General features: G+C 32.9%; 3 protein-coding genes across 3 annotated transcripts; all 3 read right to left on the bottom strand.

The window, feature by feature from the left end:
- Positions 1-24,280: 24,280 nt before the first annotated feature.
- Positions 24,281-26,023, bottom strand: LOC114756919 (pentatricopeptide repeat-containing protein At4g25270, chloroplastic-like). Its single transcript, XM_028945886.1, has one exon. It carries the CDS (start codon positions 26,021-26,023, stop codon positions 24,470-24,472), a length of 1,554 nt encoding a protein of 517 aa, XP_028801719.1. The 3' UTR covers positions 24,281-24,469.
- Positions 26,024-42,697: 16,674 nt separating this feature from the next.
- Positions 42,698-48,075, bottom strand: LOC114756907 (UMP-CMP kinase-like). Its single transcript, XM_028945873.1, has 9 exons — positions 47,854-48,075; positions 47,410-47,463; positions 46,663-46,717; positions 45,396-45,513; positions 45,161-45,317; positions 44,550-44,630; positions 44,358-44,465; positions 43,990-44,055; positions 42,698-43,135 (listed from the first exon to the last, which is right to left on the bottom strand). Exons 1-9 carry the CDS (start codon positions 47,917-47,919, stop codon positions 43,115-43,117), a joined length of 726 nt encoding a protein of 241 aa, XP_028801706.1. The 5' UTR covers positions 47,920-48,075; the 3' UTR covers positions 42,698-43,114.
- A 5,106-nt stretch (positions 48,076-53,181) lies between these two features.
- LOC114756918 (probable serine/threonine protein kinase IRE) lies at positions 53,182-69,819 on the bottom strand. Its single transcript, XM_028945885.1, has 17 exons — positions 69,423-69,819; positions 69,217-69,284; positions 68,912-69,091; positions 67,244-68,593; positions 66,348-66,505; positions 65,746-65,995; positions 64,736-64,828; positions 64,493-64,633; positions 64,266-64,358; positions 61,963-62,164; positions 61,761-61,846; positions 60,168-60,256; positions 56,540-56,591; positions 55,437-55,493; positions 54,890-55,048; positions 54,344-54,424; positions 53,182-53,700 (listed from the first exon to the last, which is right to left on the bottom strand). Exons 1-17 carry the CDS (start codon positions 69,817-69,819, stop codon positions 53,611-53,613), a joined length of 3,546 nt encoding a protein of 1,181 aa, XP_028801718.1. The 3' UTR covers positions 53,182-53,610.
- Positions 69,820-72,089: the final 2,270 nt, after the last annotated feature.

The raw sequence follows: 72,089 nt of genomic DNA, 5'->3' as shown, positions 1-72,089 counted from the left end.
AATAATAGGGTAAATTTTGTACGTATTATAGAGATAATAATATGATAGGATGTCAGTGTCTATTGGTTGGTCCTTTGGCCCTTTTCGTGTATTATAGGGTGATGACACCTTGCAAATGGACTAGAGGGGGAACTCTTGGTCTGATTTTATGCTCTATAGAGTTTGGCTAGTCTATATTATTTGATCAATGAGCTTGTTATGTTAAGCTACCAGTCATATGGGTGAGTACTAGACCATAGGTTTAGTCAGAGGAAATAAGGAGGATTCGAGATTAAGTCACTCTATATTGATATGCTTACAACCATGTGACAAGTATGAACGCTATGCTTTTTGTAACTATCCCACTTGACACCTCACGAGCATTTAATTATATTCCTAATGATTAAGATTGTTGGTTACTGAGGCATTTGTCTCATCCCAGGATTTCTAACATTTTCAGGGAAGGTGTGGGAGGCTTAGCTATCAAGTTAATCTCATATAGCCTCCTTTTTGTTATGTGATGGATATTTGTATATTGTCACATAAGGCTCATTTTGCATACTCTGATTTATTTAAGACTACTTATTCTAGGTATATACTTTTGACAAATTGTTGTTGGATTGCATGCTAGTAGAAGGCCGGAGGCCTTTTAATGTTTGTTTGTGTTATGAGTTGTGGATCCATAATAACTTTTAAAAATATTTTAGTACTGTTGCTTTTGGTTATGAAAGAAGATTATTCAGGGAAATTCTTTTTATGGGCTTGTAGTTGAATGTGACATTCCAAACTTTATAATGCCCAAGGTTCAGTTATTGTGAAACTTTGTTAATATTAGTCTCCATGCGACTGTTGAAGTACTCATGATAGCTGTTAAATGTTTAGTTTGATTCTTTTCTATCATGGATAAACATGGAAAGATGAGTTTATCTCTTTTAATCACGATAGCTTTTTCAATGATTAGTTTAATTCTTTTCTATCATGGTTAACTCTTCTTGTGAATCAAATTTCATTTATAAGTTTCTATTCTATCATAGTTAATATTAATAGATTGTGATTTTAGATGTTAGTAATTGGTTTAGAAGAATTTTTATTACATTTTGGTCAAATTCAAAGAAGGCCTTTGGATGCACCAATGAGAAGGGTTGATCAAATAGTATGGAATCTTCTAAAAAAAGATAAGGGGAGGTAAAAAAAAAGCATTTAATAAAGTTATTGAACAAGATCTTTTGATCAACAATCTATTAAAAAATTTTCTGAAGTTTTCTACGTTATTGGCCACATGCACTGTATTAGGCAATCCCATATGCATCTTTATCCAATCTTAGCTGTTTAGATTCATCACTGATATTGGGTTTGGTTGCCTTAGCTTTTTGGTTTCTGCAACTTTCATTTTCCCCCTCTTCATTAGTTTTTCTCCAGTCATCCCTTCTTTGATTTTGTGAAGATGAGTTGGATGTTATTTTAGACCAATTCTTGCCATGTAGGATGACCTAGGATGAGTTAGAGATGACAAGGATAACAACATAAAAAAAATTACAAAGATAAGAAATTGAGTTATAGGCGAGTCAAAAGTTCAGAGATTGAATCACATCTGTAAAGTTCCCTTCTAGAGCCGAAGATTTGCTTACTCCAAAGTTTTTTGAGACTCTACTATGGTAGAAAAGGAAAACTGTTACATAAGACTATCATAGTATAAGGGTTTCAACTCATTTTTGAAAATATTTCTTAATAAAAGAATTTCAAGTAATTAGAACATATGAAACCATGTTAGAAAGTAATCAACCCCACTAACATGATTATAAGAAAACAAGCTCTTATAGAACACGATTATCAAGTATCAAACATAACAGGCTAGTCCTCCGAGCATCAAGCCCGAGAATAAAAACGACACCAAACCCACAATACCAAACCGGTTATTGAATAATAAGCATCAAGTATCATAAATAATAGATATGGATCCATAAAATTCGCATGCGTTACCATAAAGTGTCTAGCCTACTTTTGGCACTTAAATACAATTCAATAAAACTATTTCAAGTTAAATAAGCAAATCTCTAATCAATAGAGAGTATCTAAAATTTAGGGGCCCTGTGTGGCAATATAAAATTCCTTCGACACGTACAAAAAGGAGTGAAGGTAGTATAAGAAGCTATGAAAGCTTAAGCTTCTGGATTCTTTCCTAATGGTGCACCCCTAGAACTTTTACCTGAAAATAGCTTAATCCATGTGGTGAGACAAAAGCTTAAGTAATCAATGGTCTAGCTCATCATACGTACCAATATGTGCTCATGAGATGTCAATTGAGATAGTTATAAATAGTAAGCAATCGGGCATATATCTCAATATCATTGTTCTAAAGGTTCAAAACACAATTCTTAAATCACATAACAATGTATCAGTATTATCATGTAAACGCAATCCCAATAACACTTCCCTCACTATGGGGGAAACAAAAGCCAAAATAGCTAATTTCTTATTTTAGGAGATAAAACCTAAACCGATTCCCCCCATGGGGGATATAGACCAAGGAGGACGTTTCCTCTGTTAGTGGCAGTCTCACCCAGGAGGGGGTGAATTGGGTGAGATAAAAATTTTGCAAAATTAAAACAATGAACTAACAAAAACAGAGAGTGTAAGTTAGAGAGATTTCACTGTAGAAAAGTGGACACAGGATTTATACTAGTTCGGTCTCAACCACTTGACCTACGTCCAGTCCTCAGAACACCTCTGAGTATTCCACTATGTTCCAAGATTGATCGGGCTCTTGGTGCCTCAGTATAGTAATTGATACTCTCAATCACTCCCCCTTACTACCCGTAAGGTTATAATCCCACTCAAGAGTCCACACTCTTGAGTATCACACAAGACGTGATTAATGATGAAAATGTAAACTCTCTTTCAGAGTGAATAAATAATAATCACTGAAGCTCGGTGTATGGAAGAACAGAGTATTGAATGTAACAGTAAATAATCAATAGAGGGTAGCTCGCGTATTCAATCTGTTCATTTAATGCTTCTTCGCGCCTTTTATAGTTGAGGTAGTTTAATAACCATTAGACAGAAGAGCTTTTAGCCGTTGAGAGTCCGGTTGCATGTTTTCCCAGTTGCAACGGTTTTCGCCATTAATGCTTCTGACAAGGTAGGTTACACGCTACTTGGACAACCGTTGGAAAGCCGTTGGATTTTTCTTCGTAACCTGCAATAATACATTGATTCAATAAGTTTTTCTTTGCAGAGTAAGATCAAAAGTAGAACCAAACAAACGATAAAATGAACATTTATAGTTTGTGGTTAGAATCAATCAGTTGTTAAATGTGCTGAGTAATAACTGATCATGCTTGATCGACGTGATGATCGATTACTGCTTGATCAATCAGGTTATCGATTATTCAGAGTAAGAGCTTTTGAGACAAATAACTAAGTTTATCAATCAAGTGATGGATCAATGATTTATCGATCAAGTGATCAATAAAAGAAAATAGTGCCATCATACTGGTATGCATAGAAAAAGAAGATCAAGGTCACTTTTGATTTTGAATCTCTTTAAATAGAGAATTAAGACAATTATGAAGGCTGAGAAAAGCTCGAATGAAATAGATGATAAATTTGGAGAAACATCGTGACTAGTTAAAGTTTAAACTAAAATCGCCTCATGATTGAACAAGTGATCGAACACTTGTTGATCGATGAAGTTATCGATAAACAAAGTGTTATAGAAATAGATTTTGAAGCACTAATTTTCGAACACATTATCGATAAATAGATTATGGATAACCTTATCGATAAATAATAAGCAAAAATATATTCAGTGAAAACACAGGCTATGTACGTTGATCGAATAGGTGATCAATTAATGAATGATCGATCAAGTGATCGATAAAGAGGTTTATTCTTGTAAAATCAAAGAATTTATTTATCGATCACGTTATGTGAAAACAAGGTAAACATGAAATGCGGTGATCGATCATATTATCGATAATGAGATTATTGATCCCGTGATCGAAGAACCATGATTTAAAAACAATGTGCTGATTCTCGATCATGTGATCGATAATTTGCTAATCAATCAAGTGATCGATAAGCTACTGAAATAATTACCTATACCCAGAGTTATGAAGCAATGTTTGATCATATTATCGATAAAGTGATCGATAAATGGTGACTAAAGCAAAACATATCAATCATGTTATCAATAAATGCCTATCAGATTTGTGTCCCTTTATCTGACTGATGTTTGATCATCTTGATTATCGATCAAGTGATCGATAATTTACTCCAGATTCTTATACGTAACTAAGTTAACAATGATCGATCAATTGATCGATCAACACATTATCTAATAAGTTATCGATCAAAGTTTTTGCTAAGTTACTTGATTGTACAGAGATATTATCTATCAGCTTATCGATAAGTCCTTGATCAATCAGATGATCGATCAACATATTGAAACACAAATTACTTACTTTGTTATCATCAAAACCTTAATCTTAACACCCTCACTATGAGGAAACCACTGGAAGCTAACTATCATGCATTAATAGAGGCATTTATCACTTGACAGTAATAAACATAGTTCACTCACCAATTCCTATCTATACATCATGTTTGAGAAATCCAGCAAGTAGTCAATTTCCAAATCAAAGTTTAAAGTGGTAACATAGTATCTCAAATCCAAAGGATTGCATTTTCAAAACTCAATCTCACAAGACATAGTCATTTTCAATATGTCAACAAAATTTTAAGTATATATCAAAAAAACCTTTATAGTTTCAAAACAATAAAACTACTCATAAACAACATACTAGCATATATAATGAGTGACAAGTGGTTATCTCTCACCTAAGCAACGATCAATTACCACAATAAGTTGCCCCATGCACAATACAATAATCACAAACAATCTACACAATCACATACAGCCACCACCTATTAGTTAGCAACTAATCAATTGGTTAACAAGACAATTGGGGACTCAAAATTCTAATTCAACCCAATTCATCTCATCTTCAAATTGACCAACCCAAAGCTCACAAGACTAACTCAAAAGGTCAAACAACTCAAAAGAATCCTCCATTAACACCTAATTCCACCAAGTTACCAAAAGCCCCAAATTCACAATACAAGTTTCATCATTAAAATAACCAAATTTGAGATTTAGTTCAAATCAACTATCTAAACCATTTAAGCATCCATTCCAACTCATATTAACATAACCTAGTCATCAAAGCTTATTGCCAAAGTCCACATTATCATCTACTATCAAAAACCTCTAAGAATCATAAACCCTAGCTCCAAAAACTTCAAAACTTTAGGTCCAAGAAAACTGAACTGATTAAACACTTAGATTGATCCCTATAAGTCATTTAAGTTCAAAATAATTGGTTAAAATCTCAGCTCATTCAAAATTATCGAGAAACCCTAAGATTTAACTATCCCAAAATCTAAAAATCTAAGAAGGAAAGGTATAAATGAGGTTACGAATGCTTACTTTAAGGTTTGGAAGCTAAAGAACACTCTCTAAGGTCAACAACTTCAAGCCCTAGTATTGCAAAACTTGTTCTCCCCCTCTTCTCCTTCTATTTTTCACGCAACTATCATTGTTATTTATCAGCATTTTTGCACTTTTGCCCCGGCAACGCCCTTTCTTCATCACAGTAAAAAACACAGAAAGGTTCCAACAGTTGACTCTATCAATGTCGCTACGACAAAAAAAATCAAACAAACACTTCTTCATTAGCGATGTTCACCATGGCAAACACTCTTCTTCGCCATGGCGAACAACCCAAAAAGAGTTTGTTCATCTCATTTTCCTCTTCTAAGCTAACCCATCATTGTCGACAACTTAGTAAACCTCAAACATCAATTAACAAAAATCAAGCTTAAACAACACTAAATCTTGGTTTTGAATTTCAAGATGTTATAGCAGAGTTATAGTTGAAGAACTGAAATATAAGTGAGTTAAAAGTTAAAGGACTAAAAGATTAATTTTTTTCTTATTTTAAATTATGTATCTATTAAAAAAATTAATTAAAATATATAAAAGACTTAAATTCAATATTGATCATCCAACGTCAATCTAGATGATCCAAATCGTGATGAGCACAGAATGTGCTCCCATGCCATGTGGTTTTGAAGTTTGCTTTTCTGGATGTTCCATTTTGTTTAGTAATATTACCTTCAATTATTAATATAAAAACTAGTTTGACATTTAATTGGGTCCTAAGTATAAGACTCTAATTCACTTTATCTCTCATATTTATTTATTTTTTTTAAGATAGTCCTTGTAGTAGTTACATATATTAAATGTTTCATCAAATGATAGTTCTAGCTAATACATATGATTAGTAAGGATATTTTAAGAAAGAAAACACTTATATGTTACAAATAATTAACTTAATTATTTTTTTAATTTATTTAAATTAATCAATTAGTTTTTATATTAAGAACTAAAAGTAGTAACTGATGGTACGTGGATAACTCGTGTGTGTGAACAACGAATAATTATGATTTTGTATCAGCAAGGACAATTTACTATATTTTAGTTTATGGTCTTTGCAAATAATTATAATTTTTATGATCTCTCTAATAAATATTATTTTCTTAAGGTCCTTGATCAAACTTTTCTCTTATTTTATCTTTGTAGTCTTCCAAATTTTAAAACATATTACCTTCCACTCTCCATGTAAGAGCTACTTAATTAATTTGAGTAGATTAAAAAAAATTAATTAAGTTAATTATTTGTAACAAATATGAGTTGATTTTCTAAAAATTTCTTTTTTAATTATGACTATTATTGGATGGTAAGCTCTTGACATGTGTAATACTTTAGAGAATAAATTATAAATATGAGAAATAAAATAAATTGAGATCTTATATTTAATATCAAATTCTATCTTCAACTAATTTTAATATTAAGAATCGGAGGTAGTACATAAATATGCAAAATACAATAATTGAAAAAGTCAAGTTTATCTAGAAGTGTTAAAGTTTAGTGGGGCTCAAGGAATGGGCGTCGTTTTGCTACCAATGCATGATTCAAAATCGTAATCTTTTCTTTTTTCCCGTACATGATATATCCTTATAAAAACGTTTCAGATTTCTTTCTTTCCTTCTTCTTTCTAATTTCCTTTTGTCATAGTTATCATAATCAGAAAGCAAATTCCACCCTGGTCGCTTGTCTGGTACAGATAGATTCATTCATTTTTTTAATGTTAATAATTTATACTACTTACAATATTTTAAAAAAAAATTAAAAAAAAAAATAATCTTTTAGTCCTTATGATTTTCACTCTATTATAATTCAATCATTAAACTTTGTTTTAGTGTCATTTAATCCTTATAATGTTAATTTAGTTGAAACGTTAAATTTATCATTTGAATTTTAACTCACTGTAATTCAGTTTCTATTATTTTAATATTTAAAACTTTAGCTATTAAATTTTATGAAATATATAATTTTTTGATCAGTTATGAAATACATAATTTTTATTTTTTTAGAATATATGACTTATTGGCTTGTGTGCTTTCAATGAACAGACACCATATGTTAGATTTATTTTTTCTGTAAACAAAATAATGGAAACCTTTCAATTCAGCTGATTAGATAATTTACTGAAGACCAATATATAATTAGCTGAGATGGTAAGTGATCTTATCTTTATAAAGAGAAACGTAAACTCGAATCCTGAAAAACATACTTATTAGGATGATTTTAACTTTAACATTTCTGGTTCAACAGAAAATACTCTCAAATCTAAAATAATTTGAGAATACTATTAGTTAAAGAGAAAAAAAGATAACTAACAGGAGAAGTTTTGCACGCAACATTCCAACAATTATTTAGATAGATTGACATGATGGGGACACCACGCATGGGAATGATCAGTTATGACCAAATTTGGACTATCTATGTTAAAATTTGAATAGTCTAAATTTGACGTTATTTATTTTTATATTTTCATAAAATATATAAATTTTTAAATAACAATATTTTTAACTGATACTTTTTAAAAAAAAAAAAATTATCATACGGGGTACATAAATTTAAAACTCATGGTTAGTGTGAAAAGATAAGTCTCAAAAAGGACAAGATATGGTATTAAAAAATTTTTATACAGTTAACTATCACATCTATTTTTAATTTTTCAACCTGCCCGATAGCTTCATCAGACAAAAGCCCTGAAAAACGGATTGCCCATTATCTTCTCTACGCTTTACCTTTGGTTCCTCCCTGTTTCCTGGTCTTGTTTTTATTCTTAATGTCCTGGATGGGCGATTAAAAAAAAAATTTATTGGAAAAATAACTTTTGTAAAAGGGAAGTTGCGTAAAAACTAAATTAGATAAATTGAATTGTGTTTGGATTGGAATTTAAAAAAATTAGTTTGTAAAAGTGAGATTGGTAAAAAGTTATTTGGATTATAATTGAATAAAAGTAAGTTTGATTGTAAAATGACCAAAATGGGTATGAGTTTTAATAAATAATGATACATGATTAAAAAATAATTTCACATAATACAATGAAATTAAAATAATTTAATATGAAGAAGTCAAATTTAATGAGTGAATTAAATTTTAAAAATTTAGAGAAATCATAAAAAAATATTTTAAATATAAAATGTAGCATGAAAAAATGAAAGTATAGTTCTAGGAGCACATTTAAAAATAAAAATATATTTCTAACTTATTTATTACTTTCAACTAACTTTAATTGATTTTTTTATTATCTACAAAGTAGTTATTTGAGGTTTATAATAAGAACCAAAGGAGGTAATAATTTTTTTAACTTTTTCTCTTTCCATGTTTCAAAAGTTATAAGTCATAAAGCTATAAGTCATAGGGTACGTTTGGATTAATGGTGGAGAAGTAACTTTTTTTTTCAATCTGACTTTTACAGAAGTCAGATTGGATAAAAGCAGCTTCTTTGAGCTTATTGTATAAGTCCGTTTCAGTGACAGAAGTCAGATTGCAAAAATGTGATTCCAAATACATCCCAAATCAAAAAAGCTCCTTTGGCGGTAGAGAAGTCAGTTTGAAGGTCCAGATGTGATTCCAAACACACCCATAAGCTGTTAATTTTAGTTTATAACTTATTGTAACTTTTCATACAAAAGCCAGATTACCCAATCACTCAACCAAACAGCATCAAAATTTGCAATCGGGCTTTTCAGACTTATAAGTCGCTTATTGGTCCTGAAACGCTGAGCCAAACAGGCTCTTAATCTTTTGGATTTCATCAACTGGATTTATCAACCCTTAAACTAACTATGAAAGTGTATTCTTGTTGAGAAGGGTTAATATTGGTTTTATTGTTATCTTTTGTAAAACATCTTTCTAGTTTTTAATTGGGTAAAAGTTAATTTCTTTCCTTATTTGGTTAATGTTTAAAAGTTTTTCATCAGACTCAAAACCCGTCCGATTTTATGAAAATTATTTAAGTTTTTAGTCTAATTTCGAGTTTAGATTCAATGACAGTTTAATTCTGATCGAACTTGACTCAACCATTAAAATATTTTTTTTCCCAAATTTAGTCGGTAACAGGTTTGGTTGATAGGCAAAAATCACTACATTTATGTCATGGCTGGAAAAAAAAATTGTCTATGTTAGTTGGTTAAAATAAATCCAGCTATCTGGGAATAATAATTTAAACAAAAAATTGGTCCAGCCCTCCTATTAACCACCCCCCAAAAAAAACACTATTGTACTTCTCTTTTTCTTCTTCTAATCGGCACCCCAAGATGCCTTTTCACTTGTTTCATCCTAATTTAGAGGGTGTTTGGATAGAAACTAAACCACAGTTTCAAAAGTGCTTTTACGTTATACGAAGTAAATATGTAAGGAGTTTACCTCATTTTACGAAAAAAGTGCTTCTGAAACCATAGTTTGGAGGTTGCCAAACACTCCCTTAAACTGGATTTTCTATAAAGTACTGAGGAGTTAATTCTTCACTAACTAAACTAAGTTTTAACAAAAGAATAACATTGTTTTAGAACTTAAGTCAAATGATGCAGCATGGCAATGTGACTCATGAGGGGAAAAACGAATACTAAAAACCTTCTCAACAAAACTGAATTGAAAACTCACAAATTAAGCTGCACTAAAGTCAAATTCGTAATAAATACAGTGAATATAATGATGAATTGAAGTGATTGGCTTGCGTTGGGACACATATATAATGCACATTATTGATGATTCCATATCTATATAATTGAATTTGAATTCAGAGTGATGTTTCCTGAGAATGGGGCAGTGCCAGTGTGGACACCATTTCCTATCTCTTTAATAATATAATGCATAGGACCCTTCCCTTTATTACCCATTTGAAAACCCTGCTCTTCTATATATGCTCCACACTTCTTCTTTTTTTTAAAATAAACACAGGTATCCTCTATAGGAGACAATCACAATCTTATCTGTGGCATAGTCAGAAACTAAATGTAAGCACATCTTCCAATGCAGAAACTAAATATGAGCACATCTTTCAAAGGGGTTTTGTTCCATACTCTAGCTGTATATATATGATTGCATTTTATATACTTCCTTTAGCCTTTTATATAAGATGTTTCAAACATTTGCATACTGATAATAAACAGTTGTTAAATTATTTTATTTGTTTAAAAATATCCCAATTATTAATTATACCCTTATTAACTCAAGGGACATAAATATCATTTAACTTTGTAATTTATGCAACGTTATAAAATGGAACATCTTTTCACTTTTTCCCTTAATGCTTTATATGATTTAGATCACCTTTTATTTTTTTTCGGAAGACACTTTATATAAGGGACCAGAGTGTAATGGATTTGGCTACTCCTTCCGTTGCTCTTTTTTTGGTATAAGGCAAATGGAGCAAAAAAGAGAGACGGAACAAATTTTAATTTTATATTTAAAAAATAAAACAAGTAGTTAGGGTTAAAAATTTTTAATTAATTTTTATTACTCTTTTATTTTTAATTTTAGAATTGTATAACTCCAATTCTTCTTCTGGCAAAAAAAAAAACTCCAATTCTTTAACTTTTCAAATAGAACTTACTAAAATTTTTCTCTCCCGTTTTCTACTCAATTTCTCTCATACCAAACACGGTGTAAATATAGTAGTATTTAATTGCCAAACTACTCAGATCTTTATTAAAGGATGAGAAAAACTTATTAGATAAGAATATTTTTAAAATACTATTTTAAAAAAATTATAACATTCTGAAATCTGAATTATGCATTATAAAATGAAATAAAGATAAAACTATATATTATATTTAAACATTGAGGATGCATTTGGATCCTCAATATTTAAATATAATATAGCCTTGGTATGTATGATTGTAGATATTTTGATCGTATATGTAAATTTGTAAATGATATAACAATATTTTTAGATATTCTGATGGCGAGAAAAATACTAAGTCTACCTTGCTTTAAGATTAACCTTTAATTAACATCTTTAATATTTTTTTTAGTCTATTTACTACCTCGTGAGTCACAAACTAAAATTTGAAAATTACACATAATATAAATGTGCAACACCCATAGAGTTGCTTCAAACCATTACATTTAACCATTTTAAATTAAATTTAGATGTTTCCGATCTCTCTCTCTCTCTCTATATATATATATAACAAATTTTTAAAATTTCAAATTTTTATTATAAAATAAATATTAATTATACTCCAACCTAGGTTTATATATGAAATAAACCTAACAGGTGACCTAAATTTTTAATTATTTTTAATGGTTGGCCTAAAATGTAAACCCCAACTTAGGTTTACAAATAATTTTTTTAAAAAAAATTTAGAAAGGCAGCTATAATTAACAACCTGAGCTTACAATTTACAGCCTATTTGTTATGAGAAAGCTTTCATGCTATTACCAATACGGGTTATATATAATGAAAGAGATTAACCCCTCACAATATGACAAATTAATATTTGAATTCCTGTTGAAAGAAATGTCCACTTTCAAAAAGAAGTTTTCATGTTATTGGACACAAATATTTTATTTTAGACATGAAACGGATGGCTTTAACTAGACAAGATCGAAAAAGGGATAAACCATGGACTTAAAAATCAATTCATCGTCATCTAAACACAAGAGAAAAGAGATTACCTTTACCTTAATTTAATCATCTTTTGGCCTAACTTTACATTAATTTAATCATCCACTGACCTCTAAATTGCAATTTTAGTGCTTAATTAAACTTTATTTTGCTAATAAAGCGCACAAGAGAATCATCATGACATTAATTAAAGCTGTATGAAATGTACTTTTCAACAGCACGTAAGATTTGCATAGATCAAAATAATTATCAAGACTCGTGAACTTTTCAATTGATTAACAGATAAATGATTACAGAAAATTATGAAGATCATTCCATGGGAATCTCGATTAATTGTAGTCTTATACTATATAATAATTGATGAGTTTTCTCTCAGTACGACAAGCAAGATCATGCGTCTGCATCAAATGTCTGGCATTATTATTAAACAAGAAATTATTAATTAATTAGTTAACCAACAAATATATGTCAAACCAAATTGTGTCTGACCACCACCTCCTTGGCCCTTGCACCTGGAGGAGATGGATAATATAATGAAAGAAGTTTTTGTGCCTTTAGGACTTTGCTGAAAAATGAAAATATTTTGGTGTTTTTGGTAATAAATCATTTTCATTGAAAAATTTAATTACATACATACATACATACATCTCTCAAACAATTCCTATGAGGCCATGCATTGTTTGCGGGAATATGGGCCAATGGAATGCCGTGAGTACCGCAGTAAAATACTAAAATTTATGACAAAAATAAAGAAAAATCCACCACAAATTGTGATAGATTTGTGATATATACTTCATCCGATCTTGAATGTTAAAACTAGTTATGGGTTTATTTTGATTTTAAATGAAAAATTTTAATTTATCTTGCTTTTCAGATTTGTTATCTTTTTAAAACTATTATTACTGATTGAAGTTCGGATAAAATAAAATGGAATCTAACTTCTTGATGTTATTTTCTAATTGTATCTAGTATTCTCATCTTATTTATAGTACATATAGTATCTTGATGTTATATTTTTGGTGATTCCAGCACTTTAATGTTATATTCATAATGCATTTAACACCCTAAAACATAAAATTAGAGTGCTAGATATTATGTCTATTGCTATGAACATGTTTCCTTGACTTGTATTGTATGTTATTAATTACCATGTCGTTGCAAATCACTGACTGAGAATTAAATAATTAATGACTAAAGAGACAATGTGGTAGTTCACATTATATATGAATTGATATATCAAAATTAAGTACTATTTTTTCTTCTAAAAACACTGATTGAGAATTGAATAATTGACGACTAATAAAGAGACAAGGTGGCAGCTCAGCTCACATAATATATGAATTGATATATCAAAATTATGTATTCTTTTTCTTTTTCGTTGATTGAGAATTGCATAATTAATGACTAAAAAGATAAGTTGGTTGTTGACGTAATATATATATGCATAGGTAAAAACCTGATAGTCCACTCCAGTTCAATCCAATCCAAAGTGGTTGGGTCTGATATGATCCAATCAAATCCAAATAAGTTATAGAATGAAATTGGACCAGATTGGGTGGTCAGGTTGGATTAGGTTCCAGACCAAGTAATCAAACTATTTGGACTAGTTTGGTTCAGTCTGGGTGAATTTTTTTTTAATAATTTGTAATATAGATGTTATCTTTTATTGCTTTTAATTTGTTAGAGATTTTTATGTACTTATGATTAAGTTTTAATGTTTGAGAATTAGTTTGACATGATTATAGCTATTTTTTATTGTCTTAATTATATTTATCATATTGAAATCTAGGCAATAAGGTGGGCCAAGTTAAGCCCAGTCCAACCTTAGGTTCTTACTAGACTAGACTAAACCAAAGGTTGCCAAACCCAACCCATTGAAGAAAATAGAATAGACTTCAGCTTATGCTTCAATCTGGTCTGTTTATCTGTTTTGTAGTCCTAATATATGAATTGATACATCAAAATTAAGTACTCTTCTTGTTTTTTTCCCCCTACCATAGTTCAAATAGGTTTGAACTTATAATCTCATGTTTAAGAAAATCTAAAAAAAATGTTCGATATCAATTAGGCTACAAGATTCCAACAAATTAAGTAATCTCTTTGGTCCTATATCTCAGACTGAGTCATCTTCTAGAAAAAATTATTGGTCTTTCTTATAAGTTATTTTGCATGAAAAATGGAGCATTAATTGCTTTCTTTCAAATTTATCTTTTCACTATTTTTTTGGCGTAAATTACCACTCTAATCCTAAATGTAAGTTACTCATAAGAAAAAATTTTGTTTTAAATATGAGTTACTTGTAGTATATTTAATGCTTGTTTTTAATTTTATCCTTATTTAATTCTCATTGAAAAAAGAAAAAGAAGGAAGATATATGGTAATGATTTGTAACTATAGAGAAATGAAAAACTTTATAAAGGTTAAAATTGAAAAATTTTGTCAATTTAATGCATTACTTAGTATACAAAAATGTGTTACAAATGACTTATATTAATAACCATACTGGTAAGGGATTGCATGAGAGCACTAAATGTGTTTAAAGATGATTCATTATTTGAGAAGTTGATAGGAATTTCAAGGCTAATGTTGGAATTTTACATGATATTCTTAGTTAAGTGGGAGGAGTTTCACCTAACAAGAGCCTAAAAAAGAGTTAGTGGTATCCTATGTAGGATGTAGCATTAAACTTTCAAGTGACACACTTCCTGTCAAGCTATCTATTTTTTTTACAAAAGTTTATTTAAACATAATTTACATTGCAATAATTAATTTTTATTCAAAATCTGTTTACAAAAGTCAATTGAGATATGATAACACACTAAATGACTGAATAATACTCAGTAACTTTATTCATATTGGGCTAATAGGCCAATGACATGGTACACAGAAACAAAAGGTCTCGACTTACATTTATACACGTCAGAGTTCATAATTGAATCCATACTAAGGGATGTAAAGGACACTTTTACCCTTTAACACCCCCCTCAAGTTCGGGAGCATAAATGTTCATGATCCCAAACTTGTTCAAAATCCTATCATGATCCTGTTTTCCTAGGTCCTTTGTCAGTATATCTGCTTGTTGTTCCTCATTTCGAACATGTTTAAGAGATATGATTCCTTGTTGCTGCTTTTCTCTAACAAAATGACGGTCAATCTCTATATGTTTGGTTCTCTCATGGAAGACCGGGTTGTTAGCTATGCATATGGTAGATTGACTATCGTAGAAGACTTGTACTGGTTTCAAATCACTAACTCCAAGATCTTTTAACATCCTTGTAATCCGTACAACTTCTGAGACAGCAATTCCTAATGCTCTATATTCTGCCTCTACTGAAGATTTAGAGACTGTATTCTGCTTCTTGGATTTCCAGCATATTGGGGATCCTTCAAATTTAACCATGTAGCCCGTCACTGATCTTCTTGTATCCAGGCAGGTTCCCCAATCTGAATCAACATAACACTCCAGATGTGGCTTTCCTATTGCCGCAAGTTTACACCAAGGCCTAGACAGCTCTTAAGATATCTGACCACCCTTATTGCTGCAGCAAAATGGAACTTTCTTGGAGAATTCATGAATTGTCCTAATGCCTGCATAGCAAAGCTAATGTCAGGTCTAGTTACAGTAAGGTAAGATAACCTACTGATTAGCTACCTGTATCTTTTTAGATCTGTTAGCAAAGGATCATCTCTCTCATGCTTGGGTTTCCTACTCAGTCTCACATTTTGCTTCATGGGTATGTTGAGAGGTTTTACTGCAGTTAAACCTATGTCAGTTAAAATGTCCAGTGTATATTTTCTTTGATTTAGGATTATCCCTTATTTGGATTGTGCTACTTCCAGTCCCAAAAAATATTTGAGCTGGCCAAGATCCTTAATCTTAAATCTGTTGTGTAGAAAATTCTTGATCTCATTAATCTTTTCTACTTGGTTTCCTATAATCACAAGATCATCCACATACACTAAAATCAAAGTAACTTCAGAATCAGATTTCCTTATAAAAAGAGAATAATCATATATGCTCTGTTTAAATCTAGCTTCTAACAAAGTTTCGGTAAGCTTAGCATTCCATTGCCTAGATGCCTACTTGAGGCCATATAGAGACTTGGCTAATTTGCAGACTTTATTATCTCCAAATTCTCCAAATCCTTGAGGAATCCTCATGTAAACCTCTTCCTTCAAGTCATCTTGAAGGAAGGCATTATGCACATCTATTTGAAATAAATTCCAACCATTCATAACAACAATATTAAGAATAATTTGCACTGTAACCATTTTAACTACTGGAAAAAAAGTTTCAAAATAGTCTATGCCTTCCTGTTGGCTATACCCTATAGTAACTAATCTTGCCTTAAACCTGTCAACAATACCATCAGCTTTGCACTTAATTTTGTAGACCCATTTACATCCAATGGATCTCTTACCCTTCGGTAGGTCTACAGTTTTCCAAGTACCATTTTCTTCTAATGCTTTTATTGCTGTTTTCATAGCCTTGACCCAATGGGGGTCTTGGGCTACCTCTTCATAACAATATGTCTCAACAGCACAATCAAGACTAGATAATACATGTTTTATAATTTTCTGATATGTGGGAATAGGATAAATAAGATTGCATTGGATATTTTACCTCTCTTTTACCTGCTGTGGGTGCTTCATGAGCATCAACTGTACACACGTATCCCATCAATGATTTAAAAGAGACATCAAAAGTACCTATATAATCCTTCATCCATGTAGGAGGTCTTCTGTCACAAATTGGTCTTTCAATATTCTGAGGGCTTTCTGTGCCTACCTCATCTCCAGTTGTTTCTGTCTCTAGGTGATTATTATCACTGCTGCCGTGTCTAAGTGCTACTGGAGGCATTGGCTCTAATCTGTAAACCTCATAGTCTTGCTGGAAGGGATCAGTCATTTTAGGATGACTATCTACCCCTTGATTGAGACTTGAAACATCTTTAAAGGGGAAATGAGTTTCTTCAAAAATAACATGTCTGGTGATGAGAATGTTATGAGTTTGAAGATTATATAAGATGTATCCTTTCTAATTATTAGACACATGGATATGATCTACTCTGGAATTTATCTTGAGGTTGAAGATTTGTAGCAAAAGCTAAACACCCAAAGACTTTTAAAGAAGATAAATAAGGTTGATGACCACAGATCATTTCATATGGGGTTTTATGGTTTAAGACAATAGAAGGTGTTTTGTTTATTAAGAATGCAGTAGTTTTGATAGCCTCGCCCCAAAATTTTAATGGAAGATTGGATTGGAAAATTAAGCTTCTTGCGACTTCTAAAAGGTGTCAATGTTTACATTCTACAACTCATTTTGTTGTGGGTTATAAGGGCAGGAAGTTTCATGTAGAATCCCTTTGCTAGACAAATAAGTTTTTAAGGTAGTATTAACAAACTCAAGACCATTATTAGTACGTGATTTCTTTACAGTAAGGGAAAACTGAGTATGTACATAAGTAAAGAAATTCTTCAAATGGTGAGAAACCTCAGCTTTATTAATCATAAGGAAAATCCAAGTACATCATGAAAAATCATCAACAAGAGTCAAAAAGTAATCATGTCCTTTATAACTAGGGACCCTATATGGTCCCTATACATCTGCATGTAGCAATTCAAAACCACAATTGGTCCTGGAGCTACTAGAAGGAAAAGGCAACTGAGTCTGCTTAGCATGGGAACATACAACACATTTCTCAGTATTGAAAACAGAAATTCTATTTGAATCAAATCCTGATATCGTAATTTGTCCGTAGGGGCATGTCCTAATCTACTATGCCATATAGATTGTAACTGTTGAGCAGAAGCATTCATGATGAAATCTAGCTTGTTAATTTGCTGAATGATATACAGCCCACTATGGAGGTTACCAATCTTCTTTATCATTCCACGTATGATGTCCTACAAAGTGTAATGGTCAGAGTAGAAAGAAGTGACAAATTGCTTACTGGAAGTTAGTTTGGATACAGAAACTAGATTATAGCAACAACTAACAACATAATAAACATCTTTTAAAATGACATTATCAAGTATTTGAACTGTACCCACGTGAGTAATTAACATTCTATCTCCGTTTAGAACCTTGATCCAGAATATTTTTCTACAGTGTCAAACATGCTCAAATTATTCACCACATGACATGTAGCACTAAAGTCAAGAATCCAATGAGAGTCACAAAATGACTTAGGGATAGCATTAACAGTACCTGAGATGGTCTCTTCCACATATTCAGTAGTGCTCGCAGCTATATCCTCCTGCTCCTTCTTGAGAAGCTTCAGGATTTGGTCATATTGCTCCTGAGTAATGGGTGTCTGAGCTAAGAAAGGCGTAGAGGAAGAAGAAGCATTGGTGAGATGGTTGGGCAAAGAAGCTTGGGATTGCATTGCTCTAAAGTTTGGAGGAAATCCTACTAAGTGGTACCAATTCTCTCTTTTGTGACCCTTCCGATGACAATATGAACACTCGTCCTATGATCGCGCTCTTCCTCTTCCCCTTCCTTGTCTCCCTCCTCTTGCAGTCATAGTGGCTCCATCAAGGGGGGGATGAGGAGTATGGAAAGACATATGTTGTTGGGTTTCATCTTGACAAATCATCAGATATGCTTGATTAACAATGGGAAGAGGAGATTGCAATAAGATTTGAGTTCTGGCTTGAAGAAAATTATCATTCAAGCCAATAAGGAACTGAAGAAGGCGTTGTTGCTGTATCCTTTTATTATCTTCTTGCATGGTACGGCATTCACATGTTGGAAGAGGCATGAGTGCATTAAATTCATCCCAAAGGTCTCTTAGCTTAGTAAAATATCCCGATACACTCATTGTACCTTGAACAAGAGAAGTGATTGCCTTATGCAGAGCAAAAATTCGTAGACCATCTGCCTTGTGAAATCTCTCTTTTAGGTCTCACCAAATATCTCTTGCGCTATTAGAGAAGACGATTCTGGTGGCTATCTATTTATCCACCAAGTTGACTAACCAAGATAGGATGATAGCATTACAACAATCCCATAGTTCTTGAAGCTTGGGAACTTGATCTTCATGAGTATATGTACCATCAATAAACCCAAGTTTATTCTTGGCAAAGAGGACGAGATGCATGGATCGACTCCAAACTTCATAATTCTCCTATCCTCGAAGCACTTGAGAAACCAAATTGATAGATTGGGTATTAGATGGATGTAAGAACAGAGGGTGTGTGAAATCTATTGGGGACTTTAAATCTGCAGAGGCTTCATTGACCTTTCCCATGGCAGAACTGATAAAGGAGGAAAACGATGGAGAGAACGGACTTGGAAGATTTAATCGCCGTTCTATCTAAAGAGACTGATTACTGGCCCTAAACTGAAGACTCGCAAGACAAAAATGTGAGGATCTTTGCGATTTGGGATTCTTTCAACAAGAATGAACCGAGGAGGCAATGTTGACTCAACGATCTCGTCAAGTTCACCTGCAATATTTGCAATAAAGACTGGATTATCAAGAATCGGGCTCTTGATTTAGCAGCCCAATGAACCTACGCTTTGGATACCATGATAACACCGAATGACTGAATAATACTCAGTAACTTTATTCATATTGGGCCAATAGGCCAATGACATGTACACAAAAACAAAAGGTCCTGTCGTATATTTTACATGTTAGAGTTCATAACTAAATCCATACAAAGGGATGCAAAGGACACTTTTACCCTTTAACAAGATCAAATTCGCCATTTTTTTTTTCAAATGTTAATCCAAACAAATCCTAAGATCTATCAATAATTATGTCATTGCAAAACACGAATTGAGAACCGAATAATTAATGACTAAAGAGACAAGAGGGTAGTTATCATAACAAATGAATTGATATATCAAGCACTTCCTATATATCCTATATACAAGTCATCTTCCAAAACAAATTAGTAGTCTTTTTTAATAATTTACTTGAGAAAAAATGGAGCGCTAATTATTTTTGGTTACTTTTACCTTTTTACTAGTTTTATTTGTAAACTAATAACAGGTTGCATATGAGAGAGATAAATGCGTTTAAAAGTGATGCATTTACTAATAATATAAAAGTTTGTCTGTTTTTCAAATAATATCAATGTGTCAACTACTTTTCTTAACCCCGATAAAATAATTAAAATTTAGAAGTGCCTTCTTGTAGATAAAAGTAATGGGAATATTCCAGCAATAGTTGTTGTGATCATTAAATGGAAAGTGATTTCTTTTAGATGCATTCAGTCATGATTACGACATGTAAGAGCGGGTGTGTATGTGTATATATAAAGAATTCATTGAATTTTAACCATACATCTCGATTTTCTATTTCTTATTTAATAAAATGAAATAGTATTGTGGCAATCAATATAATAAATATAGTTAGGATAAATAACTTAAATAATTGGACAAAATATCCTAAGTTGGACCGTCAAAAATGTACAATTAATAAGTCAAATAAATACTCCTAAGATTTTTTTGGTAATATTTTAGTTCCTCAAAATATGACTTTATTTTAATAATACTTATAATCAAATAGATCCACCTCACCCATGCGGGTAGGATTGAGCAGGCATTCATTGGATCGGTTCAAAAATGCAAATTCTAATTTGGGATTTTTAAATTGCTTGATCATAATGAAATTCCAAGAAAGTAGTCTGGGAAAAATTTTGCAGCAAAAATTTAAATATTCTTATTTTAAAATATGAAAAAAAAAGTTTGATAAGTGATAATTTTAATTTATCAAATGACATACATGACATTGACACGAATTTCGCTGACGAGAATTAAGTTATTTTACAAAAAAAAAAAACAACTTAATTTCAAGATAGTGTCTCAAGATTTCATAAGAATTAATTGAAGGATCAGACCATTTTGAGATTTCCATGTACCAGTGGTCCTAATATATCCTTAAGGAATTATCAATGAAAATTTCATGAGAAATTAATGATAAAAATTCTGTCGCTAATACATTGCTAAAGTAATTAACAACCAAGAAAAATTCGTTGCAATTTTTTTCGTTGCTAATTCATTGTTAAGCTTGCTAGCAACAAAAAACTCTACCGTTAATTTTGTCTGTAAGAACATCATTAATGATCGAACCAAACTGAAATATTTCAGTAGGATTTGGTTTGGCTTATTCAGTTTGAGCCTAATTTTGTAAGTATTTATATATCTTTGAAAAAGAACTGGTTAAATTAAAATTTCTCATATATAGAACTATAAAACAAATATGGATGCTAGAATATCCATAAAAGACAGAATAATACCTACATTAGCAAATTGAAATACATTAGAATTGTAGGTAACTTTAATGCATAGAATTAAAGCAAACATGCCATAATAAAGAACGTAATAATTAACTAAAATGGCTTTAGACATGAATAAATTAATGAGACGTATTATTATTGCAGCTTAACAATTATTAAAAAAATATAATAAGCTTGCGGGGAATTTATGTACAAGACTAAGATGCTAAAACTCGAAGATGCTGATGCTCACCAATCAATCAAGGTTTTTGATAAGTATTAATTAATAATTATTCATTAATTAATTAAAAATCAAGTAGATGAACCAAACTCAAAAAAAAAAATTTGTTTTTTTTACCTTGACTTAAAAAAAATTGTTAAAACATAATAAAAAATTATATATGGTTTTATGTTGCGACAGGCCTAGTATTCTTGCTGGTCAGAAAAAAAGCTGGCACTTTCTTGTCCAAGAGGTTTGTATAAATATGTTCAAACATATAGATCTATCAATTTGATTCCTTTTTGATGGAACCTAAAAACACCCTCTTTTGTAGTTATAAAAATGTTATATATGTTCACTATTTATGTTTGAAATTAGGCTCGATTGGGTCAATAATTTTTTGTTTGAATAAATAGTGTTTTAAACATTTTATTAAAAAGTTCACTATTTCATTAACAATTGATGGCCTCCAAATTATTAACTCAATCAGTTGTTTGTTAAATACAGAGCTATTATAAAAACGCAAACATAGATATTATAATATTATATCCTCAATACGACATTTTTGGTATTTACATATCCAAAATAGAAATATCATCGACATAGCACTGGAAGACAAATTGGAAAATTGAGTGACTAGGGACTAGCTAATTAAAGTTAATATATTTAATTAGAGCGAGCATTAAAATGAAACATGCTGTTTATAATTTATACATAGCATGGCTCTTTATATTTTTAATACTTCCTCCAATCTTAAATGTAAAACTTAAATAATTAATTTATAAATATTTAAAAAATTAATTTAGTTATTTGTAAAAGAATGTGTTGGTTTCCCTAAAATGTTTCCTTTAATCATTAGTTTAAATTTGAGAGACATAATAGATTAAAGTGTTACATTTAGAATCAAAGCAAATTCCTCAACTAGCTCTTATATTTAAACTAATATCGCTGAATATGGACTCTCATATCTATTGGTAAGTAAACTTTCTAGATGACATGGTAGCCTAAATTATGTTTGTTTTAATGTAATACCTTGGAATGGAAGAAGGAATCGGTGATTAATTCTAACAAAAAGTTGTTTGGTGTGGTGGAATTGTTTTTCTTCTACCAATTTCGAAGGAAATCCACAAGTGAATGTCATTCTATCTCCTCCTCTGGAATGGATACCGAGGGACTAGGAGCCAGAATTCCAAATTTACCCCCAACATGCTAATGAAGAATAAGCAAATGACTAGACAAATTCTCAGTAATGAAGAGAATGTCCAATAACAGAACCACAAACCTAATTCAGATGTGGGGATTGTAGATAACACAAAAAGCAAAAGGAAGAAATAATTCCAAAATGTTATCTGTAGCAACAGCCTTCACCTCATAATTGATTCCCAAATCATCAAAATAAAATATAAGAGCTAATGGCCCTATGTGAGTTTGATTTCACCTTAGTACTTTCTCCTTTAAATAAAAAATGTTATGTAAAAAAGTATAAAAACAATTACATCATTCATCTTGTGGAAAAAAGTATAAAAACAATTACATCATTCATAAGTCATAAACAGTATGACTCATTCCAAATTTTGTGCAAATATACACGATCCACTCTAGGTGTATGAAACAGAATTCGAGGGAACCAAGTTTATGGTCCACCTAGTAGAGGTGACTAACAGGGAAGAGCATGTATATGTGGTGCGGTAGAATTTTAATGGAGATAGTAAGCTATGAAATGGGTGTAACGTGTGTAGGGCTCGATCAAATAAGTGGTAAGAATCATATTTGAGTCCTTTTCCTCCTTATTTATTTCCATTCCTCTACTACTATCCTGCCAGCATCATTTAAATAAGTATTCCATTTCCTTTCCTGCACATCAAGTATTATTTCTTGATACTGATGAAACCAGTTAAAAAAAACAGCTAGATCTACGGATCAGAACTGATATTCTTATCACAGAGCAATAGAGATTACAGTCTCACTGCTTACAGTAGCAAGAGACTAGTGGAAAGAAAAATTTGAGGCCAATATTAAAGATTACCTCCCATAGGCTCCGTTTGAGTTTCAACCTCAGCATTTAGAAATCTAAGATGCTGCCTTGCTTCTTGCTCTCGTTTGAATGTCAGGGGCGTCTTTAGTATTTCTGCCCCAAATTCATTTTCTCTATTGGTTTCTTTCTCTGGTAGCGATACTATTATCTCTATTTCCATTTTACTCTGTGAGAAGAATATCATTTGATCCCATGAATAATATCAGTTCTCCTTCTGGGTTTCATCATTTTGATATCAGGACAATAATGAGTCTGGCTGCAACAATGGGAATCTAGAGTAAAACATTTGAAAGAGTGTCTTCCAGATGGAAGAGGGAGATGGAAGAGATTTCTGGTGAAGAATGTGAGAGACTGATAGCCAAATGTACCAGTAGGGTGCAAGAGATTTCTAGTGACCTACCAAACGTAACACCAAGATTAAACAAGAAGAATCAAACTCAGACTAGACAAGAATCTGTTCAATGGCAATTCTTTTAGAGAGGACAAGAAATTCCATTCAAGTTCAAGCAAAACAGCACTTGGAGTAATTTGACTCATATTCCCAAAGGGCATAACAGACGAACCAAATAAGAATGAAAACTTTTTTTCCTTTTGTTATTATAACAAATGCCAGAACACAAAACATGGCAGTTACACATGGAGATATATCTGGTTTTGCAAAATCAAGAATCAGCGAACACTGTCATTTCTATCTGCTAAATGCATTCTGGAGATGGTCAACAACAAATTGTCAGAAGTCCTTCAGAGAAAACAAGACTTGTATGAAACTCTCTAGGGATTTACTATGAGGTTTCAAATGAAAGCACATTAACACGCGAACAATTTGATTCATATAAAAGCTTATTCACAATCGTATTGAAGAAATTGAGAATTGTATTGTACCTAAATTTACTCCAAAACAAAATATCAAGTGTGAATAGCAGACTTGTGATCTCTGGTAATGTAAACAGTTTAATGATCCAATCCTCTGTCAATCATCATCATTTTTATTCTCTGCATGTCCTCTGATCTACCTGCATTTTCATAGATCTTCATAAGAAGCTCAAAATTATGTTCATTATCTGGCTCCAAATCAAAAAGCTTTTTAGCAGCAATCTCTCCAATAGTGACATTTCCATGAATAGAACAGGCATATAACAAAGCTCCCCACACGGTTGGACCGGCACCCAACTCTATTTTGTCAACTATGAATCCATAAGCCTCTTCAATTAGCCCCGCTCTTCCATAAAGGTTAACCATACAGCTATAATGTTCCATTGTTGGTTTTATTCTATATTTTTCACTCATCAATGAAAACAGCCTCTCTCCTTCCTTCACTAAACTTAAATGGGCACAAGCAGATAATAGTGAAACAAATGTTATCTTATCAGGTCTTGCACCAGCTTCCTCCATTTGCACGAAATATGTAAGAGCTTCTTTGTGTTTGCAATGAGCAGATATTACAGAATTCCATGAAACAACGTCCCTTTCTGGCATTTGATCAAATATCCAACGTGCTTGATTCAGCTTGCCATGATTTGAGTACATTATGATAAATGAATTAGCAACCGACAAGTTCCATTCAATTCCTTGCCGAATAACCCATCCATGAACTTGAACCCCGACATCCAGTGATAGCACACCCGTAAGAATTGTTGATATAGCCACTGAATCAGGCCCATATCCTTCTAAAAGTGTTTGCTTGAATATGTTGATTGCCTCAACCTCCAAGCCATGATGTATATAAGCTGTAAGCATTGAGTTCCATGATACAGGATCTCTATGAGGCATCTTGTCAAAAATCTTTCTGGCCTTCACAATATCACCACACTTGGCATACATATCAACTAATGCATTTAGCACAAACCTATCATTCCAAAATCCAAAACGAACCACATGCCTATGCACTTCCTCACCGACTTGAATAGACCCAATTCCCCCACAAGCTTTTAAAACTCGGGGAAATGTAAACAAGTCAGGTTGAACACGCTCCTCCACCATCTGAAAGTAGAGTGCCATGGCATCATCATAGAGACCCACTTCAGCATACCCTGAGATAAGTGAATTCCACGGAAATGCAGATTCATTTCTCTTCGACATTTGATCAAACACGTCGTGTGCTTCATCCATATACCCACATGAGGCATACAGCCTCAGCAGCTTCGATGAGATACCAACGTTTCTACGCAAAAGAAAATTGGGAATGAGGCGATGAACTCGTATTCCATGATCAATGGCTTGCAAATGGTAGCAAGTTTCGAGCAAAGAAGCGTAGATTTCAGCATCGATTTTTATGCCTTTGTCAACAGATGATTCAAGGTCCCTCACAATTTCTTCTAGCGCTTGAGATTTCGTTTGGGTGTAAGGTTCGTGATTGACGAGCAGTGGGGTCGGTCTGGGTTTTGGGAAAGAGAGGGTGCTTTTGTTTTCTTGTATTCGCCATTGTTTCCGCTGTTTCTTGGCCTTCGAAGCGCAGAGGACTGTACGAGTTGGAGGGAAAGGGTGGTTTGGCAATGTGGCTATCATTTTATTGAAGAATATCCACTTAGCTACGTAAATAGGCTAGTAGTTACATCTTGGCATTCGCATGTTGTATCAGTTTATTTATGACAGTAATTTTTTTGGGCCAAAATTTATGACAGTAATTTGAAGAATGCGATTCTTCTCCCCCCCCCCCCTCCTATATATATATGGCATTTCTTTTTATTGTGAAACAAATATTCATTTTTTCACACTGGAAAAAATATAGAAAAATCTTTAAATTTAAGACACAACAAAAATGTAAGAGAGAATAAAGGCCCTCCAGGGCCTTAAGCTCATCTTCAGGACCAAGGAGCTACATTTAATTCATTACAAAATTATCATAAAGAATTGGATAGAACATTTAACTACTTGCAAATTTTTTACTGGTAAACTACAAATAATTATTATGGAAAATTTGAAACAAGGACCTAATAAAACTAATATTTACTTGGAAGGATCTTAAACATTATAATTTTTTATAGCAACACCAAAATATAGATTTAAAAATACCAAATTAGCCCTAATTAAATCCGCACATTTTCTCTTATGATACCTCCATTTAATATTTTTTTTTTATAATCTTCTTAATTTATACTAAAAATCGTTATAATTTTTTCTCATCAATATTTACCAAAAAAATTATTCAAATCAAAATCATTTATTATTAATCCAAAATATTTTGTATATCTAAACGAACAACGAAACCAAATTATTCGTTCGCATGGATAATGCTAGCAATAGTTAATTTTCATTTTTGCCTTTCTGCGGCTTTCAGTTGGATTTTCCTCTTTTTTTTTTTAAATATTTATTTCTTTACTTTTTGTTTTATAAATTTTTAATCTATATTTTTATATGGTCAAAAAATATACATTTTTATAAATATATTTAAATATAAATAAACATATTTTAATTGATTTCAATTAATATAACAGAAAATGACCACAAAATACTATATGAAAATCAAAAAGACAAAATAGGCATCCAAATGAACAAAATGACCAAATGAGCATCAAGCATCAATTTGGAATTTTCACTTTTGGCATAAAGACTAAAATGCCTTGATTGTTTTTGAAAATTGAGGAGTGTATTTGTGTGATGAAGAAAGTGAGGAACTGACTTCCTCCACTTGGCAAAACAAATCCAAGTTCCTCCAGTCACTAAAAAGGATTCTCCAAAATCACATTGCCGCTGTCACAGGAATAGATTACCGTCACTGAAGTTGTTTACTGTTGTTGAAGTATATTCCCCTGTCTGAAGTAACCCGTACTCCTTGAGATTGTTGTTGTCGAGGAGGTCGCTGAAGTAACGCTGATTGTGATAAAAAAGTAGGAAGCTTGAATATTGTTCTTCATAAAACATTTTCGATGGGTCTCCGAAGCTTAAAATGTAATTGTCTAGCATTCCTCTTTCTAGTTCCGTCTTTGTTCTTCGCATATAAGTTACCATACGTCAAAAAAAGTTGTTTCCATCTTATGTTTGGTTATATACACATTTGGAAATGATTTTGTTTGATAATGTTTAATCCATATTGGGTGGCTTTGAATTGGAACGAAGGATGGCTTTTGTTGTGCTGATTGTTTTATTTTGATTTGAAGGAAAAGAACAAACTAGAAAGGATAGTTTTGTTGGTGTTATTTGACTTAGCTAAAAAGAGTATAGCTTTCTATGTGGACAAGGTGAGATTTTAAGGAAGTTGAATTTAGTTAAATTTTGTCTGCATGTGTGGCAATCATAGAGTTACTTTCATTTTCATTGAATAATTTAGGCTGAAAAGTTTGTCCTTGCGTGGCTTAAATTTGCAAAGGTTATCCTATTCTAGCAATTTGGAAATTAGAAATAAATTCTATTAACTGAGTAGTAAATTTGATGAGGTAAGTAGTAAATAGTACTGGTTGGTTTCGTATTGAAATAATAACTATTGGTCGTTCTATATTTGTGTTGGTAATGACAACTTTTCTATAAAATAAAAAAAGTTGACATGTTATTATAGTTGTACAAATTCGTCAATGAAACTGACTAGATTTGTTATAGGAATAACAACATTGTTGTGATGCAAATTCAATTAATTGGGCAATGGTATTTAGGTAATATGTTAATGAAATTTGCTACATTTGTTAATGGAACTAACTACATTTGTTAATGGAACTGATGACATTGTTGTGAAAGAAATATATTATAATGAATGACTATGAAGTGGTGTCATTACAGTAGCGAAAATGGTATTAGAAGTAGAAGGAGATGGAAAGGCAAGTGGAGAAGTAAAGAATAGGTATATGTTTTTTCTCCATGAATTTAAGTCAAGGAAAGAAGTTAGGAATATGAGACAACAAGTTAGGGAGGCAGCAAAGGCATGGGGGGAGCTGCCACGAGAGGAGATGAAGAAATATAATGATAAAGTTAAGCAATCAAAGAAACAAGGGACAAAAAAGAAGCGGATGAAAAACGTTGCTTTTAGTACCCGTTGCTCAACTCGGCAATACAAGTTATTAGTGGAATTTATAAATAATGATGAAAAATTGAAAGCCAAGGTATAAAGTTTAGGATTCTCAAGTTTGATTGACATGGAATGTGAGAGACTCCCTTGTGACCTCATAGTATGTATGCTTCGATTGTAACAGCTCCCGTAACAAGTACACAAACACTTAATTCCAAAATAATAATTAGTTCTTTAAAGATCAATATATAGAAAACAGTTAGCTAAAAACATTTATGTAATAACTATGGTAGGAAGAATAAATCATATAATTAAGAACCATCATAGTTATATAAAAGACTTCGCTAATCACTTCGAAAATTCAACCATAGTAGGAAGGACAAAGCTAATCAAATAGAAATATGTCATAGTCATTAACAATTTATATCCATAACAGTGCAGTAGCCACTATTCCAGAATAGCAAAGATAATTAATGTAACAAGAAATAATCAACACTTGATTTTTCACATGTGTATCAAATCCATCATGAATCTCTATGATCCCAAAAATACAACTAAAACCAATCATGAATGGGCCAGAGCATTTGAAGTCCACCAAAATAACTATTATTGCTGCCCATATCAATCGTAACCAAAATAACATTCACATATATCCAAAAAGGGCTCTGCCCAATAGCACAAGTCCAGAATGCAGCAAAATTAAACATACATTAAGTTTAACAAAAAAGTCCTAAAGTTTGGCAATATACATCAATCAAAGCATATATAATAAAACAGAGGCTATACAAAGTAGAAAGAGAAACTCAAGCCTCAGACAACTTTCCCTTAGGACCAACACCTGAACTCTCGCCTGAAAAATATTAAATAACCATGGGGTGAGTCAAATTGATCCGGTAACTACAATTCCAATTCAATAAGTATACATAGAGTGATTACAAGATAGTTAAGCGGGCAATGTACAATTTCAAAATAACATATAAGGTAAACATCTTTACAGAAAATAATATATAATAATTCAAAAAGTAACTTGCATGTATAGAACTTCATCAACCATCCTTATAACCTCCTTGTAACTTCTGACAGAACCCATGGGCTATTCACACATAACAGGATTTGTCTCTTTAACAAGACTGCACTAAGCTCTCCAATATGAGGTATAACTCGGCCAAAAGTTACAGAGCCCATATTGGATCGTGGATTCCCTTTCCTTGGAATACGGAAAGGTGTTATGTCCCTTGGGCTGACCTTTGATCCAGCCAAAGGAATGGTGATACTGAGGGCCCTAAGAATGTTAAAGCCAGTCACTGGGTACCAAGTGACGACTATACCACGTGGTATAAATAATCAAACTTTTCACAATTACATTTCAGCACAACCTAATACAGCCCTATAAGCATTTCAACCATCCAATTCCACACAATCCAATAGTCATAAAGTATTCTCAGATTCAATAATCAAATTTTATTCAATATCAACAAGGTATTCGCAAGATAAAATAATTCATGCCCTCTTAACTAATAAATTTATCAAAACATCAATTTTCATATATATATATATATATATCACTTTTTATACATAAATCATCATAACATATAATGATAACACTTATAATATCAACACACGCTTATAATTACATCAACAACCATACAAGGTAAATTAGAAAGTGGTTATCTCAAGTTCTTGACACAAAAATCACAAATGGGAGGATTTAAGACCCAAGAGCCCAAACCAAACTCACTCTATGATAATAAATTTATAAACATATATTAATAAAAAAAACTAATTAATATAACATTAAAATAGTTTATTAATTAAATCCCCATAATTGGCTCACTTAAAGAAAATATCTTTAGGGAAAAAAATAATTCATCTATTCCTCCAAACATCCTTCCAAATAACAAATCCTAAAACTTCTTAACTCTATTCCACTTATCAAAATTATTAATGAGGTAATTCGTTCCAAATAACTCGAAAATTTTCCAAAAGTGTTTACTTTAATTCTAAGAAAATAGCCATATATTAACCATTCCTCATTTCATCATTACAATCCTATTTCCTTCTTCCATTAATCACCTCTCACTCACTAGCATCATTAAATTTTAACATTTTTCCCAATTTACTCTAAAACACCCAACTTCCACTAGTCACAGTCTCTCCAAAAATCATCAACATTCTTATTACAACAAAAATCCTCAAAGTTCAAACATTGAATCTTCAATATAACCTTCAATGAACTAAACTAAGAGATCAATTTCAAAATTAATATCACTATTATCACAAGTCACAATTTTCCAGCCAAACCCTAACTTATATTTCCTCAAATCAACCATTTAAGTAAAAACCTAGGTCATAAAACTTCTACTTTAACCCCATAAGCTCCACTAATATTATAAAAATAAGTTAGAAGCCTCAAATATTAAAAATTTAACAAGCCCTAACAAACTTTACTTTTCTGCCAAAAACAAAACAAAATAAGAAGAAGAAGGTAAATAGGAAGAGGTAGGGTAAAAATGGTTTACCTAGATGAGACGAAATAAGACTCCCTTTGTGACAACCGTTCTTTCAAAACCATTTTAGATTAAATTCAACAATTTATTTGAATGATTAACCATGATAAAAAAGAAGAAATCTTAAAATTTTAAAATCGCTATCATGGTTAAAAGAAATAAACTTATATTACGAGCTACATCAATCGTTAACTTAGACCTTGGACTTTCAAAGTCTAGAAATATCATTCAACAGTTAGCCCAAACCAAACTTATACTTTCAAACACATGAACTAATAAAACATTTTAATATAAGTCATGGAGCCCATTAGTCAAAAGTCAACACTATCAAAAGTGTGTAATACGCAAAGTCTTAAATATCTCTGGCCTTCCAACGACTCCCATATCAGATAGTAGTAATTAAAAGTATTAGTTTACAGCATTAGAGTAATGTGGGCCCTATGTGGCAATATATAACAAATCAGCACATATAACAAAATTCGGGAGGCTATACAAGCTATAACAGCACACTATGCCTCCGGAGCCTTCCCTGATGGGTTACCACCTGAACAATCACCTGAAGTAGTAAAAATCACAGGGTGAGACAAACGCCTCAATAACTAACTTTCCAACTCATCATACATACTAACACGTGCTCGTGAGGTGTCAAGTGGGACAGTTATTAATTTTCGAAAACATAGATATATAATTTCAATCATCCAAACCCTCACTATAGGGGTTAACATACAAGCCACATAAGTCTATCCCTCACTATGGGGGATTAATCAGACATATAGGCCTATCCTTCACTCTGGGGGACGAATAAGAAGCCACAAAGGCCTATCCCTCACTATGGGGGACGAAGGAAGAAGCCAACCAATGTGCACCAATGGCGGCCTTACCACTTGGTAGGATAGGACCCAATCCAAAATCCAAATGACAACTAATCATTCACAATATAATAAAAAATGTCTCAATCTTTTCTCAGTATAATCCATAAGATATAAATCATATATCGTTTCCAAAGTTCTCAGCCACAATTCTAAAAGTCCCACAAAACAATTTTCATAGCTCAAAAGATATAATATATCTACTCGAATTCCAAATAACAAATATTATTCAAAAATAGAAAAAATACTCACAAACAACATATTAGCACATATAACAAGTAGAAAGTGGTTACCTCTTGCCAAAGCAATACTAAGGATTACCACAAGGTCAATCCTTTGCTCAACCAATAATTAATCTACACAATTAATATAACCACATATTAATATAAACTAACTAATTAATTAATTAAACTTCTCTATATTATTTAAATTTCTAATTTAATTAAATTTTTATTCTAAATTCCTACAACTCTCACAACCCAAAAATTATTAAGTATTTAGAAATAACTTAAAATTTCTAACAACCCAGATTATTTATTTACCCCCTCCAAATTATTTACCTAAATAAAAAGGATTTTCCACAATTTCCAAATATAAAATTACTATGTTCTAAATTCTAAAAAATCTCATTTTCAGTTTAAACCTCAAAATCAAACTATCAAAAATTCAATAATACTTCAAATATTTATAACTAAATAATCTAATCAAAACTTTAATGGTATAACTACCATATATATATATATATATATATTTCCATACATAATAAACTTTTTAGTTACAATAATTATTTTAAAACCTCCAGTCACTCAATAAATAAAACTAAACTGATTAAAATCTCAATAATATATCAAACAATCCAAATAAATTATTAACTTAAATTTAATCGGTAAAAATATGATATATCCCATAAATAACAGATTTTCAACTAAATAAATTAATTTAAATACTAAACTAACAAATAGAGAAGTCTAAACCGATTAAAATTAACAACTTATTTACTTCTAAATTTCTATAGTCATCTTTTATCAAAACTCAATACTTATATCATATATAAGTCTCAAAATTTTCTCCAATCACTATAGTAATAATGTAAATAGGAAGCTTAAAATATACAGTAAATATTCATAAAGAAAATTTAATAAAAAGAAGTAATTTTATGTACCTAAAATATCTTCAAAGCTTACCCTCTCCTTCACCGGTATGCTCCTCTCTCTCACACACACTCTAATATCTTTTTATCTCTTTCCTTCTTGCGCTGGGGAATTGGGTTATGGGGAGTGTTAAAATAACACTCCCACACATTTATTAGGTCCCCTTATAACTCTCTTCCAACTCCCAACTCCCAACTCTCATCTTTCAACCTTCACCCCTCAATTTTAACATTCATGTTCAACATTATTTTATTTTTATTTATTTATTTATTGAATTTTTTTAAACCTAAAATAAACTTTAGGATATTACACCCTTCTTGCTGTCACTCACTAACTCCCTCTCACACACTCACTCTCTTACAGCGACGGACCAGAGGAAATGCAAAGACGAAGCAGAAAGGAAGGCTACTGGACGAAGGGAGAAGGGACAAGGGAGAAGGGAAAAGGAATTAATTGTAGTGGGTCACGTGACCCACTATTTCATTCCATTTAATTTGATTTTTTTTTATTAAGGAAGAGCGCACGGGGATCAACCCCTCTTTCCCTCACAAATTGAACAGTGGGTGGCCACATGCTACCCACTGTTATAATATATATATTTAATAATATATGTATCTTTTTGTTTTTAACAAAATGGAATGCTACATTGATCATATGATCCGCCTACCCATCAATTTATAATAAGGGAAAAAATCAAAGAAATAGAAGTGATAGATGTTGCAGAGTTGTTGGGTATACTCCACACAGGAAAAAAAGGTAAGAACGGATATGGATGATGATAGTAAAACATATAAGAGGTTGAAGAATGAATATGGTAAAGTCTATTTTACTAAGATACTAAAAGACATTAAATCTAGGGAGAATGAAGACAACTTTGAGTTCTTGTTTATGTTGTACACACTTGGGAGTTTTCTAATTCCTACTTCACAAATATCAGTGAGTGACAAGCCAATAAGGATAATTTATTGTACTATGAATGGATTTCACCAATTTGATTAGGTCACATACATCGTGAACAACTTGTGAAAAGAGATGGGAGATTATGTCAAAGTGTATAGAAAGGTAAAGCAAGACAATGATGAAGAGAGTTGCAATGTCGGAGGATGCATCTACCTCTTATTGGTATGTATTTATTACCTTTGTTTTTTTGTTGTTTGTTTGAATGGAGTAGTTGATAAAGTTAATAATTTGGTGTTGAGGATTTGACAAAGAAAGAAAGGCAGAGCTGCAGAGGCCTATTATATTAGGGGAAGGGCTCTAAAGTTAGGGTTGAGAATGAGGAGAGAACAAATAGAAGTGTAGCTGACTTACACCTGGTATGTGCTTTACTTGGTAATTTCAATATGCATTAACAAGAAAAATTATTTGACCTTTTTTAATAATGTGATGCAAGAGTTACAGAACTTACATCAAAAATTGATGGCTATAATTGATTTAAGCTACAAAAGGCTTATTAGTGTAATAGAAGAGGAGCTACATAAGATATAGATAACGATGGAGAAAAATCGTACTTTCAGAGATGAGAGCCCTATTGAAGTTGGAGATGAATATAATGAAGAAGATCAACATGTAGATAATGTTAGGAGAGATGATGATACAGTTGATGATGGAGATGATGATAATGAGGGAGATGATGATGATGATGGAGAGGACTCAGGTGACGTACATGATCATGGAGATGACTCGGACAAGGCCGGCATGATTGATGTTGAGGAAGAAGGAATACAAATAGGAAATATAGACTCGCCTCAAATTTTCCCCATGGATAAGGCTACATAGCCTAAGAGATCACAAAGGGAGATGAAGTCGGCTATAAATTCTCCATGGATTTTGATAAGGCCTGTTAAGAGAAAAAAGAGGACTATGGAGCTTAAGGACAAGTTCTTTAACATGATTTCTTGCATTTGTTCAAGTGAGGAGGGTGACAAGTAAGTTATTATTTGATGCACTCTGAACGATATTATTTATAGTTTGTTTACTGATTAACTACACATATAATGATACTGAGAACACATTTTTAGGCCTTTAGTTAAAATATCTGATGAGGGTGTCACTCGAGATCAGCTAAGGAAACTTGGTGGAATTGAGAAAATAGATAACCAGGTAAATTAGCATTGTGCTCTTGGGCTGAGTAGTATAGCTTTTATATTTGATGCTGTGTTTTAGTTTGGGAAAAACTAAAATTTATTTGCATACAGCTCATGTCAGTTGTGTGCAAGACTTTAATGGCTGATATGAAAAGCAAAGGAGAAGTGAAGCGACACATTTTTTATGCTAACTTTATGGTAAGGTTGCTGAGATGTTTACAAAACTATTACTAGTAGGTTGCGAACCCATATCAGTGGGATGCTACAAACACGACAGAAGCAATTTTTGCTTGAATATGTCAGCTACAACATGGGAGATTGTGACTTGATATTTGGACCTACACTTGTTAGTGCTCATTGATTTTGTCTTGTGCTTGAACCCAAGACAATGAATTTCTATGTGCTGCACTCAATGAAGCCAAATATTCATGCTAAGAAGAGTAACAATAAGGGTACAACTGATGATTATATTATGACTGTGGTCAATGGATGTGTAAGGATATTGTTAGTCTTCTTGTATAAGATGCTATTTATTTACCAATTTATTTACAAATACAACTGTGTGTTGTGCAGAAGAATCGATTTTATGACATGATTAACATAGTAAAGCCCAATACTATTGGAAAGAAGAAAATGAGTGACATTATTTAGGCCCCTGTATGAATGCTAGTTTATTTTTGACTCATAGACATTGTTGCTATGTGCAGGCGAGACAATATGGCGTTCATGTATTAATATGGTTGAGTAAATGGGAGCCCGGTGTGATGCTTGACTACAGTAAAGAACATGTTGCTGATTTTCGGCAAAACCTAATGTGGTAGCTAGTTAATCATGACCTCCATTCAAGGCATGAAGAAGCATTGACATTGTTTTCATCTAAAGAACCCATAATCAGGAAAAAGCAGCATGTGTGATAGCAGTAAATTAGTTAAGCATATAGCACTAGTGCAAAAAAATTGTGTTGTCTAAGTTTAATGATGTTTGATTTATAGTTATGTATGTAAGGGAATTTGTAAATTGCTTTTAGGGAATGTGAGGCTGCCTAATTTTCTAGTATTGTTAAACCATTTGTCCAGAATTTTACTACACACATAACGAGATTTACAACTCGCATAGTGAATGTGACTGCTTTTTCAGTGGGTTTTACAACCTGTTTTGAGGGGTTCGGCAACTTGTTTCTAAAATCTAATAAAATTTCACATTGAATTTTACAAAACATAGAGTAGGATTTACAACTTTCATAGTGAAAAATGACCACTTTATTAATGGGTTTTGCAACCTATTTTCAGGGGATAGGCAATTTGTTTCTAAAAAGTAATAAAATTCTTGAATTTTACAAAATACATAGTGAGATTTACAATTTTAGTGGTGAAAGTGACTACTTTGTCAATGGGTTTTGCAACCTCTTTCCAGGGGATGGACAATCTATTTTTGACCACCAATAAAATTGAATGCTGAATTTTACAAAACACATACTGGGAGTTACAACTTTATAGTGAAAGTGACCACTTTGTCAATAAGTTTTGCAACCTATTTTCAGGGGATGGGCAACGTGTTTCTAAAAACCAATAAAATTTGACCCTGACTTTACCAAACATATAGTAGGATTTACAATTCACATAGTGAAAATGACCACTTCTTTAATAGGTTTTGAAACCTCCTTTACAGGGATGGGCAACTTGTTTTTAAAAACTAATAAAATTTGACCTCAAATTTTACAAAATATATAGTGGGATTTACAACTCACATAGTAAGAATGACCACTTCTTTAATGGGTTCTGCAACCTCCTTTTAGGGGATGGGTAACCTGTTTCTAAAAACCGATAAAATTTGATCCTGAATTTTACAAAACACATAATGAGGTTTACAACTCATATAGTGAAAATGACTACTTTTTTAATAGGTTTTGCAACCTGTTTTCTAGGGATGGGGAAACCTATTTCTGACTACCAATCAAATTCCACGCTGAATTTTATAAAACATATAGTGAGATTTACAACTTTCTTAGTGAAAGTGACTACTTCTTTAATAGGTTTTGCAATCTATTTTCAAGGGATTGACAACTTCTAAGCATAAATAAACCATTTAGTAGACATGCACTTGAAGTACATCACAGTAAACATTGAACCATTAACGTTCATACTAACTACATGTGTAATGGAATGTACCATTCACGTAACAGTATTTACCAAAAACCAACAGCCATATGACAGCAATTATATTACATATATTGAAATGACTGCACCTAAAGTACATCAGAGTAAACATTGAACCATTAACTTTCTTACTAACTACATGTGTAATGGAATGTACCATTCATGTAACAATATTTGCCAAAAACCAGTAGCCATATAACTACAGTTACATTACATATATTAAAATGAATGCACCTAAAGTACATCATAGTAAATATTGAATCATTAACTTTCATACTAACTACATGTGTAATGGAATGTACCATTCACATAACAGTATTTACCAAAAACCAGCAGGCATATGACAGCAGTTACTTTACATATGTTGAAATCGACAAGTTAACATTAAGATTAAACCAACACCTAATGTTTTCTTGTCATTCAACCCATAAAACATATGCCATTCATTAAAAATTATATACAAATGGGATACCTTGTCTACTAACCCATCGCCTAAAGAAATTAAGAAGGGTTCAAAAGTCATTCCATTTACACCAAAAAAATAACCATATCTATTGACATCTAACTTCAACTTGGGTTTGGATTCTTATATGTTCTTCTTGTGTGGCCAACTTGTTGGTATGTGAGACAATGATAAATCTTTTTGTTTTGAAATTATGACTCTCATCTTTTTATTTTAGGCCTTCGTGATAGTTGACTAGTCAAAGGTGATGCCAAGAATACTTGACTTGCTATATTTTTCACCCACTAGTTGTTAGAATTTGGCATGTCTATTGTCACCACTAGAATTATAGTCCTCCCATAAATCTTTTACTTTGATGTAATCGTGTAGCATTCGTCAACAAATTCATACACATTGCAATTGACAGCTTTAATAGCTGCATAGGCATAGGGAGATGGAATACCTGACATTTACCAAACTGCACAGGTGTATTCGCCTAAACCAAGATCAATATGTACAACTCCTTTTGCTGTATGGACACACACCCTGTCTTCTCCATAAGGTACACTCAACATGGGTACTGATCTAGTGACATGATCCACTAATTTTGCATCTATGTTTGGGCCTACACTATTTTTCCAATTACTCATTGTTATGCTTATTGCATACATCTTCTTTGCCACTTTCTCACGATGCTCATGTATAAGTTGGGCAACATTATATTGCCTATCTTTTAATATCCAAGCATTGAATGACTCAACAAGGTTTATTATGATATTATCTCATCGTTTAAATGAGAATTTACTTACAGCTCACCTTTCCATATCACCATGATTAAGAAGCCACTCAAATAATTGTAGATTGAACTTTCTCATGTTATCTATTACACCATCAAAGTCAGTGTCAAGCCTTGCATATGCAATAGCATATAGGTATTGCAGACCCTCCTCCCTTGCTTTCCCACTAGTATTCCTCTTTTCTCTATTTAATTTAATCATTTGTGCACTGAAATTTTTCTTAACATGTTTGTAACAACATGCATGCCTTTCACCACCAAATATTGCTTGCACGACACCTATAATTGCATTGTTTCTATCTGACACAATTGTCAATTCCATTGACTAAACTATCTCCTTAATCATATATAAGAACCATGCACAATCCTTAAGTGTCTCTCCCTTTACAATCACAATCACAAAAAGTAACAATTCATTGTCAGCATCATAAGCAGAGGTTGACAATAACGTCCCCTTAAACAGTCCACTTAAATGACTTCCATCAATATACAGTACAGGTCTAGCACCAACTATAGAGCCTTCTATACAACACTAATATGCTATGAATACACACTCAAATGTGTTATTAGTACTAGCCATCCATTTGGCCACAGTTTTGTCAACTTCACGCCATAATCTTTTTCTAAACTCTTCCTTATATCACTTGGACGCCTGTCTATGTGATCATTTACCTCATCAATTATGATTGATAATGTCAAGTTAGCTGAACCACCATATGTCACGTGAAGATTGTCTTGAGCATTGAGCATGTTCATTTATGAATTTCGACACACATAAAAAGGAAGTACTCTTTCTACCTACTCTTGCACTTATCCTCCATAGACAACCTTCAACCTTACATTTCACATACATATTTACCTTACAATTTTTCACATACTTGTACTCAAACTTGTTTACAATACTGAACTTATGTACTTTCTTCTTGAAATCTTCTGCATGTGCAAAGGTCTAGTTCCATCCTAACAACACTCCCTTCCATTTCAAAGAATTCATCCCCGACAAAGGTGTTGGCGCACTCACTACTCCATATGGTAGGTTTACACTAGGTCTTTCACTGTCTCCATAACTTGTATTTTCTGAAGCATTTTCCTCTAACGTAGGCTCATCATTCTGTTGTGATAGTCCCAACATTTTTTAGATCTTGCATGTATAATTACCAATGTCATTAACAAATTTACTAAAATATTATAATAATTATCAACTTTCGTAATAAAAAAAAATTGTCACTTACATTTCTAGATCACCTGTTTTTTCCTCCACATTGTCACTACCTTTATGTGCTATATAAACATGTGCATTATGGTCATTATGTTCAAATAGATTATCAACTTCACCATCATTTATAATACTCCTTTGGTCCTTAATATAGAACCTAATTGTTGAGTTAATTTTGGTCCTAAATATAAGACCTATTTTTAATATTTATCAAATTCTAATTACCCATATGGATACTTCCTCAACCATAATCAAGTAGAAAAGGGAGGGAGGATATTAAAAAAGATGATTATAGTGTTTTAGGAAAAACATGTTATATTTCTTATAATTAACTAACTTACCTAACTTCCTTAATTTAATCAAATTAGTTAAATATGTCTTATATTAAGGACTGGAGGAGTATCTACTAATATCCTGTCATCAAAACTCAAAGTGTATTTACTATCACGACTAGGACAATCTATGCTAAACCATTCTCCTATCATTGCCTTGAAATCTTCAAGTCTTGCACCCTCATTTATTACTCTTACTCTGATAGTCCCACTACAGTATTTAACTTCACCATTGCCATTTTTTGCAAACTTCCTACTTATATGAAAATAACAAGCAAGTCTTTTTAAAGATGTTGATCTAATATTAGAAGACATCACAACTTGCTAACCTGCAACAAACAACAATAAATAAAAAAAATTAAGTTCACCACCAATCGATTTCCATCAACATGCATGACAACCAAAACACACACACACATACACACAAACTTTTCTTCTATTTGCAACTTTATTATAGGATTTTACAATTCCATTATTGATTTTAACAACACTAATCACTTGGACGCAAACTTCATGGCTTCGTAATTGCTTGCCACCTTTTCTGACTTCCACTACGTCATTCCAAATACTGAATATAAACCCTCATCTCCAACAAACCCGTCCCCATTTCGCCATGAAGTAGCCACAAAAATGAACAACCCAACCCCACCATCAACTTCTACTCACTTACGTAATATCATATGTTCACTCCCTCTCTTACTACAAGCCCTCTTACCCACAACCAAAATCTACTAAATCAGCAATGTCAATAGAATGGTGATGCGGAGGATTAAGATAATACCATTTCCAAAGACTACTGACTTAAACTTACCTCTTTTCAGGTTAAATATGTTGCTCCAAGTTGCTCTAACATTCCTCTTTCCGTCTTCACATGTTTCATCAATGTCTTCCTCTGTTTACTTTCTTTTCACCTTCAGCTTCTTTTTCCCTCACTTATCAGGGTATTTCAGTCTTTACGCCAAAAGTGAAAATTCTATATTGGTACCTTATGCCTGTTTAGTCATTTTGCTTATTTGGATGCCTGTTTTGTCTTTTTTATTTTCATATGGTATTTTGTAGTCATTTTCCCTTAAAACAATTAAAAAATTTATAAATATTTTTCTTAAGTTGTTATTAATTTCAATTTCTTAAAGTTATAAATATTTAGATATATAATATTACTCAAATTTATTTTTATATCTAAAATTTTCCATTCTCTTAATTTTAATAAATTTTATTTTAATTATGATTCACTTTAATTGACATATCAAATAAAATAACAAATTATGAAAAATAATTACGGAGAAAAAAATTAAAAACATAAAAAATTTTATGAGTATCGTTGATTAATTCGACTTTTATGTTATTTGGATTTCACCCTATGTCTACCTCAAAAATGACATGGAACTGTTTTTTTTTTTTTTTTGGTGAAATATAAAACCAACCTGTGGAGCTCAATTTTCTACTTATTTATTGATTTACTTAAAAGCGATAAATTTTTACTTTTAATCTAATATCATTAAAATATGAAATATGATGTATATTATAGTAGTTGATCCCCCAAACATTGAGTATATGTAAGATGCGATTAGAGAAAATTGAGGAATTTAGCTAGGGATATTTTAGTATTTATAAGTTTATATTTTGATATTTGGTCCCTCTAAATACAATTCTTATGATCCTTTTCAATATTAGTTTTTTTAGGTCCTTCTCTTCAATTTTCCCTATTGATTAAGCCAAGGAAAGCTTAAAAAAAAAAAAAAGTAGGCTATGTTATAAATAATTTATAAAATAAATGGTTAAAGGGCATATATACTCTGCAACTATTTTGCGAGCAGCGCTTGATATCCTTAACTATTTGTTAGAGCAATGTTGTCTTTCAAATGTTAAAAATGTAGCTATATCACTTTCTAACTAGCGGATGGTTAAGTTGACCATTAACTCCTAAAAAGCAAAAGGACCCTAAAAAATTTATAGAAGAGAAAATGGCACCCTAGAATTTAATAATGGTGAACAATTGGTAAGCATATTTTCTTTTTATTGAAGCATGTAGCATCATGTTTATGGTGACACATGGCTTGCCAACTAGGCATTCATCAGCGAAAAAAAAAAAAGAAAAAAAGCAGTATCAACCCGTATTAATAGTTAACTAGCAATGTTACCAAATGTTATACGCATGTCTATTTTGATTTGCTAGCTAAATACTCGGCTAAAAACCGGGGGTCTATTGGACTTGGATTCTCTCCACTACCCTTCTCATCCTCTTCCCCTCCACTACCCTCCTTTTCTCTTCACAACCATTTGATCAAAATTTCAGTAGTCCAAATTTAACATTTTATTAAAATAATGTCATTAAAAAAATAAATAAATAAATTTAAACTGTTAAAATATGGTCTGAACAGTTCACAATTGTAATAAAAAAATTGAAAAATTTTTTTCTCTATAATAACAGTATGTAGTTATGAACTATTCAGATTAGATTTTAACAGTTTAAATTTATTTATTTATTTTTTATCATAATATTTATTTTTATAAAATGTTATAAAATATTAAATCTGGACCATTGGAGTTTTGATCCAATGGTTGTGAAGAGAAAAGGAGGGTAGTGGAGGGGAAGAGGATGGGAAAGGTAGTGGAGAGAATCCAATTCCGGGTCTATTAGCCCGCACTAACTGTCGACTAACAGTATCCCACAGAGTGCCAAAATGTGGTCCAATACCAAATATGATTCCGAAAAACAAAATTGCAAAATTTCTGCCAATTACTATAGGATCATGCTAGAGAGGAAAACAAAAACCTCACCTCTCCCATTTTATTTAACTAGTTTCTCACTTGTTCCAGACAGTTCAGTTATACCTGCATTTCATTTCCCATGTTACATGAGGTATCTAGCCCTATGAAGAATACAAGGGAAAAGAAACATCATTCTATGCATTCAGTAATGCATATGCCAGTATATCTTCGATGTACGAGACTCAATGGTATGAGTATTGGTAAGCTGCCAAATTTCCAGAGAGATCTTTGGCTGGGAACGGCATTCAGAACATCACCAATGTCAAAGAAGCACACCGAGGTCAACAAGAAGTTTTCCCCGCCTTTCAGTGCTCTCAAGTCTCAACTCATAGTCAGCTTTCATTTAGCTTCCGCTGCAGAGTATAATGCAAGTAATAATCAACATTATCAAACAACAATATGCACACAATCAGCGACTAATCCTACTACTTATGTCTTGGCACTTGGCAGTTATTGAGGGCAGCTTTAGGCCAAGACTCATGCTAATTTGCAAAAGCCTACAACTGGCAGGGTTAAACTTTAATGACTAAAACTGCCTTGCGGTTGGATCAAGGGGGAGGCGTAACATGGCTTTTCTAGGACTGGAGACTTGCTCGGTCCTTGAAGGCAGATGCTGGGGAGCACTTGAAAAGCTTAAAATGGTTAGTCTAAAAGATTCAGAACGATTATTCTTGAAAATGATTTCAAGCTCATTATGGAAGGTCTCACCTTTAGTGTAATCATAATACAGACCTCCACGGTATTTTTGAGAGTCCAGGGCTAGTGGTAAGTAGAGATTGGCAAGTCATAATTCAACATTGATGTAAACAAACTAAAACGTGTGCTTTATCTTCTTGCTGAATTTAGGTTTCACTCGTGATCTTGGCCAAATCATATGTAAAAATAGCAAAATAGCATGTTCCCTTTGTTGAATGCTGATATAGTAGGAATTTGATATGCTGTGTATAGCTTCAGCCAAACCTTCTTTGAAGGCCTTTTGACTTCCATAGTTCACCACACACACACAAACATGCGCGCGTACACATAAATGAGGGGAGACAAAAAACCTAGGAAAATTTGTTTCCCTTTTCTCTCTTCCAGTCCACCCATGCAAATAAAAAGCTGGTTAAGAAAACATGGCATGCTCGGAAATTAAAGTATAATAGGAGGCAACTGGAAACACAAGGACCATCTTAATACATCAAATATGAGATGATATAAAATATACCTCACATGCAGCAAAAACTGGCCGAACTTGGTCAAATATCTCATCTACTGTTCCCACTGCACTGATCTGCAGAAATTAGCTTGTGTTAACATAACTAACAGTTTTTACATAAAATTGAATCATATAGAAATGCCTACACAAAATAACCATTGCAGTTCTTTGCTGTGAGTGTACATGCAGACGAATTCTCACCCTTCTTTAAATCGAAACTAAAGCTGTAGCTTGTGAGAATCATATAAGAATCTTCATCGGAGTAATCTAACAGGAACCTCAGTGCAGCGTTGTTCCAGGAACACATAAATAATAGATCCTTAACTGTTGGCGAGACAAACTATTCTAGATCATATTACATGTAAAAACTGCATTACCTTGTGAAGTTTCCCTCTCTTTGCATAGTGCTCTATTACTGGAAGATTTAATTCCTCAAATACTTTTAGACGTTTTCTGACTGTATCTATGTTGTCATCAATTCGACCCTACAAGAATAAAAACACTATATATCAGTAGTACTAGTTTCTAATTATTTGTTGCAATTCAAAACAAAATAATTGGATAGGAACCTGATTACGACTTAACACTCTTTTCACCATCTCTTCTTCAGGGCAGTTAAAGAATAACACTATGTCTGGTTCAGCTCCCATCTACAAATTGAACAATATACTTAATTTCCCAGCACAAAACACATGATTAAAATATATAGCTTCAAGAAATTTCTGGGATGAAAATAATATTTCTGTCCTTGTCATGCACGCGTTGTCATCAATTTCCTAAGTCATACATATATGACATGCAGTAATTCCTCAATTTTTCGAAGAGATTGGGATAGGATATCAATATCTATCATTACTTATCAAATTCTAACTATCTAATTAATTTCCCTGAGGATAAAAAAGTGAATAAAATGGAATTAATCATTCTTCTGAAACTGTTTCAAGAATTTTCTGGTAAGAAAATGATATTTCTGTATTCGTCCATTGACGTTGTCATCAATCAGATTAGTTATATACATAAATGCAGCAATTCCTTGTCAAATGCGTGTGTGCATGTAAGAACGATCACAAGGCGGAGGTAACTTGATATGATAAAATATCAATCGAGCAATACCAAGAGCTCCATGACAGGTTGTGAATTTCTACAAATCCATGAGTGCAAGATCAAGAGCTAAACTCACAATTTCTTCAAAAGCTCTGCGGTTCTCCTCGCTTCTTGGGAAACCATCAATAAGAAATTTACGATTGTCACTTGATTCCATCTCTCTCCTAAGCAATTTGACAGTCACCTCTGAAGGAACAATTTTTCCTTCTCTGATTGTGTTTAGAATCATTGAACTGTTGTTTAATTACCATTATTAGAAACTTGTAGTGCCCTGAAGAAACAAAATGCAAAACAGGATAAGACGTCATCACCCATATTCGCTGTCAGAAGCTATCTCCTTTCTCAGGAGATCTCCAGCACTCAGATGTTTGAATCCAAAGGTATCAACAATTTTTGCACACTGAGTGCCTTTTCCACTACCAGGCCCCCCTGAGAATATAAGGAACAAATTTTATCACGTACGAAAGCAAACAAATAAGCCTGGGTTCAGAATTTTTCTAAAAGTAATACTTTAACATATACAACCTTTTTCTTTTTGTTTTTTGTTTTTTTTGTTTTTGAACAAAAGATAACCATAAACTTGTGGTTACTCAATATCTATTAATAAACTTCCTATAAAAGCATTAGCGTTTCAAAGAGCAAAACCAGCGGCACTCGTAGGAAGAACCACTCAAACATACTAGGAGTTCATAATGCTAATGAGTGACATGTAGAAAGCACTTACAAGGTTTTGTGTTCATCCCCTGCCTCCCATTTCTCACTTACTGAGATAACTGTTTTCTAAAGCAACTAATATACATTGAAATTATGTTGGAACTAGGGAAAAAATCATCATATAAATTGACCCAGTATTTCTCAAAGATTTCTACTATCTCTTTTCATGGAACATGCGATGTTCCATGGTGCAAAATCAGACAGTTTTAAATGCTAATTTCTTTTTCATTTTTGGTTAATAAAGTACAGTTTCCTTTCCAGCGTCTCATTCAATTTAAATCTGCCATGAAAGCTGACATTGTCACACCTAAGCTGACGTGTTATTTTCTATTAAATATTCAAATCATTCTGTATGAACTCATGCTCAGATGGGGGGTTAAAAAGTTATATAATTAAGTTCCTTGCTGGAATGAAAATATGGCCAGGTAAAAAGGACATTTATCATTATTCTACTTTTTCTAATTGACTCATCCTTTTATGAAACACTGAGTAAGCTTTTTTCTGGCAACTTAAGACTGGTTATTGATAAGTAATGTCTGAATTTCTATATGAAAGACACAACCAATTATAACTAAAATTTTATGTTCTAATTTTCATTACTTAACGGAAAGTGATTAATTTGTATAATTTCTAAATTAACAACCTAGTGCTTCAATCAATCTTGCCGAAGCTTCCACACTATTAATATATGCAGACAAGACATGATTAACATTCGGCAGTCATTGTTAGGACATGAATACTATTTCTTTTTTCAGAGCACATTTTCCACAGTCATGCACTTAAGCAATCTATGACCCAAATCTCGATAAAACTGCATATGATATGAACACCTTATTAAATTATTCCATAGAGCAGAATTGTTACCTAAAACAAACGTTATAAATGGAGCTCTATGCTTGGGGCAAATATTACCTTTTTCCTGCAGTATGGACCGAAACAGTGAAGTAAGGAGATTATTGAAGTATCATATCTAAAATATGGCATTAATAATCTGCTAATTCCCTGACTATAGAATTTCAAAACACACCAAGAGAATAAGATATGTTTTAAATAAAACAACAAACTTCTAGTACATAGCAAATAATGAATGTAGCAATAAACATCCAATTTTGACGTGCTAAACATTCTACTAAAAAGAAGTTATAATATTTCAAGCAAAATATCTGATAACAATAGCATGATAAAAATCAGGTTCGCATGGTCATACAAACAGGTTATTCGTTTAAACATCCAACAGTCATCCAGACTACAAAATTGGGAAGCAGAAATGTGATAAGGCCATCACTGCTTATTTTGGACAATCACAAGCCTGAAAGTTCAAGCATAAATCATATACGAGCTCACCATCATTCTACAAATAGCACCATAGATTTGATGATTTCCAATCCGAACATGAACACGTTTCTTATGCAAAGTTAGACAAATGTGGTCAACCACTGACAAGGAACACTTTGACAACTCCCCAATTTAGTCACAACAGTTTTATGTACAAAGTTAAATTCCTACTTACTAGGAAAGTACATAATGAATATTGGCCTGCCATCACATGAGATATCAGCATATTAGCGCAATATGTTCATAAACTTTAAGAAATTAGGAAGTGCATAGTACCTGGAAAGGTATCCCTGTAGTAAGCATTTCCCACATCTTCTGTTTAGAAGCTTCCTGAAGCCAACATACAAAAGAAAAGTCTAAAGTAGGTCAACATCTGGACATCCGTCAGATGAGCTGAGATAAACTTCTGTCAATACAGGATCAAAAGGCGATGAGGGAACAAGATTTACCAAACCTTTCAGCTTTTAGGACCATCACAAAGCCAGACTCATGAGATTACTTAAAAACTAAGCCAACCAAAAATAAAAGAAATACATATAATCAAGGACAAAAAATAAATTTCCTTGACTTTAACACCTTCGCTGAATGGGTATTCAAAAATCCAAACATGGTACAACGCGGGATGTGGGTCGTTTCGCTCGTAAATCAAAGGCACGAAACAAAGTGAACAATAAACAAACAACAAACTAAGCATATTTGCAGACCGAAAGATGCTATTACCTGAATGAAAAAGGACGATTTGAATGAAGAAATCAAAGGAGAAAACGAAGTCGCACGCCTCCACATTTTTTGCAGGTACTGGTGAGCTTCTTTCTGAGTTTACGATCTATATTGCAGTTTGATTATTACTTGAGACATTGCGTTGAACAAGAAGCGTGCTGTCCAAAGCTAGAGCGGCGGGAAGGGAGCAAATGGCGCTTTCGCTGGCTGGGGGCGATGGTGGTGGCGTGGTCAATTGGTCACGTGGGGTTCTCTTGCCGCTACTTCCATCTTCGTCGGAGCGGAGGTACCGCAATCTGTCTCATTTATTTATTATTTATTGGGAAAATTAGACACAGATTCCAAATAACACAATTTATTAAATTAAGATTCCAAATCTCAAAATAAATAAGAGCTCTCATGAGACCTAAGTACAGGCCGATGGGCTTAAAAGGACTGACGGATAAAATTTTAAAAATATCTCAATTTGCTAGACGTGGTTCTTAAGCTGACAAGCTCAGGGCCAACTTGCGGGATTTCGACCTGATTAAGAAAAAAATTTTATTTTTCATATTTATCACATTTTTTTTATAAAAAAACAAACGGATGAAATTATTAATAAAAGACATCAATATAAATAAAATTAAGTCATAAATAAAAAAATCATCATATCTAAATATCTATTAACATTCAAAAACATCTAAAACATTCATCAACAAGACAACAACATTCAAAAATTTTATTAATAGTGTAAATGTGCAATAGACAAACACTATCATTAATTTTTTGAAACTTCATCATTATTATAATCAATTGTTATTCTTTCGTAACAAAAATATCAAATTTTCTTCTTTATAGAAATTTCGCTTTTAAATTTTGCAGTCAAACTATTATTTTACTTTAGTTCAAAAACATTGTTGTGGAAATTTATAAATTTCATATTCAATTATAGAACCACAAGTTATATAAGTATAAAAGTACTTTCTTATCAAATATATATAGTTTAAAAATATCAACATGTATAATATAAATCAAATCATTATTAAAGTCTAAATCAACCCATTTCTAAAAATTTAATTGGACAAATTATTGTCTAAAACCAAATAAATCAAATCATTCTATAAAATTTAATTTTAAAATGATAATAATAACTAAATATTTGAAATATCATTAATAATGTCAAAGAATTAATAATGTTATAATTACATAAAAAATTAAAAAAGTATAAAAAGGCCTAAACGAGTAGGGCTAACTCGTTTAAGCCCTCAGATCTACAAGACCAGCCCTTTTAAGCCCATTTTTCATTTAAAGGGGAAAATTTTAAGCCCGGCACTTACAATTTTAGAGCCTAAATGGGCTCGGCTTGTTTTCTCTACTCTTCTTGAGAATAAGATATTCTAAATAAAAATTATGTTATTGTCCCTATCCCAATTGACAAACTCATGTTGTAGATTAGTAAGTTTATGAGAAGCTATTGACAAGTCCAGAGTATTAGTTGACAACTAAATTAATTGAATAATATAACATTTACATAAGATTAAATTATTATAAAAGAGTATTATATAACAACTTTAAGTTAAAATCATGTATGACCAAAGTATACATACTAATATTAGATGAAATGATGGGTTTATATCATAATTTTGTTGTGGACAGCCATTAACAAGTTTACAGGTACAGATTAACAAGTCAATAGGGAGCTATTGACAAGTTAGGAAGTGTGAGTTCATAACTAAATTTATTGGATAATATAACTTCCATATAAGACAAAATTATGAAAAATTCTTATATTCTTTTGTTATAATTTGATCTTATATGGAGATTATATTATCCCATAAATTTAGTTGTGAACTCACACTCCCTAACTTATCAATAGCTTCTCTTCGACTTGTTAATTTGTACCCATAAACTTGTGTGGCAAAATTATGATATAAACCATCATTTCATCTAATATCACAAGCTTAAAAGTGTTATATAATGCTAATAAGTGTATTCGTACAAAATGAATACGACCGAAGCATCATTTCATCTAATTATAGTCATTAGGTTACTAATATTTTATCTTCATTTTTTTGGTTTACTATTATGCTTTGATCTCAAATTCAGCTTAAAGATTGTTATATAATGACTCTTTTGTATAATTGATCTTATAATAAAAGTTGTATTATTCAATTAATTAGTTGTCAACTGATATTTTTAAATTGTCAATAGGTCCTATTGACTTGTTAATCCACAACCACGACTTGTCAAGAGATAGGGACAAGATTGATGTAATTTTTTATTTAGAAGATATTATTCTCAGATCTAAGAGGACTTCCTATTCGGTTGACATTCAAGGGACCTTCAATTAATAATTAGGTTATGTGAGACCTGTGCAATTTTCCTTCTTTATTTATTATAGGTTAATACAATTTTGATATCAATTGCTCTCATTGATTTTGAATTCTCCAAATTTCATGACCATAGGTATTGGTCCTTCAAGTTATTTCTATTTTAAAACATTGATCCGTTAATTAGTAAAAATATGGTCAATTTACTCTATAGGACCAAAACCCATGATTTGAAATTTAAAGACTAAAACCAAGATTCATGTAAACTTGAGGGTTCCAAAGATATATCAGCTATTGATTATTTGGCTTGGTTGTTTAGTAGTCCCTGCTTCTTTTCTTTTCAAAAAAAGTAATTTTGAAGTAATTTAAAATTTAAAATTTGTTAATGAAAAAAACTGTCCTATAATTTATCAAAGATATGATCGATATATAATATTGACTTTATGAAGATTATTATTTGATATTGTATTTGATATCGATACTAATAATTTAAAAAGCGAGTTCTATTGGGTACTCTAAACAGTTGAGTTGTTTGTAAACCGGAACTCATTAGTGGTGATTTGGATTTGAAAATTTTCTTAGTTTGAATGAGTTTAATTGGAGTTGAACCACTATTGACGCATAAACTAAAATTAAACCAAAATTCTTAACGTTTTTAAAAAATTAGACGTTTTGGGTTCAATGAACAAATGCTGAACAACTAAAAAAATCGTCAAACAGATGGACCCTTCAAAGAGCCCAGTTGATAATCCAGTGCAGTCAATATATTGTTATTTTATTGAAATTTCATATTACAGTGTTGTTGTTGTTATTGTATATATATGCATGTATTTTGCCAGCTATTATATGTATATACTAATTGCAAAGTGATTTATGGATGGTGTGATAGCACATCATAAAGTCTTGGTTCTTGATGTGCATGTCAAATGCATAAAATAAAGGCGGCAACAAGTTTCTAAAACTAGGTGGTGGTAGTTAAAGAGGAAGCGGGAATTGTCGAGAGAAGCCATTTAGAAGAAGGGATTTGGGAGTATTATGGTGTTGTAATGTTGAAAATTTCATAGGGTATTTGTAATTGATGTGTGTATGAAATATATAAAATATAATTCTTGACAATTTTTAAAAAGGTCAGGCGGTGTAGTAGTTAAAGAGGGAGAAGCGGGATTATCAAGACTCTTTACAAGAAGGGGTAGTTACAAGTAAATACTAGCTTCATGAAGAAGGAAATGATTAAGAAGGCTTAGAAGGTTCCTAAAGCAATTTTAGGAGAATCAAGAGGTCTTGGTCAATAATATAAGGAGATTTAGTGGTTGAGTGAGAATGTAAGAGAAAGTAAAAAATAAAAGATATTGTTTTAAAGCTGTATACTGTGTACTTGTGTCATAATGCTAAAAATTGAGAAAGATATTGCTTGACTAAAAAAAGACTAAGAAAACAGTGAGTAAAGCTTTTGTTCTAAAGTTAAGAAATTTTATAAGAAGTTAAGTACTAAGGTTAGGAAACGTAAAATTTGTAGGAGTACAAAGAATAAAGAGAGAAAATCAAGAGACTTGGATCCAGTGAGATATATAAAGCACGAAGAAGACAAAATTTTGGTTACCGACTATCGAGGGAGATATTAATGATAAACGGGAAGCCTATTTTTATAAGTTAGTTCAATTATGGGAGTGGATGATTGACTTGTGAGTTGGAGGATTCGATCATTGGAGAAGGTGATGAGTACAATTTGTTGTTCAAGGCAGTTCTTAAAAATTGAAAATTAATAAAGTTGTTGGACCTGATAGTATCATTAATGAGATCTTACACTGTAAGAAAATGCTTGACAATTAGAAGAAAAATACTTTAATCCTTGTTTATATGAATGAAAAAGATATTCAAAATTGTGCAAGTCATAGATGGATTGAGTTTATAAGTTATGCCATTAAATTATGGGAAAATGTGATTGAACACGGTTCAAGAGTGGAGAGTTGTATTTCTGAAAACTAATTTAGTTCATACCAAGAAGGCGCACAACATAAGCAATATATTTACTTACTAAGGGTTAATGTAAAAATAGCATAAGAGACCGAGGTTAGATTTTCATGTCCACTGGCAATAAATTAGATGGGCTCTTCCTATAAATAGTTTTGTTTCTTAATATTAGATCCACTTTATAATTCAACTTTTTAATTACAGTGTTGGAAGTAATAAAAATAACATTTAATATCTATTAACAGGGCAATTTATTTTATTTTTTTCCCCTTAAAAAATTTGCATATCTATTGTCAAGGTTTTAGTAAGACACACAAGCTCTCATTCATTTGCTGGTGTTGGGTGACGTCTGGTTTCTTAACCACTAAAATTTATGTGAGTTAAAAATGTTCTTTAGAATTAGGATAGACTGTAAAATTCGGAAGTGTTTACAAAAATGTTTATAAATGACAAAATCTTTATATTTACAATGGGATTCTAATACATATTCTTGAAGGTACGAGTCATATTATTATCAAAAGATGACATCATTCCTAACACAACGCAGTCTATAATTTCAAAAACTAACTTTATCTTCCTTTTTTTTTTTTTTGGGAGGTTGGGAATTAACTTTTGAGAATTTCACTTGTAAAATATAGTGTTCGGAAGTAAAACAAACAATCATAACCTGAAGCTAAATTTCAGTCTAAATGACAAGCCTACTATTTCCCTTCTAAACAGTGCGAAATTGGAAGCTTAAAAGTATACATACCCTTTATTTGGGAGGCATATAGTATTTTCTAATACCTCAAAAATTCACACACAACAGGGAAAAAAATTCCTCCTCCAAGGAAAAAAAGTATCAAACAGCTTGAACTTAAAAGTATAATATTTGTCACTCAATTTCAAGTTATCTAACACTTTTCAATGCTAAAATGCAATGTCATCAAACTCAGAAAAGTATAATATTAGTGCATCTGCATAATGCTTAAAAAGAAACCTGAATTCTAAAAAAAAAAAAAACTGCTCAAAGAATAATTATTTCTTGTTTGAATTATTTTCTTGTTTGAATGATCTACATGTACACACTCATTTATACTGACCTAATACATTCAATGTTTTATTTCCGAAGTATTATCAAAAGAAATTGTTAAACCCCAGGTTGCTAAGAGAAGAACATCTAATTTATGTGCGTGTGTGAAAGAAAGGATTTGCTCGCAGTTTCAACTTTCAATCTCTAATCCCTATACTGAAGCGAAGAGTGGCAGCAAACAAGAAATGTAAATTCTTGAGCCACACCAGTCACATTGCCTTTGAAATGAGACCCATATATTCAGGGAGTAACACCAAGAAATTGGAACGTGGTTCGGACCAGTGTACACTCCTGGTATGTGATTTCAAAGAACGTTTCATCTTTTTTCTCTGAGGAATCACCTGATTGAAGTCCGTTCTAAAAATCAGAAAGTTGCAAGGTGGAACTTACAACCCTCCAGATTTGTCACGGAGCAGATGGCTTGGAGTCATCGGATGATTCTTTGGCGTTCTTGATCACCAAATCATAATTGATAGATGCTAACTGAGACAAGTTCTGTAAATAGAACATAGATCAAAACAGGAAAAGAAATTCTTCGATCTAATCCGCACAGAAAAGTAAACATCATCGTCATTTATCATGACAACCAAAGAAAAAAGAATCAGTACTGTTAAATGTTTAAACAATTAAGTGAGGACTTGCAAAGAATAACATTTTCAGCAGCAACACATTGAGTATAACAAATTCAAGGTTTCAGGTGTGGCTTAGTAGTAGAAGTATGCAAACAGTTGGAAGAAATCTTGAATTCAAACATGATCTTTCCTTCAAGTAAGGATTAAAAACAAAAAAAATTGAAGGGATTAAATAACAGGGTAAAAGAAAAAGAACAGAAGGGTCTGTTTTTAGATAATTAAGCAAACAGTTCATAATAGTTGAAATTAAGTGCATGTGAACTTGCAGAGAGAGGGTCAAAAATATTCTTCTGTATTTCATTGATTTCAAACGAGGGGATATATACAGCAGAGGCTAATCAATCTGAGCCGAAAAAATAAGGACACAGAGATGCAAGGAATACAAATAGAATCCCATCAAATCTCTAATAAATGTAAATATTTACATATTAAATATCGGATTTCCATATAACTCGAGACCATAGATCCTAATGACCTAGAGAACACCAATGTCAAGCAAGTCTTACCTTAAAGGAGAAATTACTAAATGAGTACTGCACTTCAGTAGGTGGTCCGCTAAAATCTGCTAAGCTACCACATTCGTCCCCCTGGTCAGCAAGCATATTGTAAAATAAGAAAAGGGTGTTGCAACAACAAATATTCAGTTAAATGTTTTAAAAAAAAAAAAAAAATCATCCCAGACTAGCCCGACTTGGCAGGGCAAACTGCACCGTTCAGTTGTTAAACAAAACCAACACCATGAATGATGATCTTTGAACAAACTTGCAAACTCCAATGTTTTATCTTAACTAATTTTTACATTCTCCAAAACTGAACAATAAGATACGTTCCTTCCAAAAATAACCAATCTATTTCATGTAAATTAAGTTTAACATGCAATGAGACAGAAGTTTCGTACTTCATCTACAGACAGATGGAAACACATAATATAACGTCAAGAAATCGTGTCATGTCTGGTGAGTAAATATATGTTGACATGGAAGTATTAAGAACTTGGAATCTAGCCAGAACAACAATTGATTAGGGCTATAGGAAAAAGAAAGTGATCTTACATCTTCATCTACAAAGTCGCTGCCTGAACCACTGAAGCAAGAATCTGTCAGGTCATCAAAATCGCTACCTCCAGTAAGATGTTCATCCTCTGGGTTCCATATGTAGCGGCTCATGAAATAACTCGTGTCATGATTTTCAGCTGAAGGTATGAAGGCAGCCTGTGACCAACTGGGATAGATTTCAGCAGTCATAATTCATAAATATAGGTAAAATCTACCAATGGATTCATCAGATAATAATTACACTAAAGGCCTTTGAAAACTAAAATCCTCTGAACTACTCAAAGCCACCACTAATGTTTTTAATTATTTCTGATGGTGCTTTCCAGGTTTACAACCTCACACAAAGATGTTTTGGATTTTTAACTATAGATAACATCAGTGGTAATTTTGAAAAGCTCCACCGGTAGCATAATCCTCCAGAAGAATTTTAATTACGAAGGTTCTTTAAAAAATTACCAACTCATATGGATCCTTAAGTAAAATTTTTCTGATAAATATAGCATAAACATATAAATTTAGTAGCAATTAAAATTATGATGACGACCTTCTGTCTTGCTAGGGTATCCCAATTAATATCCTTGAAGAAAGGGTGACTTTTAACCTGCAACAAAAATAATTGTTGTTACATTTTTGAGCAATAGAACAGTTGCATGTACCCATGGGTAGCAAATTGTAAGCTTGGGGTTTTAGATTCCGTTCTAATAAAGTTTTAACCAAGTTTGTAACCATTTATTATCCATTCAAAAAGCTAAATCATTAATTGCAACATTCCATTATAATTTAACTGTTTTCTCATTATTTTAATTTTTTGAATCATTAAATTAATTAAATAAAAATGATCTTTTACCTCAATTGTTCATAAATTTGTTTTATGTTGAGTAAATTACATAGACCTCTTTCTTTTTTTTTTTTTTTCCACTTGAACTAATACAAACCTCTTCTATATTTTGCTAAAATAACACATCTCTTCTTATTTCCAAGACTTGGACTAATCTCCTTTGAAACAAACCAAAAGCTACAAAAACATCCTCTTGCATAGACCTCCTTTATATTTTTAGAAGTATATACACAAAACTTCCCAAAAGTACAAGGGAAATCTAAGTAAACTTAACAAAACTCAGAATAAGTCTGTAATTTCAACAAATATAACGGAAGTTTATTCAATTACTCTTGGTTTTCAAGAGAGATTTGTGTAATATTTCAAAACATAACAGAGCCATTTGATTTTAGCAAAACTCGGGAAGGTCTGTGTAATTTACCATTTGTTTTCAAGAAAAGTTGTTGAGTTTGGAAAAATAAAGGGGGAAATTGATAACTACAGCAAAATTCCTAAGAAGTCCATTCATATTTATTCTTTTAGATTTAATGTATTTTAGTTTCAATTTTTTATTATAAAAAATTAGATTTGTTTGGGTTATAAATGTATCATTATATTTCATAGCCATAAAGATGGTCTGATTAAAACGAATGAGGCAATATGGAGTGGGTTAATCCCTACTAGAAAATTTGTGTAATTAACCACTCCATTCATCAATTCATCGAGACGACTGGATAAGAGTGCGTCATAAAAATGTTGGGTTAGGGCAGTCCATCATGAATGATAATTGGCACCACTAAACATATTGTTCTAGTCGGAAATGAACTTACCTCACCAGCTCCTGTTGCTCCCAATCTTTGGACTGGATTCTCAGTGAGTAATCTGAAACAGAACACACTTGTGGTCATACTCAATAAAACAAGATAGGTCATAATGTTTAAAATATAATAAGTATTCACCAGCCGATACCACAATGACCCTTAATGTTGGCTATCAGAGTACAACCAATAATAGCATACTAGAAAGCAGTACATGAGAAGAGGGGTATTCCAATGTGAAGGTGAATTGTTTAATTACAAAGCAACTAGACCTCTACTCAAAGATAGCAGAAGTTCACACAACTTTCTGAATTCAGCAATGCTCATGAAGCTGAAGCTGAATGCAAACTAGATCCAAGATACATGCAAAAACTGGGTTAGCTACATGGATCATGGAATGTCATTACGTCCTATCAACAACTAACTCTTTAGAGACATGATTTACCAAAAGATCCCTTTCGATAAATTTGTTCTTGCTTCTTAGTACATGTCCAAATCACTTCAAGTGATTTTCTATGATTTTCTCCAATTGGGAAAATATGATTGATTTGGTACAGTTTGCCACATAGAGAAGATCCATGATTGATTTGCATAAGGTAATGAGTTTTATATTAAACAAGAGGAAATATAAGGTACATGGACAGGATACACTACATAGATCAGATAATTGCTTAGAAGTGTACTTTATATACTGCACGTCTCCGAACTGCTTCTTGACAAAAAGGAAGAGTTAAGGTTACAGAAACAGTGGTTAGAAATTAAATTGGAACAGCTACTATGGAGTTTCATTGATGTTCTTCAATAACCAAAAAGGTTTCAGTCTTTCCATGATTTTGATCACTCAGTCAATCTCAGGAACGAGAAATTATATGTCCCTACAAATATATGGTCCATCACAAAAAGATGCACCAAAGAAAGGTACCCTCATCAAAAAGCCTTCACCTATATCAGTTGTACCAAAAAGGGATACTAACAGCACTTATGGTCTTGTAATTGGAAGTGGAAGCATAGATATGAAAGAGGTGAAGCAGTACATGAAGCTGATATAGATGTCGTTAAGAAGGAAGAGAATAAATGGAGTCAGAAGAAATTTCTATCAAGTACGAGGGCATGAGTCTTGAACTAAATCAGGACTTAAAAACGGTGGCCAAAAATCATGAGTCATACAGTCCTACTGCACATCACCCTCTTGCTTCACTACAGGATTGTTTTTTCATTTAAGGATCACCTCTACAGCTACCTTATCCATTGGAAAGGCTTTTCAAATCAGTATGATCAGATTGCTCGTTCCCCAGATTAGATTTTACATGGAAAAATTCCCCAGATGGCGCTTCATTGGAGTTATATCAATACCTTCACTCTCTGGAGGAAAGTTCCATCAAGCAGGGGAAAATTGATAGAAAATATGGGAAAACTTACCCTAGAGAAAAATGAAATTGCTTTTTGTTTTCAGTTTTTCTAGCAAGAGGCAAAGCAAGTTGTAATCCTTCGTGATTAAGGCATCTTCTACAAATAGCCTGGTAGGATTCACTAGCAAGAGAGACTTTTGATGAATGAGAATTTGCTCCCTATGAGAATTCAGTTTGCTCTTTTCCACTCCAAGTCCTAAGCTCTGTCTTGCCCCACCGTTCTGTTCCTCCTCAATATTCTCCTCTGTTCGGATCTGTGCAAGTGTGTGAGAGTGTGTCTTACATCATTCATACTTAAGCAATGTTTTGCTTCTTAATGATTGTACCAAAAAAAAAAAAAAGCAATGTTTTGCATGCACAGAAGTGCTTTCTAGAGGAGACGTAAGAAAGTGCATTGCCTCATGACTGCCTTATGTTGTAAGGCAATCCACTTTCCTTTAATGTTGAGAACAAATACATAATCCAAGGAAACACAACAGCATAATAGGGTTACAACTTATAAGCCAAGCAAATACCTTTTCAGATGGTAATGGTAGAACTACCAGGTTAAGCAAGGAGATGTTGTTGGAATAGGTGGTGAGTCAACATGAAATCAATGGAGTTTGCAGGAGGATCAGAGCATGTTGATGGTGATGGGTCTGAAAGAAACGAAGATGAGTGACTTTAGGGAAGCACTATAGGGAATTGGGAGAACTTCAGACATACAAATGATTAGCAACGCCGGAAGAAAAGCAAAAAGATGTCTCAAAGAATGTCATATTCTTAGAGTTAGAGTAGCATCGTGTTTGAAGCGTAGCATAGATAACTTTTTGAAGGTGAATATACACAAGGATGATACATTTGATGGACTTGACACGGAGTTTATCGTGCCTAGGGTTAGAGCATGAACGAAACATATCCAATAAAAAAAAAAAAAGGAAGAAGAAGATGAAGAGGCTCATTTGGAAACAAAAGGGGACTAGGAATTTGATTATGTGATACAGATGAGGCACATGATTGATTAAAACAAGATGCAGTATGTATAGCATCGCTTAAAAAAAAACATTGGAGGGATACATTAGACAAGGCAAGACTAGCAACTCTTATTCTTAACTTCATTTTATCGTGGTTGGGTGAAGAATTTTTTGAGGAGTAAAATTGTTCTCTAAAATTGTTCACATTAGATATAAAGATGCCAAATTGTTTATGGCTTTAAACAGAAAAAGACTGAAAAAAGAGAAAAACCTTGAAAATTTTTTTCAACAAATAGCCAAATGCAGTTAGAATTGTCACCAATAAAAGTGACAGTGATGTGAAGGCCAGAAACCAGAAAACGAAATTGTAGTCACTTCCAATCTGATTCCAAATTCTAAAATTATAGCTAATAGACATGAGGACCTCTGCAGAACCAGAGCTTGTTACTCTGCTGCATGTTGGTGCCTTCTGCACTATCCTGACAGCATACGGTCCTACTCATTACTAAGGCTGACTCAGCAGGTTTGAACAATCCTACTTCTCAGCTAATACAACCCAAACACCACAAAGACACATAAAAATACATCATAAATGACATAAAACATAGATATAAATCTTGAAAGAAATATTATAGAAAACTAAAATAAAAATGACAACTGTTCCAAAAAAACGTATCACAAAGACACAAACTATTAGAAATCTAGATGAGTAGAAACACAACATAGATCCATACACCTGGGATATCTAAATGAACAAGTTCAAAAGGATAAGGTAGGAAAGGAAGGGACTACCTTCTGGAGTTTGGAAAGGTTAGGCTAGGATGAGCAACTATAAACAAGATATGAGGGGAAGAAACAATGAAGGGGAAGTAGGAGGCGGAAGATGGTAAAGACTATAAGACTAGTGAACCACGCAAATCACCCATCCTTTACTCCAGTCTTGCACAGAGAAAAACCAATTGAAGATTTTCAGGAAGTAATGACTAAACGTTTTTATTTTATTCATGGGCGAAGGTGAAATTATATCAGGAAGCAGATGATCGCAAAACTGCAATTTAGCTTCAGAAAAGTAGCAGCAATAAAGCAACCATATAAAGGAAGCAAAACACTAGTCTGAACATGTGAAAAAACAAAACAGAATTTACATTAAATGACAATACGAGACAACAAAGCAAAGACTATAAAAACGAAAAAGATAGATGATAAAAGAGATCAGTGAGGTCTGATCACGATAACACAATAGGAAAATTTGTGCACGCCTAATTCTTGAATGCTTACTTGTCAATCAAATCATATGCTTCATAACTCATCTCCTCGGGCACCTTTGGCCACTGTATGTCTCTATTAATTATTTTGTCAAAAATTTCCTGCAGTACCGAATCAATAAGAATTAGTTTTAAGCTATTCATCTATATGTTCAAATAATAAAATTTTTAAAAAAAAGTCTTTAAGATCCAATAAATTAAAACACAGATTATCATAAAGAACATCAAGCATAAGTGAATTATGGTGGACAATAATCATTACCCTGATTAAAAGGTGGCTGTAAACAAGATGATTGACATTTGGTGGGGGAAGAAAACCTTAGTACAAGAATATGCAGAAGCCTACTAAACGGTTGAACTTCTTTTTGGGGCAGTCAAATTGTTGAAATTATTGACAGGCTTTCTGCTGTAGAAATATAAAATAAAAATAAAAAAGTAGGTAGTCGGCGTTTGCCTAAGGCTATAAATATATCCCCTATTCAATTGTATTTCTCAGAACTGTGAACGAACAACAAGTGCGCATTATTCAGAATTCCTCTCATCTCTCTATTGTCCTTCTCTCAAACTCCTTTCTGTGTCTCTATTCTTCTCAGTTCTCTTTTATTTTTCCTGTTCTCCTCTTTCCCTATTCCCTTTCCCCTTTTTCTTTCTGTCTGAGTGCTAATCGTCCATCACTTTACTGCTCTCTTTAGTATATTTTTCCAGTAAAATAAGTTGTTCTTATTCCCATATGGTTCTCATTTGAGTTACGCATTAATATCCGTGATCCGTAAGAGTAACACACAAAATAAAATTTTTACTTGAAAAAAAGAGCAAGACGTTTTACCCTTGAAAGATTACAATATTATCAGCTTGGTTCTTCAAAGTGTACGCCTCTCAATTTCATCCCCAATAAAATTTTCCACCAATCTAGTTCCTCTATGTCCTAATATATTGAATTTGGGTCTCACCCAACAAAATGTTTATGCAGTCATTATGGTGATGAAATAGCAATACATGGTCCAGAAAAGCAGCTGATAATCCATGACTTTGGTGACTTTGATCCATTAAAGCTTTACTAGATGCTTGACACGGTTCCTCCATCAGTTTGATAGCCGCATAAGCATTATCCCAGACTAGTTTAGTTTAGGGATCTTAATTAAATAACTCTATGTTCAAAGATTGTCTTGAAGAATTTTTCCCTAATTTTTTTAATTTATTTCAGTTTTTAATTTCTCTTCATGAATAGTCAATATAATGTCTTAAAGGACTTTCTTTGTCCAGCACCTCATTTATATTTCGGCACAATGCCTGAGATCCCTTAATGTGAAACCTAAGTCATCTCTCTATCCCAACATATCTACTCTGATTTTTTCAATTAATTTCCCACACCATATCTGTACACTTGACTAGACATTGAAGATTACCTAGTTGCTGTAACCCTTGTAAATTACCTTAAAAACTTGTCCACATCCTTATCAAAACTAGGAGTAACTGTTCATATCCCAGGACAACACCGTTATACGATTGTTTAGTACTAAATAAAATAGAAAAGAATACTATCATCTCTCATATTTTTCTTTAAACTTTTCAGAATATTACCGGTTTTTATATCAGAAACAACTACCTGTGGATGTTCTGCATTAAATGGTGGAATACCCACAAGGAGCTCATAAAGTATAATTCCCACAGACCACCAATCTGCAGTTGCACCTGCAAGAATTTAAATTAAACAACATTAAATTCAAAAGAAGCAAAAATTGAAAATCACTTATTCAAAACATTTTATTTATAATAGATGTACAACTTAATCAGCCGATAATGCAAACCATGTCCCATGCCGAGAAGTATTTCAGGTGCCAAATAATCTGGGGTGCCAACAACTGACTGCTTTTGACGTTGTTCCACTTTTGAAGAATGATCTTTTTTCGGTTCATCATTTCCTACAAGATCATCAGTAGAAAATGATGAAGTTGACAAGTCATCCGTGCTGTTAATAAGACCAACCTTGGAGAGCCCAAAATCTGTCAACTGTCATGAAAGGGATTAGAATTTATAAGAAGCAGCAACTATTATTTTCATTCGTATACCGCAATATGCAAGAAAAGATAAAATTCAAAATAATAACATCAGAGCAAGAGTAAGCATGGTGCCTATCAAAGAGAAAATGATTGAACACAAATTGGAAGCATCAGTGAGTAAGGGAGATCAGTGAGCAAGGGAGATCAGACAGTTTGAAGTCCTTTAAAAAAAAGCAGAGAAAGACCAAGGAGAATGCTCAATAAAATCATTGAATAAGACCTTACAACCTATATAAAGATTTGGTTGTTGATAGAGCACAATAGAATCACGCAATCTATGTAGCTGATCCCAGCTTGTAGGATAAGGCTGCTTGTTGTTATACAATTTTAGAGATGATCAGATATTTTATTCAGTCATGCCTTCTCGCAGCATTCATTTCTGTGTGTTGATAGTCAACCAGAGGTGTATTCTCCTTCGTGACAGTTATTTTGTACGTCACATGTTGATGACCTGTTAACTTAACTGTTGACCAAAGAATTGCTCTTTTTTATTTTTTTAGCATTTTTCCCCCTTTATTCTCCCTGATTATGTTTTGATTTGGTTTCCAGTTATCTTGATATATCTTGCTGATTTTATTTCTCAAATTGGCTGAGAGACTTTGAATTATCAGTCGTACATCTCTATTTGAATCAGACGCACCAACTGTTGTTTGAGCACAAGTCGCTCACCGGCTCGATGGCAAAGGAAACTAGGGGCACGTGCGAGCTCGAAGGAGAGCCTGGGCAGCCACGGGAGCACATAGATGAGATGAAGGAAGAGCTAACAAGCCTTAAAAATTTGGTAACTCAGGTTGAAGCTGCGGCATCAGATTTTGGCCTCTCAACCATTAGAGACAAATTAGAATGTGTAAGAACTGTCACGAGTAGAGAGCGAGATCTCAGTGAACTTAGCTTGACTACCAGACGACACCACTTCTACCACTTCCGGTCCATTTTTGTTCCACGACGTTCAACACACTTGTGGAGTCTCAGCCACAATAGTCTGACAAAACACACCAGGTTGGACTTCTGAAGTTTCTAGAGGTGATAATTTCAATGCAGGCAATTCTTCGACGTGGACCAAAAACAATTAGAACAGAGAACCAAAATGATTAGCATCCACTTAAATGGAAAGGCACGGCAATGGCACCAAGCATTCACCATACGAGCGGATCCCACGGCAAAGTTGAAAAGTTTAAATTAGAAGACTTCAGCAGCGGAGTTCACATAGAAGTTTGATGAACTTACATAGCTCTAATCCACATCCCTAAACCATTAACTCTCAGCTAATGCCTTGGAGGACTAAAATTGGGGGGCCGGTGGCTTCAATTCAGAGTTCAATCGACATCCGCTGCTACAAAGAAGCCGGCTGCAAACCCGAGGTATCTACGAACTATTTATGCTTCACTGCAAACATGTCTTTCAGTTTCGAGTTATACTGGGCCCAAGGGTGGGTCGTTGCTCCGCTAACTGGAGTATGGGGAAGGGAGAAGTTAACCCAACTTCTGGTAAGGCCTCTAAAGTACGGTGCGATGTATCTCTAGAAACTGGGCAAGAAGGAAATGGAAGACGAGGACGAAAGGATTGTGCTTCCGGTGCCCGGAGAAGTTTGTGCCTAGTCATAAATGCCAAAACTCTGCCCAAAGCATCCTGTTCATGGCCACCCAAGAAGAGGACACTAACCTCCAGGAGTGCACCAGGGACAAGCATGTGATTGGAAATCAGTTGGTTCTTGCACAATATGTCGTTTTATCCACTATTTGGAGGAAAGGTTAATGAACGATGATTACGAGAAGGTTCATTAAGAGAGAATCAGCAGGCATACAAGATGGGAGCAAAGTCCTAAATGGCATACAATCTTCAAAAGGACGGCCAAGTTAATCCAAATGAAGAAGCCAATAACTAGAGAAAACCTTTGCCTAGCAGATTAGTTTAGGAAATCCAAGAAAAAGAGCCTATCCAAGGCGCATCGTGAAGACCACTTATTTTCAAACAGTAGCTCCCCAGAAACATAGCCACAAAAAGAAAAAAGATGTTTGTTTCTGATTGCATTTAAATTGTATAATGCTGACCTTGATGTGACCATCTTGACCAATTAACAAGTTATCAGGCTTCAGGTCTCTATGAATTACATGTAGGGAATGCACATATTCCAATGCAAGCACCTGTCAAAGAATCACAAACAGAAATGAAAGAATGAAAGAAAATGAGAAGTAAAGCGTAAATCATTGTAAGAACTGAACTGAAATACAGATAAATAAATGCAAGATTAACAAAATACAAAGATTAGGACGCTTACAACTTCTGCAATATATACACGTGCCATATCTTCATCTAAACAACCTAGATTTCTCAATAGAGAATAAAGGTCTCCACCATTTAAAAATTCCATAACCAAATAAAGGTTTTCCCTACACGTGAAAGAGTAGAAAAATCGAACCTGTTCATCAATAAATTACTTATATTAGATAATTATATTCATATGGATAACATTATCATATCAATATTCAATAACAAATTGTAAGACCTACTCATTACTCACCACAAAGGGATTTCGGACTGATATAAGGATGTCTCGCTCAGCCAAAATACTTTCAACTGCATTTTTACGGATCATATCGGCCTTTTTCAAAACCTACAAAATATTAAAAATATTAACAATTTTCTCATCACCTGATTAATTACTTTGGCAACAAGACTTACAATAGGAAACCATAACCAATGAACAATGCTGGGCTGAGAAAGGGGGGGCAAAAAAAAAAAAGAAACTTCAATCGTAAAACATCATTATGCCTATATACTTTAAATTAAACGTCATGTTCTCCAAGGACTAGCTGGATAAGTACTCCAACTAGTAGTGTGCTAACAAATACAATAACACATGCCTACGTTTAATCAAAATAATAAGATTGTTCTGAAGTGTGAGCAATAAACCCCTCCTAAACTTCTCTTTTTCTATTTCCACATTCATATTACACTGTTGGTGAACATGTGACTCTACATATGAGTGGGCACGTGTTTATTGTCTTTCCTACTTCAGATTTGTGTAATTTATTGTATACTCCTTTTTAAATTCTCTTGCATTTCATGATATTTATCGTGTATTCAAAATGTTTTGATTTATCGATTGAATGATATTTTATGCCTGGCTTGTTAGCCTATATTCCTATTTATGTATTCCAAAACCTATGGAGCAAAACCATGAATTACAGAGCCATCCAAATCTCATTTTTTTCCTACATGGCATCAACCAGATTTGGCCTTGTCTCTAGTATGAAATGTAAAAAACAGGGTAAGCAAAACAGGGTTCAGAGGCTGCTTACTAAAAGCAAGTCACAAAACAGAAGATGATTTATAAATTCTCCATGGGCTTGACTTGAACTATTAAAGAGTTCAGGAGGAGGCCAGGACTACAGGATCCCACCCACTTACTGCAGTGTTTCTATATGAAAACAGACATCATAATTCTACCTATCGAATGAAGAAATTTACATACGATCAAAGAAATAAACCTTCAAGGGAACTTTTGTTTTGTAAGAAACCATTTCTAACCTTTATGGCAAATAAATCTCCCGTTGCTCTTTTCCGGGCAAGGAAAACTCGTCCGAATGCACCTCGGCTTATTGGTCTTATTATTTCAAAGTCTTCAATGGAGGTTCGATCCCTAGAACTATGATGAATTGGGCTAGCACGAAGGCTTCGAACATTATCATCTTCCACTGAACTCTCTTCTTCAACCAATCCATTCGATGAGTCTACCTTTTCGTTGTCTATTTGATGACAAAGAGATAGATATTTTTCTCTGTCAAGAAACAAGATGCATATGAACAGATTATATATAGACACGTGTATAAGTTTTTCTTGCGGCAGTTTTTTGATTTTCTGGCCAACTTCTTCTAGGGATTTAGAACATTCGTCCCCCCCCCCCCCCACCTTCTTGTTTTAAGGTGGTAGATGATGATACGATGGGCGTTACCGCTTTGGCAGGCCCATGTTCATGCAATAAATGTTGATGAACACCACCACCACGAGATGTACCAGAATTGAAACATTAGGTAGTTCATCCAAACAAATTAAAAAACAATTGTTCTAAATTAAAAATATGACAAAGAAAAAGATAGAAACAGAGAAGCTCACACTACAAAAATACTCACGACAAGAGAGTCTCTATGCGTCGCCCAAAAGTTTCGACAATAAGAGCATCGACTTTTCTGTCCTGAATGGTGAGATTTAGTTCTTCTACGCGACGACTTACATAGTTGTAGTCATTCACATTTGCAACAGAACGAGCAATTTCCACTAGTTTGATAATCTGCCATGACAAAGTCGATATCAATGTGAAAGTAGTAAAGTAAGAAAAATTACAAATTCACTCGAGAAAAAAAAAACAAAAGAAAAATTACAAAGAATGATAGCAGGACATTATAAAGGAAAGTTATCAACGAAATTTTATTTCCTCTCGAGTAAGGAAAACCAGTTTTTTTTTATCTACGAATTCAGTTATATAAGTAGGTAAACAGCCCCGCCCCCCCGGGGGGATTAAAAGATCTAATATTTTTCCAACAAAAAATTCTGACACTTCTGTAATACACACGCGCTACTGAAAAATGAAATGTGTAAAAGAAATGGATTCTCCAGCCGTGTAGATTTGGATCATTTTTACTTTTATTTTATTTTTTAAAATTTTTAATTTACAATAAAACTATTTTTATTCGCATCCTTCATCATGTTTCTTTCAAAATTAATATATATTAATATTTTAAAAATTGTTGATAAATAAAAAGGATAATTATTTTCCGGCTTTAAAGTAATCCATAGAGTATATATATTACTAGTAATATTGGGCAATCACTCATGGTATCTTTTTGTGTATAAAAGCCAGCATTATAAGATTAAGAAATAAGAGTGGACAATATAAAGATCACAAGCAAAGAAACATAAGTGATTGATCCAAGTACATTTATTGACGCAGAATATTTGGTTTTATATCAGCCAAAATTTTTAAGTATATTCCGTTGTCCAAAGAATAACAACCACAACCAAAGTTTACCTGGAAATAACTCTCAAGCTCCAATATTGTTCTTCGCCCACTTAATAACATTTCTATTTGGCTTGTTCGTGGGGTTAATAACGGTGATCTTGGTGTCAAGCTTCCCACCGAAGACATCTTTGAGCATTGATCATGTTTGATATATGTTTCACATGACATTTTTGGCAAAAGGCTCATATCATCCTTAACAAAAGCACTGTCATCTTCAGGAACAGAATCAAGCAGGTCTTGTGAGCCCCTGCGAGATAAGCTGTTCCTCTCAAGAGATAAGTCGTTGAATTCATCATGCAAACTTGACGTAGATACTCTCGCATTCTCAAAGTTTTCTCCAGGACCATCTGTGCTTTTCGGGGTGCTTTTAGGTGTGCTTCTAGGCGTCCACGATTCTACTATCTTTTCAATAGTTTCAGCAAATCTTTCAAGCCGTTCATTTACTGTGAGGCCTTTTAAATCGCATCTATCAGCAATAGTACATATTTGAGAGTGCTCCTCCACATATACAATTGGTATCTCAACCTCACAGATTCTGCAGATCATTGAGTTCTCATATGTTAGATTGTGGTGATCTCCCCAGAATCCCCAGTGTAGCTTTTGGGCTCTGGAGGATAGTTCTGATTGTTCAGGATTGGATGAATCAGTATCCACGTTTTCGACATTTTCTTCTTTGACTTGAACCTGATCCTGTTCTTCCTTGGAAGACAAATCTTCGGCCTCGTGACCTTTATGTTTAGACTTCTCATGACTTGGAAACTTTTTCCAAGATGAAATCTTATAGCTGCTTCCAGTTGAATCACCACTTCTGGCAGTGTCAGTTGCAGTACTCACATGCTGATCAACTTGGATTTGATTTAATATCTGATTGTCTGGTTCTTTTTCATGGGGCTTTATTAGCTGCTCCTCATCAGCCATATCGTTTCCACCCATGGATTTATGTTCTACAGCATGCAAAATTTGCTCTCTATATATACCAAGATCACTGAGTTGGTGGAGGCCCAGAATGTGATCCTGTTCACAGATGTTCTCTTTGTTGAACTGCACGAGACGTGTGCATCGAGTGAGGATAAACAGTAGGCGTGTATGAGCTTGTTTGAGAATCCCCATCTGTAACTCTTGACGTCTGTCATCTAAATTCTGAACAATGGCTTCGCAGTTCATCCAAAACTCGCTGGGCGACATCATTGCACACTGTTGGGCAATAATTAACAGATCCTCCAAGCTCTCTCTCCATTCCGGATGAGATTCTGAAATTTTTTCCAGGAGTCCCACCAAATCTCCGGCAAAAGCATTTAATTCAGAATCAACTTCTTCCTTTAGCTTTCCAAACTTAGTTCTGATGGCCACCGTGACCTCCTGAGATGAAATATAATATTCATGTTAGAACCATTAAGTGCCCAAGATATATAAACTTTTCTAAATAACCGATTGATAAATGCTTAGGAAACTTCTAAATAAATATTTGTTTCAGATGCCCTACAATCACGAAATTGATTGGACATGGTATATTTGAAAATAAAGTAAAAAATAAAGTCTTACATATACCACTCGGACTACACACTATCAATAATCAATATGCTCCCGTCATTCTACTTACCAGGAAATAAACTAAAATAATGTAGTAAATGGATAAACAACTGACAGAAAACTCCATTCAAAGGATTAATTATGCACCTCGATATGCCCCAACGCACGATTTTTCCAAACTGGAAAAGGTCTGAATCCTTTTGAGTTGAGCTCATGAGAGTAGCTTTTGAAGAAATCAACGGGTTTCTTCTTGCGTCCACTTGTGACACGCAGTATTGCTTGAACACGCGGCGACTGCAGTTCTTTGGCAAATGTATCATCGTTACCCTACGCATAATATGCAACGTGAGGAACCTGAGCCACCTACATTCCTCTAACTCAGCTAGAAAATTATTGAGTTGAAACAACTTTGTTGAATAAATCCGAATCGATAATGAAGACTGTATTATCACCTGCATGAGAGGAACAGCATGGGAAGGAGCTCTTGACAATTTACATTGAGTCCCATATATCCTCTTTCCTAGGAGTAGAAGAATAACGACGCAAGTAACAATAAGTAGTTATGAGTGATCGTTTCAACCGTGAGGTTTAAAAGCAAAGATATATATGCCAGATATATAACAACTTATATTATTTTTTGCTCAGAATAATCTTATACCAAGATCCGTTGAAATAATGGATTTGACGTTGGTCCGATCGTCAGTTCCGACGAAATCCTTGCTCGAACTGGGAGACGCTTCGGCCAAGGACGGAAACCGAAGAGGCGAAGAAGCCGAGCGAGTCCGGATGTGATTGAGCCCTAAAGACGATGCAAGCAAAATAGAAGCACTAGCATCTTCGATTTGCGCCTGTTCTAGTTTATGTACCGCCTCCTCATTTCTTTGCTCGCCTTCTTCCCCTATCGCAGTAGTCCACCGATTTGGAATCGGAGGACTTTTCTGGAGCTTGGCTCGTGATGACGCCGGCGATGATATGTTCGAAGTGGAATCATTGCCGGTGGGATTCGTCTGCGATACGTCGGAGAGATGCGATGACGGCAGGGAATTGCTCGACATCGATCATCAGTTTGGAGGTTCTTCATGGCATTGTGCACATCAGTGTGAGAGAAGGAGGGAGAGAGAACGCGAGAGAGAAGAGAGAAGTGAGGTTTTCGCGGGAAGGAGAGCGAGTCTAGATCTTAATGGTGGAAGGATTCGTCCGTGGTTCAAATCAAATTAAAAAATAAATTAACCTTGATATAAAACTGACTCGAAGAAAGAGAAATCTTCATGCACACTTCGATTTCGATGAGCGGAAAGAGAGAGAGTTATAAATTGCAAGAATTTGGACGCTCACAACGAACACATTGGCTTCTTTTTTTTTTTTTTTTTTTTTGGTGTGTGGACATATTAGCCAGAGTACTAAGACGTTGTTATTCAATTCTTGTGAAAGTGAGAGACAATACTTTTGGCCCAAAAAAGTGAGATAATTCTTGGACAACTGCCAACTTGTTATTTAATCCTACTTCCTGTGCTTAATACAACGGCTTATTTAATTTAATTTTTATTTTGATTCTAAATATAAGATTCAAATATATTTTGTCTCTTATATTTATCTATTTTTTTTAAAGTAGTCCTTATAATAATAGTAGTTCTAGTCAATATATTTGATTAGCAATGATATTTTAGAAAAGACAAGACATATTTATTACAAATAACTAATTTAACTAATTTTCTTAAGAATTGGAGGTACTATAAGAGTTATATAAATAATTTAAGTAAATTAAGAAAATTAGTTGAGTTAGTTATTTGTAATAAATACAAGTTGATTTTTCTAAATTATTCTTTTTAATCTTGACTACCCTTAGGTAGAAACCTTTCACATATATAATCCATAAGGATATTTTAGAATGAATTACAAATTTGAAAATAAAGTGAGTTGATATCTTATATTTAGAATCAAGTTCAATCTCCAACTAGCTCTTATGTTAAGAATTAGAAATAGTATTTAATAGCAAAATAAAAATTTATTTGATTTGATTATAAGTATAATTAAGATCTTAATCTATTTTATATCCTAAATTTATAATTTTTTCAAAGCATCCTATTGATTTGCATGCCGTAAGGAAATTCCTATTAAAAAATAGTTATAATGCATGTGATTAGAAAATGTATTCTAAGAAAAGCAATATACATTTGTTACAAAACAACTAACTTAATAAATTTTCTTAATATTTATAAATTAGTCATTTAACTCTTATATTAAAAATTAGAGAATTAATATATTTCTCTGCACTCAAATCTAAATACTAATAATCCTTAATGTAGATGCGAAGCGATGAATCAGGATGTTATTCTAATTACCTGCCATTAGCTACTATTTTTTCGGATTTTTATTTTATAACAAGGAAAATAAAAATGAAATAAACAAATATGATATACAAGCTCTTACAACAAGTTAGAGGCCTATTTATATGATATTCCTAACGTATTTCATTAAAAATTAGAAAAACTTTAACCCTCACTGACTTCCCTTAAAATTTAATAGGTCGCCTCATCAAACTAGTCCTCTAACTGTTTGGGTCAAAAGTTCAATTTTATTTTGTTATTTTCTTGTTTAACCCAAAATGATGTTATTTTAAGTTAGAAAAATAATAATTCGGTCATGTATATACTTTAATAACTCTATTTTATTGAATTATGTATAGTTTATTTACTCTTAATTTTTTTATTTAAATATTTTTCTTTTCAAATTTATATATGAACAAATTTTTAATTAAATTAAATTATGTTATTTTAATCATTATTTGTTTAACCCTAGCCAGTTCAACCACCATCCTTGGTTCTTGAACTACTATCAACGATTTTCCGTTGCCCGATTCACTGCGCATTACTTTCACTGGTTTCACCTGCTCAATTGTAAAGCTGCATGTTTGGCCGCAAAAAAACAAAAAGTCGAAAACTGAATCAATTGCAAAGCTGTTTGGCCCCAAAAAAACAAAGTCAAAAACTGAATCAAAGTTATGTTATAATTTGCATTATTATCCCCAGTCCCGCCTGCTGTTAATTTTAATCAGGTTTTAGAAAGATACTTTTTGCTCTTTAAAAAAAAAAAAAATCGGTCAGTTATCAAATTTTAAGTCATATTTGAGGAAGATTTTTTCGTTATCGAATATAAATCATTATGAAAAAATATTTAATGTTATCTATATAAAAACTTCCCTTAAAAATACTTCAAGTTACTGCACCCAACTTTTACTCTTCATTAATTTCACTACAAAAAAACAGACTTTAGGCGACGACTTTCCGCGGCGATAAAAAAAGTCGCCCCTGAAAGTCCACTTTCG

Source organism: Neltuma alba, unplaced genomic scaffold (genome assembly GCF_004799145.2).
Source record: "Neltuma alba isolate B1F8T4 unplaced genomic scaffold, ASM479914v2 tig00010544_pilon, whole genome shotgun sequence".
Classification (NCBI taxonomy): Eukaryota; Viridiplantae; Streptophyta; class Magnoliopsida; order Fabales; family Fabaceae; genus Neltuma; species Neltuma alba.
Note: the sequence above shows the minus strand (reverse complement) of the source record. Positions and strands in the feature narration are given on the sequence as shown.

Excerpts from the sequence above, each read along its gene's own strand:
- LOC114756919 (XM_028945886.1), bottom strand. The coding sequence starts at position 26,023 with ATGATAGCCACATTGCCAAACCACCCTTTCCCTCCAACTCGTACAGTC.
- LOC114756907 (XM_028945873.1), bottom strand. The coding sequence starts at position 47,919 with ATGTGGAGGCGTGCGACTTCGTTTTCTCCTTTGATTTCTTCATTCAAA. Across the intron at positions 45,514-46,662 it reads ATTTATAACGTTTGTTTTAG|GGGGGCCTGGTAGTGGAAAA; the intron begins GTAACAATTCTG and ends TTATATTCTCAG. Across the intron at positions 43,136-43,989 it reads CAGTTTTTGCTGCATGTGAG|CGGAAGCTAAATGAAAGCTG; the intron begins GTATATTTTATA and ends TATACTCTGCAG.
- LOC114756918 (XM_028945885.1), bottom strand. The coding sequence starts at position 69,819 with ATGTCGAGCAATTCCCTGCCGTCATCGCATCTCTCCGACGTATCGCAG. Across the intron at positions 56,592-60,167 it reads GCATATGATTTGATTGACAA|ATTACTCACTGAGAATCCAG; the intron begins GTAAGCATTCAA and ends GTTCTGTTTCAG. Across the intron at positions 53,701-54,343 it reads TTAGTAATTTCTCCTTTAAG|AACTTGTCTCAGTTAGCATC; the intron begins GTAAGACTTGCT and ends TTCTATTTACAG.